Source organism: Ranitomeya imitator, chromosome 3, assembly GCF_032444005.1.
Source record: "Ranitomeya imitator isolate aRanImi1 chromosome 3, aRanImi1.pri, whole genome shotgun sequence".
In the NCBI taxonomy this organism is placed as follows: domain Eukaryota; kingdom Metazoa; phylum Chordata; class Amphibia; order Anura; family Dendrobatidae; genus Ranitomeya; species Ranitomeya imitator.
Window position 1 is genome coordinate 2795498 of NC_091284.1, and position 72089 is coordinate 2867586.

Below are 72089 nucleotides of genomic sequence, written 5' to 3' on the forward strand. Positions count from 1 at the left end.
ACAAATCATCATAACCGGAAAGGAAAACTGGAGTATCTAAGAGTCCGCAGTCCCAGAGCACAGTGCACCCTGAGGAATCAGGGAGACATTGATAATAATGGGTGCTCTGTGACTGGGGGCTCCTTACATACTGATATTATCACCTGGCCGCTTTATTTTCCCTATTAGCACTTTATTATGGAATATACAGTACAGACCAAAAGTTTGGACACACCTTCTCATTGAAAGATTTTTCTGTATTTTCATGACTATGAAAATTGTACATTCACACTGAAGGCATCAAAACTATGAATTAACAAATGTGGAATTATATACTTAACAAAAAAGTGTGAAACAACTGAAAATATGTCTTATATTGTAGGTTCTTCAAAGTAGCCACCTTTGCTTTGATGACTGCTTTGCACACTCTTGGCATTCTCTTGATGAGCTTCAAGAGGTAGTCACCGGGAATGTTCTTCCAACAATCCTGAAGGAGTTCCCAGAGATGCTTACCACTTGTTCGCCCTTTTGCCTTCACTCTGGGGTCCAGCTCACCCCCAAACCATCTCGATTGGGTTCAGGTCTGGTGACTGTGGAGGGCAGGTCATCTGGCGTAGCCCCCCATCACTCTCCTTCTTGGTCAAATAGCCCTTACACAGCCTGGTGGTGTGTTTGGGGTCATGGTCCTGTTGAAAAATAAATGATGGTCCAACTAAACACAAACCGGATGGAATAGCATGCCGCTGCAAGATGCTGTGGTAGCCATGCTGGTTCAGTATGCCTTCAATTTTGAATAAATCCCAAACAGTGTCACCAGCAAAGCCCCCCCACACCATCACACCTCCTCCTCCATGCTTCACGGTGGGAACCAGGCATGTAGAGTCCATCCGTTCACCCCTTCTGCGTCGCACAAAGACACGGTGGTTGGAACCAAAGATCTCAAAATTGGACTCATCAGACCAAAGCACAGATTTCCACTGGTCTAATGTCCATTCCTTGTGTTCTTTAGCCCAAACAAGTCTCTTCTGCTTGTTGCCTGTCCTTAGCAGTGGTTTCCTAGCAGCTATTTTACCATGAAGGCTGCTGCACAAAGTCTCCTCTTAACAGTTGTTGTAGAGATGTGTCTGCTGCTAGAACTCTGTGTGGCATTGACCTGGTCTCTAATCTGAGCTGCTGTTAATCTGCGATTTCTGAGGCTGGTGACTCGGATAAACTTATCCTCAGAAGTAGAGGTGACTCTTGGTCTTCCTTTCCTGCGTCGGTCCTCATGTGAGCCAGTTTCTTTGTAGCGCTTGATGGTTTTTGCCACTGCACTTGGTGACACTTTCAAAGTTTTCTCAATTTTTCGGACTGATTGACCTTCATTTCTTAAAGTAATGATGGCCACTCGTTTTTCTTTACTTTGCTGCTTTTTTCTTGCCATAAAACAAATTCTAAGAGTCTATTCAGTAGGACTATCAGCTGTGTATCCACCAGACTTCTGCTCAACACAACTGATGGTCCCAACCCTATTTATAAGGAAAGAAATCCCACTTATTAAACCTGACAGGGCACACCTGTGAAGTGAAAACCATTCCCAGTGACTACCTCTTGAAGCTCATCAAGAGAATGCCAAGAGTGTGCAAAGCAGTCATCAAAGCAAAAGGTGGTCACTTTGAAGAACCGAGAATATAAGACATAATTTCAGTTGTTTCACACTTTTTTGTTAAGTTTATAATTCCACATGTGTTAATTCATAGTTTTGATGTCTTCAGTGTGAATGTACAATTTTCATAGTCATAAAAATACAGAAAAATCTTTAAATGAGAAGGTGTGTCCAAACTTTTGGTCTGTACTGTACGTGCGGTAGTGTTAGGAGGGTACACCGCTCTCTGGTTCCGCCCTGCAATCCTTGCTGAACATGGACCATTTTTTCTTCTAATACTATTTAAAACACATCTTGGACTTGTTCTCCAGTTTTCCTTTCCGGTTATGACTGTTATGCTGTAATGTCTATTGTCCCCTCTATAATTTGTAAAGCGGTGCGGAATATGTTGGCGCTATAGAAATAAAATTATTATTACTGCATAAACCAGTGCAATGCTAGCAAAACAAAGCTGGCCTAAGAGGTAAACAGAAACACTTTGTACGGGCATCCGTCTTCCCCAGGTCCAGAGCCGCCCCTCCAGGCCCACCCCACACTGCATGCTGGGATTTCTCCTCCGTACCCCCCCATTCTACATAAACATGGCTGATTAACCACTGTCAGGACTTGCTGGAGCATTTGCCAGGTCGCCATCATTGACGCTTCGTGAAGCCTAGCTCCCTCCAACACTTCGCCTCTGACGGTCACAAGCCCAAGCTTGGTTAAACATTTCTAGACTCCAGGACATTTTCCGGCCATTAGTAAATGATCTATTATGGAACACGGTTTTATAATATTGATACACAACGTTTTATTCCAGGATCTGATAGGTGGACGACTACCAAATGTTGTGAATTACTGGGGAAAAGTGTTGAAAATCTACAAAAGAACCATCAAGATTGAAACTAAAGCAAAAAATCAGTACAAATTTACCACCACAACCATAGTGTCTGACCACACTATTCCCAGGGGCATTGTGGGGGGAGGGGAGAAGACGGGGTCAATGTACGGAGATCAGCCAATGCTAAGTGTGCGGCAGTTTATTGGACCACGCTGGCCATATTGGATATCTACAGACAATTCTCTGAAGGTCACAGATTACATACAAGATACAGACATTTTGTTTCCAGACTTAGTTCTGATAGGTCAGGGCAAAAACAGAAGGGCTGGGGCAGTTGTAGGGGTTAATTTAAAGGCACATTATAATCAAACCAGACAGTGAAAAAGAATGTCACATTTTTCCAAGAATCAGGGGGTAATATACAGGCAGCGGCATGGAAGAGCATCTTATGGCAGGAGTTAGCGCGGAGGCTGCGAGACTGCAGGTACTGAAGACGGTTGTTCTACAGATGGGGAGGGAGCAAACATGGAGAGATTGTCCACATGGGACGCCCCGATGAGGCACCACAAGACAGATGTGACCTAAGGGGGTTACAGTGTAAGGTGCCCCTGGAACTTTGATGGAGTGCTGGAGAAGACTTACAGAGTCCCATGTGTGGCGTTGTGCAGTGTGAGGAAGACAAGAACTGGACATGATGGAAGCAAACATGGCAGCTGTAGAGTTAGACCCGGCAGGGAGCGGCTCCACCATCTGCTACACGACAGATACAAACCAACATGGAGCCTCGTACAGATGAAGCGTTGAGGTCACCAGTATCTGTGCGGCCTCATCTATAGGGGTTCAGCAATAGGGAAGTCTACGGTCAGTAATCATCATCTAGACAATTATTTTATTACCTATGTGCAGTTAAAACCACAAATTAACATGGTCTAACAGATGAAAACGCACAAATAAGACCCTGATCATCCATGAACCAGTCCCCCCCAACACAGCGGTGCAAGGGGAGGAAAGAAAATCACGAGAGCAGGTAATGGAGGGACAGGATTGGCAGAGTGGACTCTGGCTTGTTGCTGGTGAGTGTTTGGCACACATAAAAGATGGCCCCATAAAGCTAGAGAAGACCACGGAGAGCCTGGAGGTCACCACTTCCTGTAGGCAGAGCTCCTCTGGTTCCAGGGACTGCTCTCTCTGTGCTGGGGCCCAGGGTCTCTATGTGGGGTAGGACTGGAGTCTCTACATTGGTCCCGAGGTTTCTTAGTAACCATGCTTTATAACACAGTGCCCCGAATGATCAACTCAGGGTTCTCAATGTCCTTCCTGCTCTGCACCATCCTGAGTTCCAGCTGAGGATATGACGGCTTCACCCCAGGTCCAGCCAGAGCTGCAACGAGACAACAATCAGAATTGTTCCATGCACACCTCACATTAACGCGATGTGGTGGCCCCTTCCCCATATTTCTAGCCGAGGGTCCATATACTGCACGTCTCAACCCTTCCCCGGGACTCACTGTGTGCACTGGTGATGGTTCTCTGCAGTACAAGCTGCATCGCGGACACAGTCTTCTCACACGCCAGCTGCAAATGACAGCAACAAGTCAGGATTCAGCGTCTCACAGTAAGGCTCAGGCACAGGAAAATATCAGCAGCTTCATTCAGAAAATTGGGAGGATAGTTTTCTTATTTGTCATCTGCTTTTTTTACAGCAGCAGTTATTAATAATTTACACGAGCACTTTCAGTTCCTGTTGCACAGCGGCAATGTATCTGCAAAAAGCAAACGCTATATGGAGGCTCCATCCTGGAAACATGGGAAGATTCCCAACATCTCCTCCTCTGCCTATGTCACCAAGAGCTCCAGAAGATGTTTGTAATTGTATATATCGTTATACAATATATATATATTGTTACAATTTTGTATAATCTTTTATATACTTTTATAAACACTGCCAACGTTTTGGATTAACTATATAAAATGTAATAGTTCCTCTTGCTGTATAAATCGCACGTCTGTAGCCATATGCTACCTGTTACGTGTGTGTGTGTGTGTGTGTGTGTGTGTGTGTATATATACTGTATATATACTGTATATATATATATATATATATATATATATATATATATATATATATATACATACACATAAATACACACAGTTTGGCTCAAAAGTTCATGTACCTCATCAGAATTTTTGCTTTCTTGGCCTTTTTTCAGAGAATATGAATGATAACACCAAAACTCTTCCTTCACTCATGGTCAGTGGTTGGGTGAAGCCATTTATTGTCAAACTACTGTACTTTCTCTTTTCATATCATAACGACAACCCAAAACATCCAATATTGTAAACACTGAGCACAACTGATTATATATACACATATTCCATGTGTTGGCATTGGATGTGTATATATTATGAGCTCACATTGTAGTTATAGTCAAATTAGTGACAAAATGTACAATTTGTGGAGAAAGTTTGTACTTGATGGACCTAAGTCTTTTTTCAAACTATGTAAAAACAGTGTAGTGAAAACCGCGGCGGCCTCGTCCATCACACGTCAGGCCATTGATCTCCTGATGATTGGAGGCAGCGGAGTGCTGCTCCCTGTTCTCCTTGACATATGTACATTTCTTTACTGTAAACGATATCTATAACCCATTCTCATGTACAGCACCATGGAATTAATGGTGCTATATAAATGAATAATAATGTACAATGCGGTCACCAGTCACCGACACCACCATTGCAGAGATTACCTTAAAGTTGTTGGGGTGAAGGTGCGTCCAAGCCAACAGCATAGCTGCAAAGAGATCTCCAGTGCCCACAAACACTGCGTCAACGCGGGGTAGTTCAAAGCTAATCCTCAATGTCTGGATCTGTCCGTCCTCCCGCACTTCAAAAAAGGCAGAATAAGCAGGGGATGTTCATGAGATGCAACACAGTTTCAGGATTTTTATGCCCTGTCATTATGTTTCAAATTAAAGTGTCCCCCATTTTATTAGAATGTAGGTTTGGCCAGTGCGTCAAGTCCCCGGGGCCGGCGCGTGACAGGACTCAGAGACAGCAGCCAGAGAGTGACGAGCCTCAAACACAGCGGCCAGGGAGTGATGAACCTCCTTGGTGAATGGTCAGAGAATGACGAGCCCCCAAACGTAAGGCCAGAGCGTGATGAGCCTCAGGGACAGCGGCCAGGGAGTGATGAACCTCCTTGGTGAGTGGTCAGAGAATGACGAGCCCCCAAACGTAAGGCCAGAGCGTGATGAGCCTCAGGGACAGCGGCCAGGGAGTGATGAACCTCCTTGGTGAATGGTCAGAGAATGACGAGCCCCCAAACGTAAGGCCAGAGCGTGATGAGCCTCAGGGACAGCAGCCAGGGAGTGATGAACCTCCTTGGTGAATGGTCAGAGAATGACGAGCCCCCAAACGTAAGGCCAGAGCGTGATGAGCCTCAGGGACAGCGGCCAGGGAGTGATGAACCTCCTTGGTGAATGGTCAGAGAATGACGAGCCCCCAAACGTAAGGCCAGAGCGTGATGAGCCTCAGGGACAGCGGCCAGGGAGTGATGAACCTCCTTGGTGAGTGGTCAGAGAATGACGAGTTCCCAAGCAAAAGCCCAGAGCGTGTTGAGCCTCAGGGACAGCGGCCAGGGAGTGATGAACCTCCTTGGTGAATGGTCAGAGAATGACGAGCCCCCAAACGTAAGGCCAGAGCGTGATGAGCCTCAGGGACAGCGGCCAGGGAGTGATGAACCTCCTTGGTGAATGGTCAGAGAATGACGAGCCCCCAAACGTAAGGCCAGAGCGTGATGAGCCTCAGGGCCAGCGGCCAGGGAGTGATGAACCTCCTTGGTGAATGGTCAGAGAATGACGAGCCCCCAAACGTAAGGCCAGAGCGTGATGAGCCTCAGGGACAGCGGCCAGGGAGTGATGAACCTCCTTGGTGAATGGTCAGAGAATGACGAGCCCCCAAACGTAAGGCCAGAGCGTGATGAGCCTCAGGGACAGCGGCCAGGGAGTGATGAACCTCCTTGGTGAGTGGTCAGAGAATGACGAGTTCCCAAGCAAAAGCCCAGAGCGTGTTGAGCCTCAGGGACAGCAACCAGAGAGTGATGATTCCCCCTCATTGAGCGGCAGAAAGTGACAAGACTCAGAGACAGCGGCCAGAGTGACTAGCCCCCCCCAGCAAATGTCGAGCCCTTGAGGCCAGCACGAGTCTGGCCTCAGGCACAGCGGTCAGAGAGTGATGAACCCCCTCGCTGAGCGGCCAGAGAGTGACGAGACCCACCCTCCAGCGAGCAGTCATCGTGTGTTGAACCCCCTGGGACAGCACGAGTTTAGCCTCAGGGACAGCGGCCAGAGAATGATGACCCACCCAATGAGCAGCCAGAGTATGATGACGAGCCTCAGGGACAGCGGCCAGAGAGTGATGAACCCCCACAGCAAGCGGCCAGTGTGTGTTGAGCCCCCGATCTAGCCTCATAGACAGCAGCTAGAGAGTGATGAGCCTCAGGCACATTGGCCAGAGAGCAGCCAGCGAGTAAGGTCCTTGGAGCCAGCACGAGTATAGCCTCAGGGACAGCGGCCAGAGAGTGACGAGCCTCAGGGACAGCGGCCAGAGAGTGACGAGGCCCACCCCCAACGAGCAGCCAGCGTGTAGTGCCCTCGGGGCCAGCACGAGTATGGCCTCAGGGACAGCGGCCAGAGAGTGATGAACCCCCTCGGTAGCAGTCAGAGAATGACTAGCCTCAGGGACAGCAGCCAGAGAGTGATGAGGCCCCCACAGCAATCAGCCAGCGTGTGCCTCCGGGGCCAGCACGAGTCTAGCCTCAGGGGCAGTGGCCAGAGAGTGACGAGACTCCTCCCAACGTCTGTCGAGCCGCCGAGTCTAGCACCAGCACAAGTCTGGTTTTAGGGACTGTGGCCAGAGAGTGATCAGCCCTCCCCCGGCGAGTGGCCATAGAATGTGTTAAGCCTCCCCCCCCCCCCGGTCAGAGAGTGATGAACGCCCCCGGCAAATGGCCAGCGCGTGGCAAGCTCTTAGGATGGACATCCAAAGTGAATTAGCAAATGATATTAATGCATGGTTGTGTTCTGGAGCGGCGTTTGGAGGGTGGGTACACCAGATGGAGCTGGAGTGAGAGACTGTGGACATCATTGGGTGTTGTGTACTAGAAACGATAGATAGTTTGGAAGTCTGTGGGAACAGACTGGTTGGTCGTGAAACGCTCGAGCCTTGGTGTTATTATTGGAGACCTAGGGGGGAGAGACCTAAACAAGGAGTTACCGGCCATCTGACCCCATTCAGGTAACAGAAGGATGGAGGAAAGATTTACATGTAACTCAGCGTGAAAATCAATGTTCAAGTTGTTTTGACCAAAAGCAGAACAGCAGTCAGTGGCCGATGAACAGAAAGTTAGTGGTCATAAGCGTCACCGAGTCCTCACCTCGTCTCTGGCTCCCCAGTGTAATGAGATAATCAGAACCTCGTGATGCAGGGAGATCTGAGCTGGTGATGACCACGGTGCTCGGTCCCAGAGAATGTAACATGTCCATGACCTGGGAGACGTAAGCGGCGTAAATCACAGTGCAGGACAACAGTGAAGACACAGTGGGGATCTGCTCACCTGCACGGCCTCCTGCTGAGTGCGGATCTTACGTCCAGTCAACAACCTGAGAAGGAGGACAGTGTTAGAGGACAGACGACCACCATTCCTCTACATACAGCTGCCTGCCATAGACATCACCATCCTCAGCTTACAGGATCAGACACACACGAGACGCCCTACACCTGGGCCCATCACCTCCATTCCTGATTACATTCATTACCAGATATCACTTTATGAAGGGACTGGAGCAAAAACCTAACAGTAAATGTCACTTGCGGGGCAGCCGTTACCATACGTCGAGGTACAAGGATTTACTTTACAGTCGGGCAGACACCGGAAGCTCAAAACAGAAAATATTGCAAATATTGGGGCAAATATTGCAACCACACTACACAAAAAAGCTAAAGCCCTTCTCACATTCCCCTGTGCCTTATGTATCAGCTCCCTCCATTAAGGAACCAACCCCCAAGGGCACAGCACCAAAGACCCCATAACCTCCAAAAGGCATCTGCACGGTGGTAATTCCATGTCACCAATTACAGGAGGCGCTGCTTTGGAGCACTATTTGCGGCTGGACAGCAGTTTCCTTGAGAGGTGGACTGGCGTGGAGATCAGCTGGAGACCCCAGGTGGACACTAACATGGTGATACAACTGACCAGGGAGCAAATATACAGCTCCTCCATGCAGGATGTAAGTCCACTTACTCTGCTTCAAATTGGTTTGGAGTGATGATATCAGCGACCGGGACAACCAGATCTTTATAGACTGGGAGAAGCTCCTCCGGGACATACTGACGAAAGACAGAGAAATGTACCAGCAAGAGGAGTCACAGCAAGAGGGAAGGGGGTCAGAGCATGAGGTGAGGGAGTCAGAGCGTGAGGGCACAGGATCAGATCGTGAGAAGAGGGGGTCAGAGCTTGAGGAGAGGGGGTCAGAGCGTGAGGAGAGGGGGTCAGTGTGAGGAGAGGGGGTCAGAGCGTGAGAAGAGGGGGTCAGAGCGTGAGAAGAGGGGGTCAGTGTGAGGAGAGTGGGTCAGAGCGTGAGGAGAGGGAGTCAGAGCGTGAGGGCACAGGATCAGATCGTGAGAAGAGGGGGTCAGAGCGTAAGAGGGGGTCAGAGCGTGAGGAGAGGGGGTCAGTGTGAGGAGAGGGGGTCACAGCGTGAGAAGAGGGGGTCAGAGCGTGAGAAGAGGGGGTCAGTGTGAGGAGAGTGGGTCAGAGCGTGAGGAGAGGGAGTCAGAGCGTGAGGGCAAAGGATCAGATCATGAGAAGAGAGGGTCAGAGCGTTAGGAGAGGGGGTCAGAGCGTGAGGAGAGTGGGTCAGAGCGTGAGAAAAGGGGGTCAGAGCATGAGAAGAGGGGGTCAGAGCGTGAGAAGAGGGGGTCAGCGTGAGGAGAGGGGGTCAGAGCGTGAGAAGAGGGGGTCAGAGCGTGAGGAGAGTGGGTCAGTGTGAGGAGAGTGGGTCAGAGCGTGAGAAGAGGGGGTCAGAGCGTGAGAAGAGGGGGTCAGAGCATGAGGAGAGGGAGTCAGAGCGTGAGGGCACAGGATCAGATAGTTAGAATAGGGGGTCAGAGCGTGAGAAGAGGGGGTCAGAGTGAGAAGAGGGGGTCAGAGCGTGAGAAGAGAGGGTCAGAGCACTAAGAGGGGGTCAGAGTGTGAGAAGAGGGGGTCAGAGCGTGAGGAGAGGGGGTCAGAGCGTGAGAAGAGGGGGTCAGAGCGTGTGGAGAGGGGGTCAGAGCGTGAGGAGAGGGGGTCAGTGTGAGGAGAGTGGGTCAGAGCGTGAGAAGAGGGGGTCAGAGCATGAGAAGAGGGGGTCAGAGCATGAGAGGGAGTCAGAGCATGAGAGGGAGTCAGAGCATGAGAGGGAGTCAGAGCGTGAGGGCACAGGATCAGATCGTGAGAAGAGGGGATCAGAGCGTGAGGAGAGGGGGTCAGAGCGTGAGGAGAGGGGGTCAGAGCGTGAGAAGAGGGGGTCAGAGCGTGAGAAGAGGGGGTCAGAGCGTGAGAAGAGGGGGTCAGAGCATGAGGAGAGGGGGTCAGAGCGTGAGGGCACAGGATCAGATCGTTAGAATAGGGGGTCAGAGCGTGAGAAGAGGGGGTCAGAGTGAGAAGAGGGGGTCAGAGCATGAGGAGAGGGAGTCAGAGCGTAAGGGCACAGGATCAGATCGTGAGAAGAGGGGATCAGAGCGTGAGGAGAGGGGGTCAGAGCGTGAGGAGAGGGGGTCAGAGCGTGAGAAGAGGGGGTCAGAGCGTGAGGCCACAGGATCAGATCATTAGAATAGGGGGTCAGAGTGTGAGAAGAGGGGGTCAGAGTGAGAAGAGGGGGTCAGAGCGTGAGAAGGGAGTTTCAGAGCGTGAGAAGAGGGGGTCAGAGCGTGAGAAGAGGGGGTCAGAGCGTGAGGAGAGGGGGTCAGAGCATGAGAAGAGGGGGTCAGAGCGTGAGAAAAGGGGCTCAGAGGGGGTCAGATGGCATGAACAGGTTCCTACAGACTTGTTGAATGTGCAAGTAGCCCAAGTGTTTCTGGTTCTATAATTGTTCTCTTGGACTGGGGAGTCCATCACTCCTCTGTGGGTCATTTGCATTAAAGCTGTTCCATCCAGCATGTCCACATAGATATTCCTTCTCTGAACCCTGCTTATATAGGTACTATACAGATGATCAGGTTTTAAATACATCAGATAGGGATTATATACATTAGATAGGACTGCTCTATAAGGGTATACCTTGACGATTGGTGGAGCAGCTTAGTATACATTTTTTTGCAAAAAAAGTATCAACTAAATACCCTGTTTTTTTTCATCTTCTGACTAGCACTTGCTTATTACTATGATTTTTTTTTTTTACAACAGAGTATTTTTACCCTCACTGTGCTCTTTGGTGTCTTCAATTGAGTGTTAGTAGTCTGTCAAAGGATAGTTGCGAGCGGTACAGGTGGAGAAATCAATGAGGGGACAGACGGGCTGTACAGGCTGAGGACTGGGGTGGGGAGTGAAGGTACAGGCGAAGGGGTCAGTGTGAGGGGACAGGTGGTAAAGGGTCAGTGTGAGGGAATAGGCAGTACAGGGGGAGGGGTCAGTGAGGGGACAGGCGGTACAGGGGAAGGGTCAGTGTGAGGGGACAGGCAGTACAGGGGAAGGGTCAGTGTGAGGGGACAGGCAGTACAGGGGAAGGGTCAGTGTGAGGGGACAGGCGGTACAGGGGGAGGGGTCAGTGTGAGGGGACATGTGGTACAGGGGGAGGGGTCAGAGGTAGGGGACAGGCGGTACAGGAGAAGGGTCAGTGTGAGGGGATAGGCAGTACAGGGGGAGGGGTCAGTGAGGGGACAGGCGGTATAGGGGAAGGGTCAGTGTGAGGGGACAGGCAGTACAGGGGAAGGGTCAGTGTGAGGGGACAGGCAGTACAGGGGAAGGGTCAGTGTGAGGGGACAGGCGGTACAGGGGGAGGGGTCAGTGTGAGGGGACATGTGGTACAGGGGGAGGGGTCAGAGGTAGGGGACAGGCGGTACAGGAGAAGGGTCAGTGTGAGGGGATAGGCAGTACAGGGGGAGGGGCCAGAGTGAGGGGATAGGCAGTACAGGGAGAGGGGTCAGAGTGAGGGGACAGGCATTGTGTTCACAGAACTTATCACCAGTGATGGGGGACGCACCATTGAACCTTCCCCGTTCCACTTATCTCCCAGCACAGGATCACAGACTGCGGGAAACAGAGAGAGATTAACCTGTGAATGTCACTATACTTAAGTTATTGATCTCACGTCACGGTTTGAAGGCGTTGTGGAGACACAGCATTGCATCTTAATTAGCCTGATGACTATCTTTAGCAAACCAAGACAAATAGACTTATCTGTATGCTGACTTTTGAATTTATGTGTTGGTCAAGAAAACAGACTTTTGTTTGTGTAAACGTGTAATATTGCCATTTCATATAACATATTGTGCTCTTATCCTTGATGACTAGTGAGGTTTACTGATATGTTAATTATGCATTGTGTGGGCCAGAGTTTGGTGACTTCGAAAACAGAGGAGGAAACACTATGCAAATAGATCAAATAATTAAGTAATGCTACTGTGAGGACACAGCAGTTCTTAATTACACTAGACATAAATTGTGTAGGTCCAGAATCATAACCTGTTGTCTGAAGTATTGACTCTTCTTGTAGGGTATTTATCTCTAATATTATCTTCTACAGTTTATATTCTGTCATCTTTGCAAATCAGTAATGCCTGGCCACTGAACAATTATGTTTGCTGATATGTTGATTACATACAATGTCCATGCTAGACAGTTTGTGGTCATTCCCAGAGTAAAGGTACCTTCACACATAACGATATCGTTGCTTTTTGTGACGTAGCAACGATATCGTTAAGGAAATCGTTCTGTGTGACAGCGACCAACGATCAGGCCCCTGCTGGGAGATCGTTGGTCGCTGAGGAAAGTCCAGAACTTTATTTCGTCGCTGGACTCCCTGCAGACATCGCTGGATCGGCGTGTGTGACACCGATCCAGCGATGTCTTCACTGGTAACCAGGGTAAATATCGGGTTACTAAGCGCAGGGCCAAGTAAAAAAAACAAACTTACCTACCGCTGTCTGTCCCCGGCGCTCAGCTTCTCTGCACTCCTCTGCACTGGCTGTGAGCGTCGGTCAGCCGGAAAGCAGAGCAGTGACGTCACCGCTCTGCTTTCCGGCCGCTGTGCTCACAGTCAATACAGAGGAGTGCAGAGAAGCTGAGCGCCGGGGACAGACAGCGGTAGGTAAGTATGTAGTGTTTGTTTTTTTTACTTTTACGCTGGTAACCAGGGTAAACATCGGGTTACTAAGCGCGGCCCTGTGCTTAGTAACCCGATGTTTACCCTGGTTACCCGGGGACCTCGGGATCGTTGGTCGCTGGAGAGCTGTCTGTGTGACAGCTCTCCAGCGACCAAACAGCGACGCTGCAGCGATCGGCATCATTGTCTAGATCGCTGCAGCGTCGCTGAGTGTGAAGGTACCTTAAGAAAAACTATGCAACTAGATAACATAATCAAACAGTGCAGGTTGGCCTCATTCATTTCTCTCTCTGACCTCTGGATGCTGGTTGTAGGCCAGTTCTGAACTATATAAAGAGACTTTTTCTTCTGGTCCGTGTGACTCTACAGGAGATGAGCTTAGGAGACTATGGCCAAGCTGGAAGAACACAGGATTGCTTCATTAACCATCACAGAAACCCCAGAGATGTCTTAAGGCCCCTTCACATTAAGCGACGCTGCAGCGATACCGACAACGATCCGGATCGCTGCAGCGTCACTGTTTGGTCACTGGAGAGCTGTCACACAGACCGCTCTCCAGCGACCAACGATCCCGAAGTCCCCGGGTAACCAGGGTAAACATCGGGTAACTAAGCGCAGGGCCGCGCTTAGTAACCCGATGTTTACCCTGGTTACCATCCTAAAAGTAAAAAAAAACAAACACTACATACTTACCTACCGCTGTCTGTCCCCGGCGCTCTGCTTCTCTGCACTCCTCCTGTACTGGCTGTGAGCACAGCGGCCGGAAAGCAGAGCGGTGACGTCACCGCTCTGCTTTCCGGCTGACCGACGCTCACAGCCAGTGCAGAGGAGTGCAGAGAAGCTGAGCGCCGGGGACAGACAGCGGTATGTACCAGTATGTAGTGTTTGTTTTTTTTTTACTTTTACGCTGGTAACCAGGGTAAACATCGGGTTACTAAGCGCGGCCCTGCGCTTAGTTACCCGATATTTACCCTGGTTACCAGTGAAGACATCGCTGAATCGGCGTCACACACGCCGATCCAGCGATGTCCGCGGGAGATCCAGCGACGAAATAAAGTTCTGGACTTTGTTCAGCGACCAACGATCTCCCAGCAGGGGCCTGATCGTTGGTCGCTGTCACACAGAACGATTTCCTTAACGATATCGTTGCTACGTCACAAAAAGCAACGATATCGTTACGTGTGAAGGTACCTTTAAAGAATCCAGGTTGGGACAATTGGGTCACTTGGCCACATACCTCACTAATCTTGGTTAGCATCTTAAGCTTGTCATTACCTCCTCGCTGTGGGGGCCTGCCAAAAGTGGGGAGCCACTGGTGGGGGTATTTGGCCCTGGAAGCAGCTCTAATACGGTGAGTCAGCGGACGACTAAGACTCTGTAATTTGAACCATCTTGGGTATTTGCCGGGGCTGTTCTGTTTGCTATTGTGTGTTGTGGTTTCGCCTCTTTCTTTAAACAGAAGATCAATACGATCAAAGAAAGCTTTGGCCCACAGCGCCCACTGCCCCTCTTAGCTGCTCAACCCTGCTCCTCCAAAACCCAGCTTCTCCACCATGACAGAAGATCAGCTCTCCACCCTCCTGTCAAGATCACACCTCACCACCTGCACGCTTGACCCGCTCCCATCCCACCTCATCCCTATCCTTTCCGCGGTCTTCATCCCAACCCTAACGCACCTCTTCAACCTCTCACTCACAACAGGTGTCTTTCCCTCATCCTTCAAGCATGCCAAGATCACACCCATCCTCAAAAAGCCCTCCCTCGACCCATCCTCTGTGTCTAGCTATCGCCCAATATCTCTTCTCCCTTATGCCCCCAAATTGCTGGAGCAACACGTCCATCTTGAACTGTCCTCCCACTTGTCCTCCTGCTCCCTCTTTGATCGGTTACAATCAGGCTTCCGTTCCCATCACTCAACTGAAACTGCCCTAACTAAAGTCACCAATGACCTACTAACTGCCAGGAGCAAGCAACACTACTCTGTCCTCCTTCTCCTGGACTTGTCTTCTGCCTTTGACACTGTTGACCACTCCCTTTTGCTACAAATCCTCTCATCCCTTGGCATCACAGACTTGGCCCTTTCCTGGATCTCGTCATATCTGACAGACCGAACATTCAGTGTCTCCCTCCCCCACACCACCTCCTCACTTCGCCCCTTGTCAGTCGGTGTTCCTCAAGGCTCTGTTCTAGGACCCCTACTCTTCTCCATCTACACTTTCGGCCTGGGACAGCTCATAGAATCCCACGGTATGCAGTACCATCTCTACGCCGACGACACGCAGATCTACCTCTCCGGACCTGACCTCTCCTCCTTGCTTACCAAAATCCCGCACTGTCTGTCTTCCATTTCAGCCTTCTTTTCTGCTCGCTTTCTACAACTGAACATGGACAAAACAGAATTCATCATCTTTCCCCCATCTCACTCTACCCCTCCACCACATCTATCCATCAATGTCAATGGCTGCTCACTATCCCCAGTCCCACACGCCCGGTGCCTCGGGGTGATCCTCGACTCTGCCCTCTCTTTCAAGCCACATATCCAAGCCCTTGCCTCCTCCTGTCGTCTCAAACTCAAAAATATTTCCCGGATCCGTGCTTTCCTTGACCGCAACACTGCAAAAACGCTAGTGCATGCCCTTATCATCTCCCGCCTCGACTACTGCAACCTCCTACTCTCTGGACTCCCCTCTAGCACTCTGGCACCACTCCAATCCATCCTACACTCTGCTGCCCGACTAATCCACCTGTCCCCCCGCTATTCCCCAGCCTCTCCCCTGTGTCAAGCCCTTCACTGGCTTCCTATCGCCCAGAGACTCCAGTTCAAAACCCTCACACTGACATACCAAGCCATCCACAACCTGTCTCCTCCATACATCTGTGACATGGTCTCCCGGTACCTACCTACACGCAACCTCCGATCCTCCCAAGACCTCCTTCTCTACTCCCCTCTCATCTCTTCTTCCCATAACCGCATCCAAGACTTCTCCCGTGCTTCCCCCATACTCTGGAACTCTCTACCCCAACACATCAGACTCGCGCCTACCATAGAAACCTTCAAAAATAACCTGAAGACTCATCTCTTCCGACAAGCCTACAGCCTGCAGTGATCCTCAACCTACTGAACAGCCGCACAGCCAGCTCTTCCCTCTCCTAGTGTATCCTCACCTACCCCCTGCAGACTGTGAGCCCTCGCGGGCAGGGTCCTCCCTCCTTATGTACTCGTGTGCCTTGTTATCTGCTCATGTTTAATGTAATTGTCTATATTTGCCCCGTATTCACATGTAAAGCGCCATGGAATAAATGGCGCTATAAAAATGTATAATAATAATAAAATAATAATAGTTGTGGTTCAATAAATTATTGCCACACTGTTTTACCCTCACCCTGTGTTGTCTTGAGTAGTGTTCTGCCCACAGGGAGAGAGTGAGGGCGTTCAGTGGTATGAGCCCTGGTCCATGCAGTCTTTCTAAAATCAGCAGGGCCAGCAGACGAGAGCATCCACTGACCCCATGTCTCCACAGCTACTTGTTCTCATCTCCATTCTTACCCTTTATGTAAATACTGTAAGAAGGACACTTGTTAAGTGTAAAAGGAGGGTACATGCCTCTGTATAGAGGGACAGAGAAAGACAGCCAGAGATTCTGCTAAGACATCCAAACATCCAGGGGACCCAACAGGACTGCTGCCAATACATCTTGGCTCCATCACAAGGGACATGGATCCATCATTCTATAGGAAAGAACCTAGGGGACCAGGGCCTTGGTTGGAAGAATACAGATTTGCTCCATTGACCATCGCTGAACCATGGATATATTTGGAGAAAACCAGGATTGGGACCCACCGGTCGCCTGGCTCCATGGAGATGTTCCCAGAAGCCAGGTTGTGACCCTCGGGTCAACTGGCATTGTATCTCAATTGACTGCCATCTTCCTATGCTTGTCGTTACCTCCTCCCTGTGTGTGTATCACAGGTGAGGTAGCCGACCCTGGGAGCTGTGAAGTAACAGCTGCCATTATCCCGGCAAGTCAGCGGAAGATTGAGACTAACTTGTACCATCTTGGGTATTTTGCTGGGACTGTTCTACGTGTTATCTGCCTGCTTTGTGGTTCAATAAAGCATTGCCACACTGTTTTACCCTAACTCAGTGTTGTCAGAGTAGAATTATTCCCACGTAAAAGGAGAGTGGGCGTTCGGTGGGACGTTCCCTGGTCCATGCGATTTCAGCTAGCTGATCTGGGTGCCCACCGACCACCCGTGTCTCCACAGGCACCATAATAGAAGTGAACGCTTGTGACATGGAAACCATGAGAAATCCAGGCCTGCACAATTCTCGTTTAAGGGGTTGTCCAAGAATGATATTTTTTTTAGCCAGAGGTCTTCACCTGATGAGAATAACAAAGTCTCCTCAATAACCCCCCACCACCCCCAGACCCAGCGCTGCCTCCTCACTGCTGCAGCCAGTACTGTTAAGCATTGGTGAGCTTTTTTGTTACTTTCATCATCTGCCCGGACGACCTATTTAACCTCTTAATTAGACAATTTTTTCTTCATTTTTGCATCTCTACTTTTCAGCAGGTGAAACTGTAATATAATGAATTTTATATGAAGATTTAATTTTTTGTAGGGGTCTTTTCTATTGCGCCCCCTCCAGAGGTTTATATACATTCTGTTATGTACTGCTGAAATATGTATCCATGTATCTAACTAATGTATCTAATACATACACACAGCAGAATACTACACCCCCTTTGGCATTTTTCGTGTTTTGCTCCCTCACCACCTGGAATTTCACGGTTTTTATTGAGTGTTTGCATCAGTTCATGTAGCGAACATGCCGACAACTGTGAACATTTGTTTTTCTTTTTATTGTGAAGCCAATGATAAATAGGACACAATAACTGAAAACTTCAGTGTGCATAACTATTAACCTCCTTAAAGTCAGTTCTTTGTAGAGCCTCATTTTGCAGCAATTACAGGTGAAGGCACTTTGGATAAGTCTCTATGAGATTACCACATCTGGCCACTGGGATTTTTGCCTGTTCCTCAAGGCAGAACTGCTCCAGCGCCTTCAGGTTAGATGTTTCTTCATGTCTGACCACAGATTCTCCAATGAATTAAGCTCTGGGCTGTGACTCAGCCGCTCCAGAACATTTACACGTTTCCTCTTACCCCACTCGAGTGTTGCTTTAGCAGTATGCTTTGGGTCATTGTCTTGTTAGAAGGTGAACCTCTGTCAGTCTCAAATCAACAATATCCCTGTATTTTGCATCATCCATCTTTCCCTCGACTCGGACCATTTTCCTTGTCCCCGCTGTAGAAAAACATCCCCAAAGCATGATACTGCCACCACATTTCACTGTGGGGATGGTGTTCTTCATGAGATGAACTGTGTTGGTTTGTTTGCCGCCAGACATAGGATTTTTCCTTGATGGCCATGAAGTTATTTTTGGTTGTAACAGCGTGTCCCTCAACCGGCCTGTGTCCCTGGACTGCAATGTAAACAGGCCTGAGTAAACAACCAGTGGGGTAGCCTGTCTTTGTTCTCCTCAGCATAGGACTTATCCATTACAAGTGTGTAGTTTCTGGAAACTTCTTAAGTTAGCCACATAGTAAAAAGTGGGAGTCCTCCCCCATGGAGGGGTGGATCCCAGGACATAGAACAATAGACACATGGTTTGGCCCAAGCAGTTGGGTGTTGAAGGGCCAGGGGCTAGGATCTTATGCTGAGGCGAGATCCTGGTGCCCCTGTGTGGAGGGTTAAAAGCTGCCACGTGGAATGGTGTTATGTCCCTCATCTATTGGATCCATTGAAATCATCCCAGGATTATCGGTCTTTTCCCTTTCGTCAGATTACCGGGTGGCGTCCCCGGAACTGTTCCCCTCTTGGGGTGGACTCACTGTGGACTCTAAGAGATGCTATTGATATTTTATGGTCTATGTCAATAAGTCCCATTGGATTGATCATCAGCCTGGTGTCTATTCATGTTCTGTCGCACACCCCGTAAAATTGGTCTAATCTAATCACAGCACCTTCCTCCATACATACATATGTGGGAGGAGTCTCCCACATATCTTTTGGCAAACTCAAAACGAGCCATACAGTTTGTGTGTAAGCAAAGGCTTTTTTCTGCCCCTCTTCCATAAAGGCTACCTCTACAAAGTGTACGGCTTATTATGGTTGTATTGACAGATACTCCAGTCTCTGCTGGGAACTCTGCAGCTGTTTCAGGGTTACCTTTGGTCTCTGTGCTGCCTCTCTGATTAATGCCCTCCTTGCCCGGGCTGAGAGTTTTGGTGGATCGTCCTCTCTTAGCAGGTTTGTTGTGGTACCATTTTCTTCCAATTTGATGATAACGGGGATTTGATGGTGCCCTGGGAATCATCAGAGATTGGGATATTTTGCTCATAACCAAACTTTGTCCCTGAATGTTTGGAGATCTCCTTGGTCTTCGTGGTGTTGTTTGGAAATCTCCTTGGTCTTTGTGGTGTTGTTTGGATATCTCCTTGGTCTTTGTGGTGTTGTTTGGGTATCTCCTTGGTCTTTGTGGTGTTGTTTGGGTATCTCCTTGGTCTTTGTGGTGTTGTTTGGGTATCTCCTTGGTCTTTATGGTGTTAGATCTCATTGGTCTTCTGGTGTTGCAGCCTCTGTGGCCTTTCAGATAAGGTAAAGTGTATATACAGACCGACATGTAACACTTAAATTACACACAGGGGGACGTCCCATCACTAAGTATGGGACTTATGAAGGGAACCTGCTTGCACTAGAAATTTATAGTGGCTTCATCGCAAAAGGGGTGAATACATATTCACTTTTTAGTTTTTAGTTATTTGATCCCATAATTTTACTTTATGCCCATATTTTTCTCACTTCACCAACTTATATTACACAGGGAGATAAGTGAGTGAGACATCAGTCTTCATTAGTCTTTGTCCTGATGCATCTAGATGTGTGCCCTTCCCCCACAGCACACGGTCAGCCATGAGATGAAATGATATGAACGAAATGTAAGTGTTTTTTCAACTTTAATCCCATTGTACTGTACATACGATACTTGTCTACTTTTATAATACCTTTTTATACTTCTGTAAACACTGACTACCTTTTTGGAATAAAATATAAAATTACTAGCTTTGTCTCTCCTTGCTCTATAACGAACTGTCACGTCCTCTGAAGTGAATTACGCTACTATTCTGGGTCGGCTCCGGACCCGATATTAAGAAATCGGAGCTGGTGGCAGCGGATTTTTCCTGTGCGTTTCGGAGGCTTTGTAGCGACGGCGGCGTTGATAATTATTGCTCCCACCTGAGAGGGAGTAGTTATATCGCCCTCACTGCAGTGTGCCCATTAGCCAGTACAAAGTAAGGCAGCATTTCTGGCGACTAATTATCCTAGGTGCAGTACCTGTTCTGACCTGAGGGTAAGGGGGCGCCAGAGAGCTGCAAGTTCCACGCTGGAACTGGGAAGTGGGATTAAGATAAATCCCCTTCAGAAAGGAACCAGGGGCAACCAAACAACCCCGGTTCATGACAAATTGGTGAGAGTGGCGGGGAAGATAAGGGTATCCTCCCTTCTACTAACCTCACTCTACCCAACATCGAAATTACCCTGGAGGGTTTAACCATAACTTCCAAGCAGCATGCCCTGTTGTGAATTCTGCTTTTGGGCTCCCTCCGGTGGTTGTAAATGGTAATGCAGTTGTCCCTGGGCTGCAGTCTTGCACAGGTGTATCTGCTGATTGCAATTCAGACTGAGGTATTTAGGTTTGCTGGACTCCTTACTCCTGGCCAGTTGCCAATGTTTCTTTGGAAGTGTTGGATCTCTCCTGGCCTCTCCTGCCTAGCTGCCAGTTCAGCAAAGATAAGTGTCTGTTTCTTTTCCTGTGGCACACATGCAGTGTGCTTATTTTCAGTGCTGTTCCTTTGTTTTTCTATTGTCCAGCTTAGACTGTGTCAGTGTTTTCTCAGTCTGGTTGGATTCTCTGGAGTTGCAGATATACGCTCCACACCTTTAGTTAGGTGGTGGAGTTTATTTTTGTATTTTCTGCTGTGGATATTTTGGAAGGATTTTAATGCTGACCGCTTAGTGTCCTGTCCTATCCTTTCCTATTTAGCTAGAAGTGGCCTCTTTTGCTAAATCCTGTTTTCTGCCTGAGTTTGTCTTTTCCTCTACTACTCACAGTCATTATTTGTGGGGGGCTGCCTATCCTTTGGGGTTCTGCTCTGAGGCAAGATAGTATTCCTATTTCCATCTTTAGGGATATTTAGTTCTCCGGCTGTGTCGAGGTGTCTAGGTTTTGTTAGGCACACCCCACGGCTACTTCTAGTTGCGGTGATAAGATCAGGGTTTGCGGTCCGTATAGTTACCACCTACTCCAGTGAAAGTTTTCATGCTGCTCCAAGGTCACCTGATCATAACAATGCCCGCTGTCTTGGGGTCATACTCGACACCGAACTTTCCTTTACTCAATATATCCGATCACTCACTCGCTCTTGTCTTAAAGGGAACCTGTCACCCCCAAAATGGAAGTTGAGCTAAGCCCACCGGCATCAGGGGCTTATCTACAACATTCAGTAATGCATTCTGTAATGCTGTAGATAAGCCCCCGATGTATCCTGAAAGATGAGAAAAAGAGGTTAGATTATACCCACCCAGGGGCGGTCCCGGTGCGGTCCAGTCCGATGGGCGTCTCCGGTCCGGGCCCTCCAATCTTCATAGGATGACGTCCGCTTCTTGTCTTCACGCTGCGGCTCTGGCACAGGCGTACTTTGTCTGTCCTGTTGAGGGCAGAGCAAAGTACTGCAGTGCGCAGGTAACAGGAAAGGTCAGAGGCCCAGCACCTGTGCACTGCAGTACTGTGCTCTGCCCTCAACAGGACAAAGTATCTCCAGAATCCGACCCTTTCTCACCTTTGAAACAGCTAAGACTCTTATTGTCGCTCTTATTCATTCCCGTCTGGACTACTGCAACTCTCTTCTAATCGGTTTCCCTCTTACCAAACTTTCTCCTCTCCAATTCATCTTGAATGCGGAAGCCAGGGTCATTTTTCTGTCCAGCCGCTTCACCGATGCCTCCATCTTGTGCCAGTCATTACACTGGTTACCCATTCGCTAAAGGGTCCAGTATAAACTCATCTCTCTCACCCACAAAGCTCTCCACAGTACTGCACCGCCTTATATCTTCTCTCTCATCTCTGTCTATCGCCCTACACGTGCTCCCCGTTCTACAAATGACCTAAGACTAACATCCCCTGTAATCCGAACCTCGCAACTCCGTCTCCAAGACTTCTCTCGTGCTGCGCCAGCTCTCTGGAATGCACTTCCCCAGACGATCAGACTGATACCTAGCCCGACCTATTCAAGCGTGCTTTGAAAACCCATCTCTTCAAACAAGCCTACCACATCAACTACTCAGTAAACTAACTTTGTCCTGTTCCCTCCTTCCAAATATTATTCTGAATCTGCACCCTACTATTCATCTGTCTTCACACCCTCCATGCACACGATAACTGCACTTGATACTTGACTGTTGCACTTGAACACACGGGCTGATGACCGGATCATGCAGCTTTATATGAAAATCACGATTTATTATAATTGCCAGACCTGAAATAACCAGCACTTTTCACCTATTGTGTCCCCCACATTTCCTTGTAGATTGTAAGCTCGCGAGCAGGGACCTCACCCCTAATGTCACTGTTTAAATTGTTTTAACTTAGCCAGAAAGGCTGCCTTACTTTGTACTGGCTATTGGGCACACTACAGCGAGGGAGATATAACTACTCCCACTCAGGTGGGAACAATAATTATCAACGCCGCCGATCGCTGCAACGACTCCCAATTGCATAGGACATATCCACTGCCACCAGCCCCTATTTTCCAAGTTTTAACGGGTCCGGAGCCAACCCAGAATAGTAGTGTAATTCACCTCAGAGAGACAAGCTAGTAATTTTATATTTTACTCCAAAAAAGTAGGCAGTGTTTACAAAGTATAAAAGATATTATAAAAAAGACAAATCATGTGTACAATACAGTTACAAATAAAAGAAGGATTCAAATTGAAAAGAACACTTACATGACGTTATGTCATTGTATCATCATGGCTGGCCGTGTGCTGAGGAGGATGCACACATCTAGATGCATCGCAGGCATCTGTACAGCAGCTAGACCCCGGACAAAAGACACTGAAGACTCCTGCTTCACACAGTTATTCCTAGCCTAAAACCAAAGCCCTCCCCCTGTAGTGACCTCACTTAGAGGCTGAAATCCCTTTACTTTTAATTATGAAAACTATTTGTATGCCTAGCTCGCTGTAGGAGTCTCATATACAAAAGACACGATGATCAGAATGTGCCCCACATCACGGGGATTCTTTTAAGTGTAAACACAGAGTAATTACATGACCCGCAGAAGGAGAAATCCACTATTTGCACTCGTTGCGTTTAGCTGCTAGAGGTTTCAGTGAGTGATGGATCTATCGAAGGACATCCGGAATATATAATTCTTATGTCTCTAGCCCGGATCGGTGCCCTTACATATCACTTTAATAGAACAATAGAAGCTCATGGTTTCTATATACCAGTTTCAACCAGTACCAGTTGGGAGGGGGAATGAGTAGGGTAGGAAGACTTTTCCGCTGCAGCTAAAAGCCATAAACATCTTCAGTGATTCTAGGGAGGGTTGCTAGCACCCTGGAATCACATTACACTATATAGCACCGGGGGGGGGGGGGGGGGAGGTGGCTTAGAATTCCAGCCTTGTTAACAGGCAGAGAAAAGAAGGGGGGTTGAATCTGCAGCGGGTGTCTGTGCCATGGTACCTTCTAGAACTAAACTCACATTATGGCATTTTTACATTATCGTGACAGCGCCATCCACAGAAAGTTTACACTAACTGCGCATAGGCGGGGAATAACTGAGCAGTGTGTCCTCTCACTACCCCGACGTGCAGCCGCCATCTACCGCACTGAACGTCATCTGCCTGAGACAACTGCCAGGTCCGGCTGTATGGGGACAGGAGTCACATCACTGCCGGGCAGGGGGGGAACCTCCAGGCAGAAGCTCTGCCCACCCTGACAGTGGAGGCCGTACACATCCCCCGCTGTATGGGGACAGAGGTCACATCACTGCCGGGCAGGGGGGGAACCTCCTAACAGTGGAGGCCTTACACATCCCCCGCTGTATGGGGACAAGAGTCACATCACTGCCGGGCAGGGGGGGAACCTCCTAACAGTAGAGGCCGTACACATCCCCTGCTGTATGGGGACAGAGGTCACATCACTGCCGGGCAGGGGGGGGAAGCTCCTAACAGTGGAGGCCTTACACATCCCCCGCTGTATGGGGACAAGAGTCACATCACTGCCGGGCAGGGGGGGAACCTCCTAACAGTAGAGGCCGTACACATCCCCCGCTGTATGGGGACAGAGGTCACATCACTGCCGGCAGGGGGGGGAACCTTCTAACAGTAGAGGCCATACACATCCCCCGCTGTATGGGGACAGAGGTCACATCACTGCCGGGCAGGGGGGGGAACCTCCTAACAGTAGAGGCCGTACACATCCCCCGCTGTATGGGGACAGAGGTCACATCACTGCCGGGCAGGGGGGGAACCTCCTAACAGTAGAGGCCGTACACATCCCCCGCTGTATGGGGACAGAGGTCACATCACTGCCGAGCAGGGGGGGAACCTCCTAACAGTAGAGGCCGTACACATCCCCCGCTGTATGGGGACAGAGGTCACATCACTGCCGGGCGGGGGGGGAACCTCCTAACAGTAGAAGCCGTACACATCCCCCGCTGTATGGGGACAGAGGTCACATCACTGCCGGGCAGAGGGGGAACCTCCTAACAGTGGAGGCCTTACACATCCCCCGCTGTATGGGGACAGAGGTCACATCACTGCCGGGCAGAGGGGGAACCTCCTAACAGTAGAGGCCGTACACATCCCCCGCTGTATGGGGACAGAGGTGACATCACTGCCGGGCAGGGGGGGAACCTCCAGGCAGAAGCTCTGCCCACCCTGACAGTGGAGGCCGTACACATCCCCCGCTGTATGGGGATAGGAGTCACATCACTGCCGAGCAGGGGGGGAACCTCCTAACAGTAGAGGCCGTACACATCCCCCGCTGTATGGGGATAGGAGTCACATCACCGCCGGGCAGGCCGAGAACCTCCTAACAGTGGAGGCCGTACACATCCCCCGCTGTATGGGGACAGAGGTCACATCACTGCCGGGCAGGGGGGGAACCTCCTAACAGTGGAGGCCTTACACATCCCCCGCTGTATGGGGACAGAGGTGACATCACTGCCGGGCAGAGGGGGAACCTCCTAACAGTAGAGGCCGTACACATCCCCCGCTGTATGGGGACAGAGGTCACATCACTGCCGGGCAGGGGGGGAACCTCCTAACAGTAGAGGCCGTACACATCCCCCGCTGTATGGGGACAGAGGTGACATCACTGCCGGGCAGGGGGGGAACCTCCTAACAGTGGAGGCCTTACACATCCCCCGCTGTATGGGGACAGAGGTCACATCACTGCCGGGCAGAGGGGGAACCTCCTAACAGTAGAGGCCGTACACATCCCCCGCTGTATGGGGACAGAGGTCACATCACTGCCGGGCAGGGGGGGAACCTCCTAACAGTAGAGGCCGTACACATCCCCCGCTGTATGGGGACAGAGGTGACATCACTGCCGGGCAGGGGGGGAACCTCCAGGCAGAAGCTCTGCCCACCCTGACAGTGGAGGCCGTACACATCCCCCGCTGTATGGAGACAGGGGTCACATCACCGCCGGGCAGGCCGAGAACCTCCTAACAGTGGAGGCCGTACACATCTCTGAAGTTTTACAAGTAACTGCATTTACAAACGTCATTACATTCTCATTTAATAAGAAGAAAACAGTTGTGTAATTTTGTGATTGGAAACAGATAATAATCACATCAGAATGTAGTGCTGACAACCAGTGTGAGTTGTCAGCCCCACCCATGGGGCTATGAGGATCCTCTCTGCCTGCTCCCCCCGCTGTGAGTTATACAGACCGGAGGCTGGGATGGCTGTGAGTAGGTAATGAAGCAGTTATCTGTTGGACAGCAGACATGGAGGGTGCACAAAGGTAACTGTCACGATAATGTAAAAATGTCATGTGGGTTTAAGTTTCAGAAGGTTACATGGCTTTCCAGACACGCTGTGGGCCATTGCGACCCCCTCTTCTCTCTCTGCCTGCTGCTTGTGTGTGTGTGAATCCTAAACCCCTCCCTGAAGAATTTTTATGGTTCTACACTGCAGGCAGCCCAGTCTCCCTAAAACTACTCATTCCCCCTCCCACATGGTACTAGTTGAAACTGGTGTAGCCACCATGAGATTCTTTGTTCTATTAAACTGACATATTCTGGGACCGATCCGGGCCAGAAATATAGGAATTGTATATTCCAGATGTCCATTGATAGCTCTATCACTCACTGAAAGCGCTGGCAGCTAAACGCAACGAGGGCAAACTGCGGATTTCTCAGTAAATGGTTCAGGTAATTGCTCCATGTTTACACTTAAAATAATCGCCCCAACGTCTTTTATCTGGGGTCTAGCTGCTCTATAGATGTGACATGCATCTTGATGTATCTCCTGAGCACTTAGGCAAACAGGAGATAAATTGATCTGAACGCTATGTAAATGTTTTTTTCAATTTTAATCCTTGTAATTGTAATGTACGCATGATTTTGTCTTCTTTATAATATCTTTTTTATACCTTGTAAACACTGCCTACCTTTTTTTGGAGCAAAATATAAAAATTACTTGTCTCTACATGCTCTAAACAAACTGTCACATCCTCTGAAGTGAATTATGCTACTGATTGGATTGGCTCCGGACCTGTCAATACTTTGAAAATCGGAGCTGGTGACAGCATACTTTGTTCTGTGCGTTTGGGAGGCTTTGTAGCGACGGCGGCATTGATAATTATTGTTCCCGCCTGAGTGGGAGTAGTTATATCACCCTCGCTGCAGCGAGCCCAATAGCCAGTACATAGCAGGCAGCCTTTTTGGCGACTAATTACCCTAGGTGCAGTAACATAACATAGTAACATAGTTATTAAGGTTGAAGGAAGACTAAGTCCATCTAGTCCAACCCATAGCCTAACCTAACATGCCCTAACATGTTGATCCAGAGGAAGGCAAAAAAAACCCCCATGTGGCAAAGAGTAAGCTCCACATTGGGGAAAAACATTCCTTCCCGACTCCACATACGGCAATCAGACTAGTTCCCTTGATCAACGCCCTATCTAGGAATCTAGTATATATAACCTGTAACATTATACTTTTCAAGAAAGGTATCCAATCCCCTCTTAAATTTAAGTAACGAATCACTCATTACAACATCATACGGCAGAGAGTTCCATAGTCTCACTGCTCTTACAGTAAAGAATCCGCGTCTGTTGTTATGCTTAAAGGGAAGGTACCGCGTTTGTAGGTCATTAATAAATCACTGTAATGTAGCATAACATGCTGCTATAAACAAGTTTGAAATTCATGTGAAACAGATTTCATGTGTTATATGAGTTTAAAGAATGCACTGGGGGCTGACATCTTGGTTTTGCAGCAGTAGCAGGGCCCTATCAGTGTCAGATTACGGCACCCCATGGACATAGGAGATAATAGACCGGCGCGGACCCTATCTGTAACATTGCAGCAGCATTAGCAGTGAGCTGGGCACGCCTATGTGGGCTGCACAACTCACTGCTGTAGGTGTGACTAGCTGCCATTTTATTATAGCCCTGTGCTCTCTATCTAGGACAGAAGAAGCCCTCACTGCTCCTCTGTACTTCAAGCAGGCAAGTCCTCTTCTCCCCACAAGCTGCCCTGTGTGCTTCTCCTGCTGTGTCTCCCCCTCCCCCTCACACACAGTCCCTGTGATCTCCTGTAAGCTGCACTCACAGCCTGCAGAGAGGGAGGTGACACCTGGAGAGAGAGCAGGGCAGCTGACAGGACAGGGATTAAGGTGGGGGATGGCAAGAATGTTATTCACAAAAAATGCTGCTGAGCCCACTGTGTTCTGCTCCTCTGATGCAGTAACTGCTGGTGATAGCAGGTCACAGGGCAGTCACACACAAAATGGCGCTGCCCTGTGATGCTGCCCTTCATTCTTACTGTTGGGGCAGTAACTGCTGACATCACCATTTCCCTCCCCTTTTGGGTGGTCTAATATCCCTGGGGCAGAGCTGCTAAATCTCACTATAGCTGCTTGAGGTCTAAAACGGAAAATGCTCCCCCTAGTGGTAAATATGTATATTTGTAGAAAAATATATAATATTTTTCATATAGAAATGTTTGCAAACAGTGCAAACATTGCATTAATACATTTTAATTACTATTTTAAGCTTAATTTCACAAAAAAACTAAATACAAGAAAACTGGTGGCACCTTCCCTTTAAACCTTCTTTCCTCCAGACGTAGAGGATGCCCCCTTTTCCCTGTCTCAGGTCTATGATTAAAAAGATCATCAGAAAGGTGTTTGTATTGTCCCCTCATATATTTATACGGTGGTGAAATATGTGTACATATATACATAGCTATCTATATGTGTGTAGGGACATATGTCTAGGGTTATATGTGTGACCAATGATAAAGTAACATCTGTCCTGAAGGCAAGTCGCACCTAGGTGTTAATAGGTACTTCCTTGGGACTAGTAGAAATTCTGTCTCCAGATCTCACCAGGTCTAGCTAGAGCAGGGGTGTCAAACTGCATTCCTCGAGGGCCGCAAACCATGCGTGTTTTCAAGATTTCCTTAGCATTGCACAAGGTGCTGCAATCATTATGTGTGTAGGTGATTAAATTATCACCTGTGCAGTACAAGGAAATCCTGAAAACATGACCTATTTGCAGCCCTCGAGGAATGCAGTTTGACACCCCTGATCTAAAGCCAAGAAGGTAACATTTGGCACCTCTGAGGTCTTGGACGGGAGATGCTAAATTACGGCCTGAGGTGATCTATTCCTGAGAACCTTTTCACAAGAGAAAATAATATATTCATTAGTAGAGCAGCCGTGCCCAATCAAACAGACCGCAATTATGATATTAACCATAGAGGCCAGTTTAGAAACCTGACCTCAGACCAAAGTTATAAATTTAGGCTGCAGACAGAGAATTGTGTTCACATGATGGGGGCAGCCTGAGAAGGTGATGTGATCCAATCTACATTCTTCCTTCCCTCAGGGAGCAGAAAGCAACTACCAGTTAGATAATTTCTGTAAGTTTTCTCCTGTTTATTTTGACACTGTTTTGCATAAGTTGTATGTCTTTTTATTATCATATTTTTAGACCTTTTTCTTATTGTAAGCATTGAACCTTATATTATTAAAGTATAAAACTTTAACAAGTTGAACCCTGAATGTTCTAAAAGAATCCATAGCCTAAAGGTGTGTGAGCCTTATGAGTGATACATATTTTTATTAGTATTCGGTGAGTGGTGGCAGCGCGTATGAGCGGATGTGTGGCCTGGGTCGGTGTGTGATTTATGCTCCCATTACAGCATAGGACAGAGGTTGAATGCTGGACTGAGAGTGGGGAGACAGATTAACCCTTCCAGGCACAACCCCAAGTCACGTGTGAGAGCAGGCACGTGACGAATTAGTGACACCACGGAGAAGGGATCCGTGACATATACATTAACATAAGATCACCCCTTAGTCTTCGTTTTTCCAAACTAAATAGCCCCAAGTGTAATAACCTATCTTGGTATTGCAGACCCCCCAGTCCTCTAATAACCTTGGTCGCTCTTCTCTGCACCCGCTCTAGTTCAGCTATGTCTTTCTTATACACCGGAGACCAGAACTGTGCACAGTATTCTAAGTGTGGTCGCACTAGTGACTTGTATAGAGGTAAAATTATGTTCTCCTCATGAGCATCTATGCCTCTTTTACTGCATCCCATTATTTTATTTGCCTTTGTAGCAGCTGCCTGACACTGGCCACTGAATATGAGTTTGTCATCCACCCATACTCCCAGGTGTTTTTTCATTGACGGTTTTGCGCAGAGTTTTAGAATTAAGCGCATAGTTATACATCTTATTACTTCTACCCAAGTGCATGACCTTACATTTATCCCCATTAAAGCTCATTTGCCATTTATCAGCCCAAGCTTCTAGTTTACATAAATCATCCTGTAATATAAAATTGTCCTCCTCTGTATTGATTACCCTGCAGAGTTTAGTGTCATCTGCAAATATTGAAATTGTACTCTGAATGCCCCCTACAAGGTCATTAATAAATATGTTAAAAAGAAGAGGGCCCAATACTGACCCCTGTGGTACCCCACTGCTAACCGCTACCCAGTCCGAGTGTGCTCCATTAATAACCACCCTGACTGACCTGAAGGTAAGGGTGGCGCCAGAGAGCTGCAAGTTCCAAACCGGAACTGGGAAGTGGAATATAGATAAATCCCCTTCAGAAGGAACCAGGGGCAACCAAACAACCCTGGTTCGTGACAAATTGGTGTGAGTGGTGGGGATGATAAAGGTATATTCCCCGTGAACCGTGACATAGTGATGGGATCCCTGACTTATCCAGTGGGTTCCGTGACATATTGGTGGCAGCACAGTGGGATCAGAGAAGCTACGAGTGCAGCAGATCTGTCCACATGTCCGCAGCATTGGCTCCACCAGAAGCGCTCGGGGTCCGGGCCGCCAGCAGTATCTGCTTTTCCCGTGTTGGCATTCTTCCTTCTTTCCTAATTCGTTTTGTACATTCTCACCCTTGGGAAAGCTGGGTGTCGTGTGCCGACCGATGCACAGGCGTTTCGCTGGAGTGGTAGAACTGGAGTGGTGGCAGCGGCAGCGCAGAGTGTGGCGTGGATGTGGGGACCGGCTGTGGGGGGTGCTACGCTCACTGTGGGGGGCGCTACGCTCACTGTGGGGGGGCGCTACGCTCACGGTGGGGGGCGCTACGCTCACCGTGGGGGGGTGCTACGCTCACGGTGGGGGGGTGCTACGCTCACGGTGGGGGGTGCTACGCTCACGGTGGGGGTGTGCTACGCTCACTGTGGGGGGGTGCTACGCTCACTGTGGGGGGGTGCTACGCTCACTGTGGGGGGGGTGCTACGCTCACGGTGGGGGGCGCTACGCTCACGGTGGGAGGTGCTACGCTCACTGTGGGAGGTGCTACGCTCACTGTGGGGGGTGCTACGCTCACTGTGGGGGGTGCTACGCTCACTGTGGGGGGTGCTACGCTCACTGTGAGGGGGTGCTACGCTCACTGTGAGGGGGTGCTACGCTCACTGTGGGGGGGTGCTACGCTCACTGTGGGGGGGTGCTACGCTCACTGTGGGGGGGGGGGTGCTACGCTCACGGTGGGGGGCGCTACGCTCACGGTGGGGGGTGCTACACTCACGGTGGGAGGTGCTACGCTCACTGTGGGATTGTGATAAGTCAGTGAACGAGCGATTGTGAAGCGGAGCCCACTGTTATGGGGGCATCAGAGGCACGTGTAATCAGACCTGAGACCCCACCTTATATCCCAGCCCCTCCTATTACTGCTGACAACCAGCCTGCATATAGGGCAGTTGTCAGCCCCGCCCCCGGCGATGACATCACTGATATAGTAACATTGTACCATAAACCAGTCGTGGATTCTGACGCTTCAGTTCCTGGACAATGTCCACAACTCGGGCCAGGAATGAGGAGTCACGAGTGTAACCTGCATCACAGAGAAACGCGTCAGTGTCCACCATGACACAAGAGGGAAAAAGCGAGCACACAGCGGGACGGTCACATGACACGCACCGAGACAGACGGGCACACAGGGACGCGCACACGGGGTGCACAGACCACACACACGGGGACGGTCACATGACATACACAGAGACAGACAAGCACGCACACAGAGACACACAGAGACAGACGAGCACGCAAACAGACAGACGAGCATGCACACAGAGACACACACAGAGACAGACGAGCTTGCACACAGGGACGCGCACACAGACAAACAAACGCACACAGAGAGACGGGTACACAGGGACACACACAGAGATAGACGAGCACGGTCACAGATACACACACATAGAGAGACGAGCATGCACACAGAGACACACAGAGACAGACGAGCATGCACACAGAGACACACACACAGATACACACACAGAGAGAGACGAGCACGCACACAGAGACACACAGAGAGACAAGCACATACAGAGACACACCGAGACAGACGAGCTTGCACACAGGGACACGCACACAGATACACACACAGAGAGAGACGAGCACGCACACAGAGACACACACAGAGAGGAGCACGCACACAGACACACACACAGAGAGAGACGAGCATGCACACAGGGACACACAGAGAGACAAGCACGTACAGAGACACACCGAGACAGACGAGCTTGCACACAGGGACACGCACACAGATACACACACAGAGAGAGACGAGCACGCACACAGAGACACACACAGAGAGAGATGAGCACACAGAGACACACACAGAGACACACACAGAGACAGACGAGCACGCGCACACCGAGACAGACGAGCATGCACACAGGGACACGCAGAGAGAGAGACAAGCACGTACAGAGACACACAGAGACAGACGAGCTTGCACACAGGGACACGCACACAGATACACACACAGAGAGAGACGAGCACGCACACAGAGACACACACAGAGAGAGAGGAGCATGCACACAGGGACACACAGAGAGAGAGACAAGCACGTACAGAGACACACAGAGACAGACGAGCTTGCACACAGGGACACGCACACAGATACACACACAGAGAGAGACGAGCACGCACACAGAGACACACACAGAGAGGAGCACGCACACAGACACACACACAGAGAGAGACGAGCATGCACACAGGGACACACAGAGGGACAAGCACGTAGAGAGACACACCGAGACAGACGAGCTTGCACACAGGGACACGCACACAGATACACACACAGAGAGAGACGAGCACGCACACAGAGACACACACAGAGAGAGACGAGCACACAGAGACACACACAGAGACAGACGAGCACGCGCACACCGAGACAGACGAGCATGCACACAGGGACACGCACACAGAGACACACACAGAGAGAGAGGAGCATGCACACAGGGACACACAGAGAGAGAGACAAGCACGTACAGAGACAAACAGAGACAGACAAGCACGCACACACCGAGACAGACGAGCATGCACACAGGGAGACACACACAGAGACACACACAGAGAGAGAGGAGCATGCACACAGGGACACACACAGAGAGGAGCACGCACACAGAGACACACACAGAGAGAGACAGAGAGACAAGCACGTACAGAGACACACCGAGACAGACAAGCATGCACACAGGGACACGCACACAGATACACACACAGAGAGAGACGAGCACGCACACAGAGACACACACCGAGACAGACGAGCATGCACACAGGGACACGCACACAGAGAGAGACGAGCACGCACACAGGGAAACACAGAGAGAGAGACAAGCACGTACAGAGACACACAGAGACAGACAAGCACGCACACACCGAGACAGACAAGCATGCACACAGGGACACGCACACAGATACACACACAGAGACACACACCGAGACAGACGAGCACGCGCACACCGAGACAGACGAGCATGCACACAGGGACACGCACACAGAAACGAGCACGCACACAGATACACACACAGAGAGAGACGAGCATGCACACAGATACACACACACAGAGAGACGAGCACGCACACAGAGACACACACCGAGACAGATGAGCACATACACAGAGACAGACGAGCACGCACACAGGGACACGCACACAGAAACGAGCACGCACACAGATACACACACAGAGAGACGAGCATGCACACAGATACACACACACAGAGAGACGAGCACGCACACAGAGACACACACCGAGACAGATGAGCACGTACACAGAGATAGACGAGCACGCACACACCGAGACAGACGAGCACGTACACAGGAACACACACAGAGACAGATGAGCACGCACACAGAGAAAGACGAGCACGCACACAGGGACACAGACAGGGACAGAGAGACGGGTACAGAGGGATGTGCACAGAGACAGACGGGCACGTACACAGGGACACGCACAGAGACAGATGAGCACGCACACAGAGAAAGACGAGCAGGCACACAGGGAGAGACGAGCAGGCACACACAGAGACAGACGGGTACACAGGGACACACACAGAGACAGACGAGCATGCACACAGGGACACACACCGAGACAGATGAGCATGCACACAGGGACACAGAGAGACGAGCACGCACACAGGGACACAGACAGGGACAGACGAGCATGCACACAGAGAGACGGGTACACAGGGACACACACAGAGACAGACGAGCATGCACACAGAGAGACGGGTACACAGGGACAGACACAGAGACAGACGAGCATGCACACATGAACACACACAGAGAGACAGGCACGCACACAGGGACACACACTGAGACAGACGAGCATGCACACAGGGACATGCACAGAGACAGACGAGCACACACGCAGAGACAGACGAGCACTCACACAGAGACAGACGAGCAGGCACACAGGGACAAGCATATAAGGTTGCACAGACCACACACACACACGACGCGCATAGAGACGCACAGACCACACACGGGACTGTCACATGACACGCGCAGAGACAGACGAGCACTCACACAGAGACACACACACAGAGACAGACGAGCAGGCACACAGGGACAAGCATATAAGGTTGCACAGACCACACACACACACACGACGCGCATAGAGACGCACAGACCACACACGGGACTGTCACATGACACGCGCAGAGACAGACGAGCACGCACCCAGGGATGCACAGACCACACAAACAGGGGACATAGTCCCACATTTATCACATGATGGTACATGATGTGTCTGGCGGAGTACACACAGATCACATGACATGGTCACCTGTCAGGACATAGTCATACTGAGTGACCCCATTCAGCCTCAGCCCCTCGTACACCTCCTGCAGCTCCTCCGCATTTAGTACCTGCCCCTTCCAGTGTGTGTATCCTGAAACGGGGAACAGACACATCCATAAGTGAGAGGACAAACCCCCAATGAGACCGCTCATCACGTTGCACTCACCCGTGTGATTGGAGAACTGCACAGAATTTATAGTGTCCACCTCAAACCCCAACACCTGCAGGAACAAAAGAGGATCCATCAAACGGGCATCAGAGAAAAGGGAAAAGCTGAAGGATGGGAAGGAGGTGAAGAACCAGCAATAGCCAAGGGATAAAATAGGGAGAAAGTCGGAAACATGCAGACTAAACAGGGGCAGCCGACCACAGCCCACGGAAAACAGGAGAAAACAGGGCAGGCGACCACAGCCCATGGAAAACAGGAGAAAACAGGGCAGGCGACCACAGCCCATGGAAAACAGGAGAAAACAGGGCAGGCGACCACAACCATCGGTAAACAGGAGAGAACGGGGCAGCCGACCACAGCACACGGAGAACAGGAGAAAACAGGGCAGGCGACCACAACCATCGGTGTTACGGAACCCCACCGCACCAAGAATATGTTGTGCAGTTATATGTATGTATAATAGGTTCCAGGTGAGATGCATGTCCCTAATGCATCAGCCCACAGGCTGCGCCCCTGGGCAGAGAGGACAAGATATTCCCCTTTTGTCCTTCCCCACCTTTGTAATTCCCACAGTAAATATCGACAGGCTCCGGCCACCTGAGGCTATGGTAATAGACAACTCATTGGGACTTTTACCAGGACCTACAGAGACTGGGAGAAATTCTTGCCACACCTCCTGTTTGCCTATCGGGGAGGTGCCCCAAGAATCCACGGGGTTCTCCCCGTTCCAACTGGTATACGGGAGGCGGGTAAGGGGACTCCTAGACTTAGTGCTAGAACATTGGGAAGGGGAGGGCATCATAGAAGGGGTACCTATTGTACCCTATGTGCTGGAATTCCGGGACCGCCTACAGGAGCTGACCCAAGCTATACGTGGGAAAATGCAGGTGGCCCAGCGGCGCCAGCGCGTATGGTACGATCGGAGGGCCAGAGAGCGCACCTTGGAAATAGGGCAGAAGGTCCTGGTGTTAGAGCCCGCTAGGCAGAACAAGTTCCAAGCTGCATGGCAGGGGCACTAACAGGTAGTGGGGAAAATAGCCGACACCACCTATAATGTCGCAGATTGTGACGACCCCAGGGTTATCCGCATGTTCCACGTGAATATGCTGAAGCCCTATCGGGAGCGCCCTGAAGAGGTAGTGGCCATCTGTGCACCTGAAGCAGAGGATTTAGCCGGACTTCCCTTGCCTGATGTCTTAGGGGAAAGGACTCAGTCTAAAACATGGGACCAGGTACACTGGGGTGAAGACTTAGGTCCCCGGGAGAGACAGCAGGCGGAGGAGTTGTTGAGGCAGCGACAGAGGATGTTTTCGGGGAAACCCGGGTACACTCACCTGGCACAACACAAGGTTGAGACCCAGGATCAGATCCCCCTGCGACAACCCCCCTTCCGCGTCCCTGAGTCTGTACGAGAAGGGATGCGACAAGAGATACAAGAGATGTTGCGTTTAGGGGTCATTGAAGAGTCAGATAGTCCCTGGGCATCCCCCGTAGTGTTAGTGCCCAAGAAGGATGGGACTACACGGTTTTGTGTAGACTATCGTAAGCTCAATGAGAAAACACTGACGGATGCGTATCCCATGCCGCGTGTGGATGACTTGTTAGACCGGCTGGCGGGGGCAAAGTATTTGACCACCATCGATCTATGCAAAGGCTACTGGCAGATTCCCCTTAGTCCTGATGCTATTCCCAAGTCGGCATTTGTCACCCCGTTTGGCTTATTCCAGTTTCGAGTTATGCCATTCGGGATGAAGACTGCCCCGGCGACCTTCCAGAGGTTGGCTGACCGGCTTCTGGATGGTCTCCAGGACTATGCGTGTGCCTACCTGGATGACATCGCCATCTACAGCGCGACATGGGAAGAGCATCTAAATCACCTAGAGACAGTATTAGACAGGATCCACAAGGCCGGAATCACCCTGAACCCAAACAAGTGTCACGTGGGCAAAGCAGAGGTTCAGTATTTAGGGCATTGGGTGGGAAGTGGGAAACAGAGACCAGAACCAGCCAAGATTGAGGCCATAGCCAAATGGCCCACCCCACGCACTAAAACCCAGGTCATGGCGTTTCTAGGGACAGCGGGGTATTACAGGAAATTCGTCCCCAATTACAGCAGCGTAGCCAAGCCCCTCACTGATCTGACCTGTAAGAACCAACCCCGCCAGATAACCTGGACCCCAGAGTGTGAGGAAGCCTTCCGCCAGCTAAAGGACGCCCTCACCAATACCCCTGTATTGGCCGCACTCGATCCAACTAAACGTTTCCTTGTTCACACAGACGCTTCTATGTTTGGATTGGGGGCAGTACTGAGCCAAGTCGGGCCGGACGGCCAAGAACACCCGGTAGCTTACCCGAGTCGGGAACTACTGCCCCGTGAAGTGAGCTATGCGGCCATCGAGAAGGAGTGCCTGGCAATAGTATGGGCACTCAAAAAGTTACAACCATATTTGTATGGACGACAGTTTTCCCTCCTATCGGACCATAATCCCCTAGTCAGGCTTAATCGGGTCTCCGGAGACAACGCCAGATTACTGCGGTGGAGTTTAGCCCTACAACCTCTGGACTTCACCATCCACTACAGACCCGGCAAACAAAACGGTAACACCGATGGACTAAGTCGACAAACGGAACTTGTACCCACCCCATAAACTTCGGTTATCCCCAAACCGATCCGTTAAGGATCAGACTGTGTATGCCGATCACGTCGCTGAAAAGGGGAGCCGTGTTACTGAGCCCCACCGCACCAAGCATATGTTGTGCAGTTATATGTATGTATAATAGGTTCCAGGTGAGATGCATGTCCCTAATGCATCAGCCCACAGGCTGCGCCCCTGGGCAGAGAGGACAAGATATTCCCCTTTTGTCCTTCCCCACCTTTGTAATTCCCACAGTAAATATCGGCAGGCTCCGGCCACCTGCGGCTATGGTAATATATGTCTGGCCTGCCGCTTTTCAATTGGCCCGCCCTCTGTATCTGTGTGATATATATTCTATGTCCTGTGAGTAAAGTGTTGTCATACTGGAAATACGTGGAGAAGCAGTGATCTTTTATATGCGCCCATGTAATCAAGGAATTCCAGCCAGCGTCCTTCATTCCGACTCCAGCCAAAGCAGAGTGGACCTCCTGAAACACGGGGTGGTACTGAAAGAGGTACTCCAGCACGGCAGACCCGGTTACAATCGGTAAACAGGAGAGAACGGGGCGACTGACCACAACCATCAGAAAACAGGAAAGAATGGGGCGTCTGACCACTACCATCGGAAAACAGGAGAGAACGGGGCGTCTGACCACTACTATCGGAAAACAGGAAAGAACGGGATGGCCGACCACAGCCATCGGAAAATAGGAGAGAAAGTGATGGCGGACGAAAATCATTGGGAAAGAGGAGAGAACAGAGCGGCAGGCCACAGCTATTGGGAAAAAGGAGAGAACGGGGCAGCCGATCACAGCCATCAGGAAAGAGGAGAGAATGGGGAGGCCGACCACAGTTATTGGGAAAGAGAAAAGAACGGTGCGGCAGGCCACAGCCATCGGGAAAGGAGAGAACGCAGCGGCCGCCCAGAGCCATCGGGAAAGAGGAGAGAACAGGACGGCCGACAGCCATTGGAAAAGAGGAAAAACAGGGCGGCCGACCACGACCATCGAGAAAGAGAACGGGGAAGCTGACCACAGTCAATGGGAAAGAGAGAACAGAGCGGCAAGCCACAGTCATCGGGAAAAAAGAGAGAACGGGGCAGCCGACCACAGCCAACGGGAAGGAGAAAAGAACGGGGCGTTAGGCCACCTCCAACAAGAGGCGGCCATACACAGCCTTCAGGAAAAGGGAGAGAACGAGGTGGCCGAACACAGCCATCAGGAAAAAGAAGGGTATGGGTCGGTCAAACATAGCCATAGGGAAAAAGCAGGGTATGGGTCAGTCAAACACAGCCATAGGTGTTGTGAATTCTGTGGCCAAGCTCCCTCCTGTGGTCGTGAGTGGTACTGCGGCTGGTTCTGTCTATAAGCTTCCTTTGGTGGATGAGAGTGGTACTGCGGCTTCTGAGTTTCCTTCCTCAGGTGATGAGGTTAAGTCGTTAGGTGCTGCTCTATTTAACTCCACCTGGTGCTTTGATCCTGGCCTCCAGTCAATGTTCTAGTATTGGTCTTGCTTCCTCCTGGATCGTTCCTGTGGCCTCTCTATCCTGCATAAGCTAAGTTCTGCTTGTGTTATTTTTGTTTGCTATATTTTCTGTCCAGCTTGCTATATTGGTTTTTCTTGCTTGCTGGAAGCTCTGAGACGCAGAGGGAGCACCTCCGTACCGTTAGTCGGTGCGGAGGGTCTTTTTGCCCCTCTGCGTGGTTGTTTGTAGGTTTTTGTGTTGACCGCAAAGCTATCTTTCCTATCCTCGGTCTATTCAGTAAGTCGGGCCTCACTTTGCTAAATCTATTTCATCTCTGTGTTTGTATTTCATCTTTACTCACAGTCATTATATGTGGGGGGCTGCCTTTTCCTTTGGGGAATTTCTCTGAGGCAAGGTAGGCTTATTTTTCTATCTTCAGGGCTAGTTAGTTTCTCAGGCTGTGCCGAGTTGCATAGGGAGCGTTAAGCGCAATCCACGGCTACCTCTAGTGTGGTGTGTTAGGATTAGGGATTGCGGTCAGCAGAGTTTCCACGTCTCAGAGCTCGTCCTATGTTTTTGGTAAATGTCAGGTCACCTTGTGTGCTCTGAACTTCAAGGTCCATTGTGGTTCTGAATTACCTGTTCATAACACATAGGGAAAAAGGAGAGACCGGGGAGGCCAGCCACAGCCATGGGGAAATAGGAGGGAATGGGGAGGCCACCCACAGCCATCGGAAAAAGGGAGAGAATGGGGCAGCAAGCCACAGTCATTGGGAAAGAGAGAATGGGACGGCGGACCACAGCCATCAAGAAGAGGGAAGGGGGCAGCCGCCACAGCCATTGGGAAAAAAGAGAGAATGAGATGCCAGCTACAGTCTTCGGGAAAAAAGAGAGAACGGGGCGGCCAGCCACAGCCATCGGGAAAAAGGAGAGAACAGAGCAGCTGACCACAGCCATCGAGAAAAAAAAGAGAATGGGGCGGCCGACTACAGCCATCAGGAAAAAAGAGAGAATGGGATGGCTGACCACAGCCATCGGGAAAAAGAAGAGAACGGGATGCCAGCTACAGCCTTCGGAAAAAAGGAGAAAATGGGACGGACAGCCACAGCCATCGGGAAAAAAGGGACAACGGGGTAGCCACCCACAGCGATTGGGAAAGAGGAGAGAATAGGATGGCTGACGACAGCCATCAAGAAAGAAGAGGGCAGACGGCCACAGCATTTGGGAAAAAGTAGAGAACAGGGCGGTCGGCCACAGACATCAGGAAAAAAATAAAGAATGGGACAACTGACCAGAGCCATCAGGAAAAAGAAGAGAACAGGATGCCAGCTACAGTCTTCAGAAAAAAGGAGTGAACGAGACGGACAGCCACAGCCATCGGGAAAAAGGAGAGAATGGGACGGCTGACCACAGCCATCGGGAAAAAAGAGTGAAGGGGCGGCTGGCCACACCCATCGGGAAAAAGGAGAAGGGGGTGGCCAGCCACAGCAACCGGGAAAAAGGAGAGAATGGAGCAACTGACCACAGTCATTGGGAAAAAAAAAAAGAATGGGGCGGCAGACCACAGCCATGGGGAAAAGCGAAAGAATGAGGCGGCCAGACACAGCCACTGGGAAAAAGGAGAAAACGAAGGGGCCGACCACAGCCATCGGGAAAAGGGAGAAAACGAAGGGGCCGACCACAGCCATTGGGAAAAAGGAGAAAAAAGGACACTGGCCACAGCCATTGAGAAAAAGCAGAGAACAGGGCAGCCAACCACAGCCATTGTAAAAGAAAAGAGAAGGGGAGGGCCGACCACAGCCATCGGGAAAAAGGAGAAAATTGGGAGGCCAGCCACAGCCATCAGGAAATAGGGGACAACAGGGCAGCCAGCAACAGCTATTGAGAAAAGAGGAGAGAATGGGATGGCGGACCACAGCCATCAAGAAATAAGAGAAGAGGGCAGCCGGCCACAACCTTTGGGAAAAAGGAAAGAACGGGGTGGCTGGCCACAGCTGTCGAGGGAAAAAATAGAATTATTCTTACCGTTAATTCGGTTTCTAGGAACCTTCCACGACAGCGGTACTGGAGGATGTCTCCCCGCCCTAATGGGGGACAGGAAACACAAAGAGGTTAAATACCCTCCCCTTCCTGCCACCTCCAGTGTTTTTTCTGGACACAGTAGTATGTATAGTTACCACTTAAGTGCAGGAATCATCCAATAAAATCATCAGATAGGGAGGGAAATTAGTGCTGTCGTGGAAGGTTCCTAGAAACCGAATTAACGGTAAGAATAATTCTATTTTCTCCAGTCACCTTCCACGACAGCGGTACTGGAGTAGTACCAACAAATAATTTCTAGGGGGGGGACAACCGCCTGCAGAACTGTTCTGCCGAAAGTTAAATCCCGGTTGAAATCAAGCCTGTAGTGCCTGGTGAACGTATGTACTGATGACCAGGTGGCAGCTCTGCAAATCTGCTCCGTAGAAGCGTCACCCCTCTCTGCCCATGATGTTGACACCGACCGTGTAGAATGGGCCTTCAGTGATGGAGGAGGTGGTAGATTCTGGGATGAGTATGCCAGAGATATGGCTTGTTTAATCCAGTTGGCGATAGTATTTTTCGTAGCCTTTCTGCCTTTGTTCTTCCCGGAGAGTTGAATGAAGAGATTTTGGTCAATCCTCCAACTCTCTGTTTGTGAAAGATTATTTCCCTAGATGTTCCCTGGGTAAGGTGGTCTTCCAGCGTGCGGAGCCAACGAAATAGGGATCTAGCCACGCAGGTGGACGCAATGTTTGTTTTAAGGAGATTGGTAGAAGTCTCCCACGATCTTCTTAGTAAACTCTCCATTTTGCGGTCCATAGGGTCTCTGAGTTGGGAAGAATCCTCGAAAGGGAGGGTTGTCTTTTTTGACACTCTAGAGACCTGCACGTCTACCTTAGGGGTATCCCACAGAGAGACATCTCCATCGAGAGAAAAACGATTTTTAAGTTCAGAGGGAACAGAAAGACCTTTTTCAGGTGATTCCCATTCATGAAGGATGAGACTCTGTACATTCTCATGTATAGGGAACCCTTTTAATTTTTTAGGTTTCAACCCACCGAACATCTCATCCTGCACCGATGGCTTCTCCTCCTCCTCCTCAACACCCATTGTCCCCCTGACCATACTGATTAACTCCTGTATGTCCTCTGAGGAAAAATAATATTTTTTACTCTCCTCTCTGGGGGTGGAAGTGGAGCCCTCATTCTCCCACAAATCCTCCGAGCCGGAGGAATGAACTTCACCAGAATCTGAATCAGAAGTAACCGCCGCCGTCTTCCTTTTTTTTAGGAGGAGGTGGCGGAGGTAACAGAGACTGGGAAAGGGCCGATACCGAGGATTGCACTTCCTGTTTAATGAGGGATTTAATGCTCTCAAACAAGGATGGCTGTTCTGAGCGAATTATTTCATCGGTGCAGGGCTGGCATAGTCTCTTCTTGTAAGAAGAAGGTAGTTTTGATGCACAAACACCACATTTACGATCTTCCGATTTTGTCTTGGAAGATCTGTCCTTCCTAGGGGCAGAGGCCTTGTCTCCCTAAAAAAGAGAGAGAAGGGGACTAAGTATATGGCACCCTAAGGAATACAGGGATAAAGGGACCTTAACCCACTACTCACAGTAGGAGGGAGGACGCAGGGCTCGGCAGAAGCAGAGATAGATCTGTCACCCTCCATGGTCAGTCAGCACTGTAGTCCAGTCAGTCAGACAGGGGGCCTTACCTGGAGGTGACTACCAGGGTTAAATACCGTGGAAGTTGCGTCCCATGTTGTGCTCCTCCTCCCGGTCCCAGGCGTAGGGGAAAGACCGCTATGCCGCCAACAGAAACTGCAGTCCGACGCGCGTGCGTTCCACCACTGGAACGCACATGCCGAGAACCGGAAGTTCGGGTACTTCCGGTTCGCGCGTCCACTGTTTCCGGCCATGAGGAGAGGAGGAAATGCCGGGGAGCCGCGCGGGGACCCCGGCCGCACCACACCGCTCCGCTTTACTCCCGAAGGAGCGCGGGAGGAGCGGAGAAAGGGTCCCGAGTCCGCACCATGTGGGGAGACGGGAGCAGCGCCGCAGGGAGGAGACACATCCCGGCCCAGGCTGCCCGGCTAGGTAAGACCTGAGTGCTCCGATCGCCGGCCACGGCAGCACTACCGCAGGACCTCTTCATGCCCCAAAAGGGGACAGGAAAAACACTGGAGGTGGCAGGAAGGGGAGGGTATTTAACCTCTTTGTGTTTCCTGTCCCCCATTAGGGCGGGGAGACATCCTCCAGTACCGCTGTCGTGGAAGGTGACTGGAGAAAAGAGAGAATGGGATCGCTGACCACAGCCATCAGAAAAAAGCAGAGAATGGGATGCCAGCTTTAGCCTTCAGGAAAAAGGAGAGAACGGGGTGGACAGCCACAGCCATCAGGAAAAGAAGAGAATGGGAAGGCTGATCACAGCCATTGGGAAAGAAGAGGGAAGGGGGCGGTCGACCACAGCCATAGGGAAAGACGAGAGAACGTCGGGACGGCTGAACACAGCCATCGGGAAAGAGGAGAGAATGAGACAGCTGACTACAGCCACCAGGAAAGAGGAGAGAACGGGACGGCTGACTACAGCCATCGGGAAAGAAGAGAGAACGGGACGGCTGACCACAGCCATTGGGAAAGAGTGGAGAAAAGGGCAGCTAACCACAGCCATCAGGAAAGAGAAGAAAACGGGACAGTTGACCACAGCCATTCCGAAAGTGCAGAGAAAAAGGCGGCAGACCACAGCCATCGGGAAAGCGGAGGGAAGGGGGCAGCTGGTCACAGCCAGAGAGAAGGAGGTGACTCCAGGGAAAAGTGGAGGGGAGCAACTACAGGAAAAAGCACACAACAGCAAGGAGAATACAGGGGAAAGGGGGATGCTAATCACAGAAATGGGGGAAGATGGGGAAGCCCACGTACAGCCGTACTCCCTTTACAGCCTTACATTCCTACAGTTATCCACACTATTACTCCCTCCTACATTCCTCACATCTGCAGTGCTTACACGCATGATCTGCTAATAGTAGCCGCCTGCACCCCATGTCACTTCCGTCACCCCTGACACATACACCCTACGTCACCCCTGACACATTCACCCCTATGTCATTCCCATCACTTACATACCAACATCACTCCTGTCAATTACACCTCCATGTCACTGTCACATACACCATCACATCGCTCCTGTTACCCTCACGCTGCTACAGTACATGCACCCTCATGCTACTTCTGTCACACCCACACCGACCCTGCCATCTCACTGTCGCTCCCGTCACATACACTCACAAGTCGTTCCTGTCACCACAATGTCACTCCTATTATCCTCATGCCACTCCGGTCACACCCACACCACTTCTGCTATACCCTCGTTCCTCCCTTCAACCCGTCATTCGTGACATACACCCCCATGTTGCTCCTGTCACTTACATCTTAAAGTCTCTCCTGTCACCTCCATGTCATTTGTCACATACACCCCCACGTCGCTCCTGTTACATACACCCCCACGTCGCTCATGTCACCACGTCACTCTTGTTATCCTCACGCTGCTAGTCACATACATCCTCATGCCACTCATGTCACACCCACACGGTTCCTGCCATCCCCCTGTCACTGTCATGTCATTCGTCACATACACCCCCAAGTCACTACCCCACTGCTCCTGTCACATACACCCCCATGTCACTCCTGTCAACTCCACATTGCTCCTGTCATTCCCCTTTCGATCTAGTCACCTATACGTCACTCCTGTCACGCCCACGTCGCTCATGTCATCTAGCGGTCGCTCGTCACTCCCACGTCACTCCTGTCCCATACACCCCCGAGTCATTCGTCACATTCACCCCTACATCACTCCTTTCACATACACCTCCATGTCACGCCTGTCATCCCCCCGTCGCTCCTGTTACCACCAAGTTGATCCTATTACATACACCCCCACATCACCCCTGTTATCCCCCAGTCGCTCCTGCTATCTCCCGTCATTCCTGTCACCCCCACGTCGCTCCTGTCACAAACACTCCCTAGTCATTCGTCACTTACACCCCCACATCGCTCCTATCATATACACCTCCACGTTGCTCCTGTCACGCCCCACGTCACTGTTCTCAACACCACGTTGCTCCTGTCACATACACTTCCACGTCACTCCTGTCACCACCATGTCGCTCCTGTCACCACCATGTCGCTCCTGTCACATACACTTCCACGTCACTCCTGTCACCACCATGTCGCTCCTGTCACATAACAGCGACATGGGGGTGTATCACATACACCCCCACTTCACTCCTGTCACCCCTATGTCACATCTGTCACATACACCTCCACGTCACTCCTGTCACATACATCCTCCTAACGCTCCTGTCACATACACCCCCATGTCACTGCTGTCACCCCCACGTTGCTCCTGTTACTCCACATCAATCCTATCACATACACCCCCACCCCACGTCGCTCCTGTCACATACACCTCCACGTTACTCCTGTCATACCCCCGTCGTTCCTGTTATCTCCCATCGCTCCTGTCACATACACCCCATGTCACTCCTGTCACATACACCCCCACGTTACTCATGTCACATACACCCCCAAGTCATTCGTTATATACACTCTCTCCTGTCAAACCCACATTACTCCTGTCACACACCTCCACATCGCTCCTGTCACCCCTATGTCGCTCCTGTCACACACACAATACCACCCCCGTCACATACATTCCAATGTCGCTCGTGTCATCCCTCACGTTGCTCCTGTCACATATACCACCCCTGTAGCTCCAGTTACATACACTCCCACATCGCTCCTGTCACATACACCCCTACGTCGCTCCTGTCACATACACCCCCACGTTACTCATGTCACATACACTCCCAAGTCATTCGTTATATACACTCTCTCCCGTCAAACCCACATTACTCCTGTCACACACCTCCACATCGCTCCTGTCACCCCTATGTCGCTCCTGTCACACACACAATACGACCCCCGTCACATACATTCCAATGTCGCTCGTGTCATCCCTCACGTTGCTCCTGTCACATATACCACCCCTGTAGCTCCAGTTACATACACTCCCACATCGCTCCTGTCACATACACCCCTACGTCGCTCCTGTCACCGCCACATCGCTCCTGTCACATACACCTCCACGTCGCTCCTGTCACCACCACATCGCTCCTGTCACATACACCTCCATGTCGCTCCTGTCACCCCCACGTCGCTCCTGTCACATACACCTCTACGTCGCTCCTGTCACAAACCACGTCGCTCCTGTCACAAACCACGTCGCTCCTGTCACATACACCTCCATGTCGCTCCTGTCACCCCCACGTCGCTCCTGTCACATACACCTCCACGTCGCTCCTGTCACCCCCACGTCGCTCCTGTCACATACACCTCCACGTCGCTCCTGTCACATACACCTCCACGTCGCTCCTTTCACCACCACGTCGCTCCTGTCACATACACCTCCACGTTGCTTGTCACAACCACGTCGCTCCTGTCACATACACCTCCACGTCGCTCCTGTCACATACACCTCCACGTCACTCCTGTCACATACACCTCCACGTCGCTCCTGTCACCCCCACGTCGCTCGTCACATACAACCCCAGTCACTCATGTTACCTACACCTCCACGTCGCTCCTGTCATCCCAACATCGCTGCTGTCACCACATCGCTCCTGTCACATACATCCCCACGTCGTTCCTGTCACATGCACCTCTATGTCGCTCCTGTCACCAACCTGTTGCTCCTGTCACATACAGGCCTCACATCACTCATGTCACCCCATGTTGCTCCTGTCACATACACCACCCCGTAAATCCTGTCACACACACCTCCATGTCACTCCTGTCACATACACCTCCATGTCACTCCTGTCACACACACCATGTCGCTCCTGTCACACACACCACCCCGTAAATCCTGTCACATACACCTCCATGTCACTCCTGTCACATACACCTCCATGTCACTCCTGTCACACACACCATGTCGCTCCTGTCACACACACCACCCCGTAAATCCTGTCACACACACCTCCATGTCGCTCCTGTCACACACACCTCCATGTCGCTCCTGTCACACACACCTCCATGTCGCTCCTGTCACACACACCACCATGTCACTCCTGTCACACACACCACCATGTCACTCCTGTCACACACACCACCCCGTAAATCCTGTCACACACACCTCCATGTCACTCCTGTCACACACACCTCCATGTCGCTCCTGTCACACACACCTCCATGTCGCTCCTGTCACACACACCTCCATGTCGCTCCTGTCACACACACCTCCATGTCGCTCCTGTCACACACACCTCCATGTCGCTCCTGTCACACACACCTCCATGTCGCTCCTGTCACACACACCTCCATGTCGCTCCTGTCACACACACCTCCATGTCGCTCCTGTCACACACACCTCCATGTCGCTCGTGTTACATACACCACCCCGTAAATCCTGTCACACACACCTCCATGTCGCTCCTGTCACACACACCTCCATGTCGCTCCTGTCACACACACCTCCATGTCGCTCCTGTCACACACACCTCCATGTCGCTCCTGTCACACACACCTCCATGTCGCTCCTGTCACACACACCTCCATGTCGCTCCTGTCACACACACCTCCATGTCGCTCCTGTCACACACACCTCCATGTCGCTCCTGTCACACACACCTCCATGTCGCTCCTGTCACATACACCACCCCGTAAATCCTGTCACACACACCTCCATGTCGCTCCTGTCACATACACCTCTACGTCGCTCCTGTCACAAACCACGTCGCTCCTGTCACAAACCACGTCGCTCCTGTCACATACACCTCCATGTCGCTCCTGTCACACACACCCCCCATCGCCCGTCACATACACCTTCATGTCGCTCCTGTCACACACACCTCCATGTCGCTCCTGTCACACACACCTCCATGTCGCTCCTGTCACACACACCTCCATGTCGCTCCTGTCACACACACCTCCATGTCGCTCCTGTCACATACACCACCCCGTAAATCCTGTCACATACACCTCCATGTCGCTCCTGTCACACACACCTCCATGTCGCTCCTGTCACATACACCACCCCGTAAATCCTGTCACACACACCTCCATGTCGCTCCTGTCACATACACCACCCCGTAAATCCTGTCACACACACCTCCATGTCGCTCTGGTCACACACACCTCCATGTCAATCTTGTCACCCCCAGAACCACGTTACCCGTCACAAACACCCCACGTCAATCCTATCAACATACACCCCCTTGTAACTCCACTCACCCCCATTTCACCCCGTCACATACACCCACAAGTCGCCCCCTTCGGTCTCCGGTACCTGCAGCGGGAAGGACGCCGCCTTGTTGCCCACATATCCCCGGACCACGTGACTCTGAATGGAGAGGACCCGACACTCGGCGGCCGCGGGCTCCTCCATGACCGGACACTGCAGAGGCTGCGAGCACAGGAAGAACCGGGGCAGCCGAGGAGGAGGAGGAGGAGGAGGGACCGGGGAAAAGGAGGAGGAGGAGGGACCGGGGAAAAGGAGGAGGAGAACCGGGGCCTCACAGACTGTGCACGGACAGACCGAGAGATACAGAGACCGAGAGATACAGAGAGACCGAGAGATACAGAGACCGAGAGATACAGAGAGACCGAGAGATACAGAGACCGAGAGATACAGAGACCGAGAGATACAGAGAGACCGAGAGATACAGAGACCGAGAGAAACAGAGAGACCGAGAGAAACAGAGAGACCGAGAGATACAGAGAGACCGAGAGATACAGAGAGACCGAGAAATACAGAGAGACCGAGAGATACAGAGAGAGACCGAGAAATACAGAGAGACCGAGAGATACAGAGAGACCGAGAGAAACAGAGAGACCGAGAAATACAGAGAGACCGAGAGATACAGAGAGAGACCGAGAAATACAGAGAGACCGAGAGATACAGAGAGACCGAGAGATACAGAGACCGAGAGATACAGAGAGACCGAGAAATACAGAGAGACCGAGAAATACAGAGACCGAGAGATACAGAGAGACCGAGAGATACAGAGACCGAGAGATACAGAGAGACCGAGAGATACAGAGACCGAGAGATACAGAGAGACCGAGAGATACAGAGACCGAGAGATACAGAGAGAGACCGAGAGATACAGAGACCGAGAAATACAGAGAGACCGAGAGATACAGAGACCGAGAAATACAGAGAGACCGAGAGATACAGAGACCGAGAGATACAGAGAGAGACCGAGAGATACAGAGACCGAGAAATACAGAGAGACCGAGAGATACAGAGAGACCGAGAAATACAGAGAGACCGAGAGATACAGAGAGACCGAGAAATACAGAGACCGAGAAATACAGAGAGACCGAGAAATAGAGAGAGACCGAGAGATACAGAGAGACCGAGAAATACAGAGAGACCGAGAGATACAGAGAGAGACCGAGAGATACAGAGAGACCGAGAGATACAGAGACCGAGAAATACAGAGAGACCGAGAAATAGAGAGAGACCGAGAGAAACAGAGAGACCGAGAGATACAGAGACCGAGAAATACAGAGAGACCGAGAAATAGAGAGAGACCGAGAGATACAGAGAGACCGAGAGATACAGAGAGACCGAGAGATACAGAGAGACCGAGAGATACAGAGACCGAGAGATACAGAGACCGAGAAATACAGAGAGACCGAGAAATACAGAGAGACCGAGAAATACAGAGAGAGACCGAGAGATACAGAGACCGAGAGATACAGAGAGACCGAGAGATACAGAGACCGAGAGATACAGAGAGACCGAGAGATACAGAGAGACCGAGAGATACAGAGAGACCGAGAGATACAGAGAGACCGAGAGATACAGAGAGACCGAGAGATACAGAGAGATCGAGAGATACAGAGAGACCGAGAGATACAGAGAGACCGAGAAATAGAGAGACCGAGAAATACAGAGAGACCGAGAGATACAGAGAGAGACCGAGAGATAGAGAGAGACCGAGAGATACAGAGAGACCGAGAAATACAGAGAGAGACCGAGAGATACAGAGACCGAGAGATACAGAGAGACCGAGAGATACAGAGAGACCGAGAAATACAGAGAGACCGAGAAATACAGAGAGACCGAGAGATACAGAGAGACCGAGATACAGAGAGAGACCGAGAAATACAGAGAGACCGAGAAATAGAGAGACCGAGAGATACAGAGAGACCGAGAGATACAGAGAAAGACCGAGAGATACAGAGAGACCGAGAGATACAGAGAGACCGAGAAATACAGAGAGACCGAGAAATACAGAGAGAGACCGAGAGATACAGAGACCGAGAGATACAGAGAGACCGAGAGATACAGAGAGACCGAGAAATACAGAGAGACCGAGAAATACAGAGAGAGACCGAGAGATACAGAGACCGAGAGATACAGAGAGACCGAGAGATACAGAGAGACCGAGAAATACAGAGAGACCGAGAAATACAGAGAGACCGAGAGATACAGAGAGACCGAGATACAGAGAGAGACCGAGAAATACAGAGAGACCGAGAAATAGAGAGACCGAGAGATACAGAGAGACCGAGAGATACAGAGAGACCGAGAGATACAGAGAGACCGAGAAATACAGAGAGACCGAGAGATACAGAGAGAGACCGAGAGATAGAGAGACCGAGAAATAGAGAGACCGAGAGATACAGAGAGACCGAGAAATACAGAGAGAGACCGAGAAATACAGAGAGACCGAGAGATACAGAGACCGAGAGATACAGAGACCGAGAGATACAGAGAGACCGAGAAATACAGAGAGACCGAGAAATACAGAGAGACCGAGAGATACAGAGAGACCGAGAAATACAGAGAGACCGAGAAATACAGAGAGAGACCGAGAAATACAGAGAGACCGAGAGATACAGAGAGACCGAGAAATACAGAGAGAGACCGAGAGATACAGAGACCGAGAGATACAGAGAGACCGAGAGATACAGAGACCGAGAGATACAGAGAGACCGAGAGATACAGAGAGACCGAGAAATACAGAGAGACCGAGAAATACAGAGAGACCGAGAGATACAGAGAGACCGAGAAATACAGAGAGACCGAGAGATACAGAGAGACCGAGATACAGAGAGAGACCGAGAAATACAGAGAGACCGAGAGATACAGAGAGACCGAGAGATACAGAGAGACCGAGAGATACAGAGAGACCGAGAGATACAGAGAGACCGAGAGATACAGAGAGACCGAGAGATACAGAGACCGAGAGATACAGAGAGACCGAGAGATACAGAGAGACCGAGAAATACAGAGAGACCGAGAAATACAGAGAGACCGAGAGATACAGAGAGACCGAGATACAGAGAGAGACCGAGAAATACAGAGAGACCGAGAAATAGAGAGACCGAGAGATACAGAGAGACCGAGAGATACAGAGAGAGACCGAGAGATACAGAGAGACCGAGAGATACAGAGAGACCGAGAAATACAGAGAGACCGAGAAATACAGAGAGAGACCGAGAGATACAGAGACCGAGAGATACAGAGAGACCGAGAGATACAGAGAGACCGAGAAATACAGAGAGACCGAGAAATACAGAGAGAGACCGAGAGATACAGAGACCGAGAGATACAGAGAGACCGAGAGATACAGAGAGACCGAGAAATACAGAGAGACCGAGAAATACAGAGAGACCGAGAGATACAGAGAGACCGAGATACAGAGAGAGACCGAGAAATACAGAGAGACCGAGAAATAGAGAGACCGAGAGATACAGAGAGACCGAGAGATACAGAGAGACCGAGAGATACAGAGAGACCGAGAAATACAGAGAGACCGAGAGATACAGAGAGAGACCGAGAGATAGAGAGACCGAGAAATAGAGAGACCGAGAGATACAGAGAGACCGAGAAATACAGAGAGAGACCGAGAAATACAGAGAGACCGAGAGATACAGAGACCGAGAGATACAGAGACCGAGAGATACAGAGAGACCGAGAAATACAGAGAGACCGAGAAATACAGAGAGACCGAGAGATACAGAGAGACCGAGAAATACAGAGAGACCGAGAAATACAGAGAGAGACCGAGAAATACAGAGAGACCGAGAGATACAGAGAGACCGAGAAATACAGAGAGAGACCGAGAGATACAGAGACCGAGAGATACAGAGAGACCGAGAGATACAGAGACCGAGAGATACAGAGAGACCGAGAGATACAGAGAGACCGAGAAATACAGAGAGACCGAGAAATACAGAGAGACCGAGAGATACAGAGAGACCGAGATACAGAGAGAGACCGAGAAATACAGAGAGACCGAGAAATAGAGAGACCGAGAGATACAGAGAGACCGAGAGATACAGAGAGAGACCGAGAGATACAGAGAGACCGAGAGATACAGAGAGACCGAGAAATACAGAGAGACCGAGAAATACAGAGAGAGACCGAGAGATACAGAGACCGAGAGATACAGAGAGACCGAGAGATACAGAGACCGAGAGATACAGAGAGACCGAGAGATACAGAGAGACCGAGAAATACAGAGAGACCGAGAAATACAGAGAGACCGAGAGATACAGAGAGACCGAGATACAGAGAGAGACCGAGAAATACAGAGAGACCGAGAAATAGAGAGACCGAGAGATACAGAGAGACCGAGAGATACAGAGAGACCGAGAGATACAGAGAGACCGAGAAATACAGAGAGACCGAGAGATACAGAGAGAGACCGAGAGATAGAGAGACCGAGAAATAGAGAGACCGAGAGATACAGAGAGACCGAGAAATACAGAGAGAGACCGAGAAATACAGAGAGACCGAGAGATACAGAGAGACCGAGAAATACAGAGAGAGACCGAGAAATACAGAGAGACCGAGAGATACAGAGAGACCGAGAAATACAGAGAGACCGAGAGATACAGAGAGACCGAGAGATACAGAGACCGAGAGATACAGAGAGAGACCGAGAAATACAGAGAGAGACCGAGAGATACAGAGAGACCGAGAGATACAGAGAGACCGAGAGATACAGAGACCGAGAGATACAGAGAGAGACCGAGAAATACAGAGAGAGACCGAGAGATACAGAGAGACCGAGAGATACAGAGACCGAGAGATACAGAGAGACCGAGAGATACAGAGAGAGACCGAGAAATACAGAGAGACCGAGAAATACAGAGAGAGACCGAGAGATACAGAGAGACCGAGAGATACAGAGAGACCGAGAGATACAGAGAGACCGAGAAATACAGAGAGACCGAGAAATACAGAGAGACCGAGAGATACAGAGAGACCGAGAGATACAGAGAGACCGAGAAATACAGAGAGAGACCGAGAGATACAGAGAGACCGAGAGATACAGAGAGACCGAGAGATACAGAGACCGAGAGATACAGAGAGACCGAGAGATACAGAGAGACCGAGAGATACAGAGACCGAGAGATACAGAGAGACCGAGAAATACAGAGAGACCGAGAAATACAGAGAGACCGAGAGATACAGAGAGACCGAGAAATACAGAGAGACCGAGAGATACAGAGAGACCGAGAAATACAGAGAGACCGAGAAATACAGAGACCGAGAGATACAGAGAGACCGAGAAATACAGAGAGACCGAGAGATACAGAGAGACCGAGAAATACAGAGAGACCGAGAGATACAGAGAGACCGAGAGATACAGAGAGACCGAGAGATACAGAGAGACCGAGAAATACAGAGAGACCGAGAAATACAGAGACCGAGAGATACAGAGAGACCGAGAGATACAGAGAGACCGAGAAATACAGAGAGACCGAGAGATACAGAGAGAGACCGAGAGATACAGAGACCGAGAGATACAGAGACCGAGAGATACAGAGAGACCGAGAAATACAGAGAGACCGAGAGATACAGAGAGAGACCGAGAGATACAGAGAGACCGAGAAATACAGAGAGACCGAGAGATACAGAGACCGAGAGATACAGAGACCGAGAGATACAGAGAGACCGAGAGATACAGAGAGAGACCGAGAAATACAGAGACCGAGAGATACAGAGAGACCGAGAGATACAGAGAGAGACCGAGAAATACAGAGAGACCGAGAAATACAGAGAGACCGAGAGATAGAGACCGAGAAATACAGAGAGAGACCGAGAAATACAGAGAGACCGAGAGATACAGAGAGACCGAGAAATACAGAGAGACCAAGAAATACAGAGAGACCGAGAGATACAGAGAGACCGAGAAATACAGAGACCGAGAGATACAGAGAGACCGAGAGATACAGAGAGAGACCGAGAGATACAGAGAGACCGAGAAATACAGAGAGACCGAGAGATACAGAGAGACCGAGAGATACAGAGAGACCGAGAGATACAGAGAGACCGAGAGATACAGAGAGACCGAGAGATACAGAGAGACCGAGAGAAAGACCGAGAGATACAGAGAGACCGAGAGATACAGAGAGACCGAGAGATACAGAGACCGAGAGATACAGAGAGAGACCGAGAAATACAGAGAGACCGAGAGATACAGAGACCGAGAGATACAGAGAGAGACCGAGAGATACAGAGAGACCGAGAAATACAGAGAGACCGAGAGATACAGAGAGACCGAGACATACAGAGAGACCGAGAAATACAGAGAGACCGAGAAATAGAGAGAGACCGAGAAATACAGAGAGACCGAGAGATACAGAGAGACCGAGAGATACAGAGAGACCGAGAGATACAGAGAGACCGAGAAATACAGAGAGACCGAGAGATACAGATAGACCGAGAGATACAGAGAGACCGAGAAATACAGAGAGACCGAGAGATACAGAGAGACCGAGAGATACAGAGAGAGACCGAGAGATACAGAGAGACCGAGAAATACAGAGAGACCGAGAGATACAGAGACCGAGAGATACAGAGACCGAGAGATACAGAGAGACCGAGAGATACAGAGACCGAGAGATACAGAGAGACCGAGAGATACAGAGAGACCGAGAGATACAGAGAGACCGAGAGATACAGAGACCGAGAGATACAGAGACCGAGAGATACAGAGACCGAGAGATACAGAGAGACCGAGAGATACAGAGACCGAGAGATACAGAGAGACCGAGAGATACAGAGACCGAGAGATACAGAGACCGAGAGATACAGAGAGACCGAGAGATACAGAGAGACCGAGAGATACAGAGAGACCGAGAGATACAGAGAGAGACCGAGAGATACAGAGAGACCGAGAAATACAGAGAGACCGAGAAATACAGAGAGACCGAGAAATAGAGAGACCGAGAAATAGAGAGACCGAGAGATACAGAGAGACCGAGAGATACAGAGAGACCGAGAAATACAGAGAGACCGAGAGATACAGAGAGACCGAGAAATACAGAGAGACCGAGAGATACAGAGAGACCGAGAGATACAGAGAGACCGAGAGATACAGAGAGACCGAGAAATACAGAGAGACCGAGAGATACAGAGAGACCGAGATACAGAGAGACCGAGAGATACAGAGAGAGACCGAGAGATACAGAGAGACCGAGAAATACAGAGAGACCGAGAGATACAGAGAGACCGAGAGATACAGAGAGACCGAGAGATACAGAGAGACCGAGATACAGAGAGACCGAGAGATACAGAGAGAGACCGAGAGATACAGAGAGACCGAGAAATACAGAGAGACCGAGAAATACAGAGAGAGACCGAGAGATACAGAGAGACCGAGAGATACAGAGAGAGACCGAGAGATACAGAGAGACCGAGAGATACAGAGAGACCGAGAGATACAGAGAGACCGAGAGATACAGAGAGACCGAGAGATACAGAGAGACCGAGATACAGAGAGACCGAGAGATACAGAGAGAGACCGAGAGATACAGAGAGACCGAGAAATACAGAGAGACCGAGAAATACAGAGAGAGACCGAGAGATACAGAGAGACCGAGAGATACAGAGAGAGACCGAGAGATACAGAGAGACCGAGAGATACAGAGAGACCGAGAGATACAGAGAGACCGAGAGATACAGAGAGACCGAGAAATACAGAGAGACCGAGAGATACAGAGAGACCGAGATACAGAGAGACCGAGAGATACAGAGAGAGACCGAGAGATACAGAGAGACCGAGAAATACAGAGAGACCGAGAGATACAGAGAGACCTAGAGATACAGAGAGAGACCGAGAGATACAGAGAGAGACCGAGAAATACAGAGAGACCGAGAGATACAGAGAGACCGAGAAATACAGAGAGAGACCGAGAGATACAGAGAGAGACCGAGAAATACAGAGACCGAGAGATACAGAGACCGAGAGATACAGAGACCGAGAAATACAGAGAGACCGAGAAATAGAGAGAGACCGAGAAATAGAGAGAGACCGAGAAATACAGAGAGACCGAGAGATACAGAGAGACCGAGAGATACAGAGAGACCGAGAGATACAGAGACCGAGAGATACAGAGACCGAGAGATACAGAGAGACCGAGAGATACAGAGAGACCGAGAAATACAGAGAGACCGAGAAATACAGAGAGACCGAGAGATACAGAGAGACCGAGAGATACAGAGAGACCGAGAGATACAGAGAGACCGAGAAATAGAGAGAGACCGAGAAATAGAGAGAGACCGAGAAATACAGAGAGACCGAGAGATACAGAGAGACCGAGAGATACAGAGAGACCGAGAGATACAGAGACCGAGAAATACAGAGAGACCGAGAGATACAGAGACCGAGAGATACAGAGAGACCGAGAAATACAGAGAGACCGAGAAATACAGAGAGACCGAGAAATACAGAGAGACCGAGAGATACAGAAAGACCGAGAGATACAGAGAGACCGAGAGATACAGAGAGACCGAGAAATAGAGAGAGACCGAGAAATAGAGAGAGACCGAGAAATACAGAGAGACCGAGAGATACAGAGACCGAGAGATACAGAGACCGAGAAATACAGAGAGACCGAGAAATACAGAGAGACCGAGAAATAGAGAGAGACCGAGAAATACAGAGAGACCGAGAGATACAGAGAGACCGAGAGATACAGAGACCGAGAAATACAGAGAGACCGAGAGATACAGAGAGACCGAGAAATACAGAGAGACCGAGAAATAGAGAGAGACCGAGAAATACAGAGAGACCGAGAGATACAGAGAGACCGAGAAATACAGAGAGACCGAGAGATACAGAGAGACCGAGAAATACAGAGAGACCGAGAAATAGAGAGAGACCGAGAAATAGAGAGAGACCGAGAAATACAGAGAGACCGAGAGATACAGAAAGACCGAGAGATACAGAGAGACCGAGAGATACAGAGAGACCGAGAGATACAGAGAGACCGAGAGATACAGAGAGACCGAGAAATACAGAGAGACCGAGAAATAGAGAGAGACCGAGAAATACAGAGAGATACAGAGAAATACAGAGAGACCGAGAGATACAGAGAGACCGAGAAATACAGAGAGACCGAGAAATAGAGAGAGACCGAGAAATACAGAGAGACCGAGAGATACAGAGAGACCGAGAAATACAGAGAGACCGAGAGATACAGAGAGACCGAGAAATACAGAGAGACCGAGAAATAGAGAGAGACCGAGAAATACAGAGAGACCGAGAAATACAGAGAGACCGAGAAATACAGAGAGACCGAGAGATACAGAGAGACCGAGAGATACAGAGAGACCGAGAGATACAGAGAGACCGAGAAATACAGAGAGACCGAGAAATAGAGAGAGACCGAGAAATACAGAGATACAGAGAAATACAGAGAGACCGAGAGATACAGAGAGACCGAGAAATACAGAGAGACCGAGAAATAGAGAGAGACCGAGAAATACAGAGAGACCGAGAGATACAGAGAGACCGAGAGATACAGAGAGACCGAGAGATACAGAGACCGAGAGATACAGAGACCGAGAGATACAGAGAGACCGAGAGATACAGAGAGACCGAGAGATACAGAGAGACCGAGAGATACAGAGAGAGACCGAGAGATACAGAGAGACCGAGAAATACAGAGAGACCGAGAGATACAGAGACCGAGAGATACAGAAAGACCGAGAGATACAGAAAGACCGAGAGATACAGAGACCGAGAGATACAGAGACCGAGAGATACAGAGAGACCGAGAGATACAGAGAGACCGAGAGATACAGAGAGACCAAGAGATACAGAGAGAGAACGAGAGATACAGAGAGACCGAGAAATACAGAGAGACCGAGAAATACAGAGAGACCGAGATACAGAGAGACCGAGAGATACAGAGACCGAGAGATACAGAGAGACCGAGAAATACAGAGAGACCGAGAAATACAGAGAAACCGAGAGATACAGAGAGACCGAGAGATACAGAGAGACCGAGAGATACAGAGACCGAGAGATACAGAGAGACCGAGAAATACAGAGAGACCGAGAAATACAGAGAGACCGAGAGATACAGAGAGAGACCGAGAGATACAGAGAGACCGAGAGATACAGAGAGACCGAGAAATACAGAGACCGAGAAATACAGAGAGACCGAGAGATACAGAGAGAGACCGAGAGATACAGAGAGACCGAGAGATACAGAGAGACCGAGAAATACAGAGAGACCGAGAAATACAGAGAGACCGAGAAATACAGAGAGAGACCGAGAGATACAGAGAGACCGAGAGATACAGAGAGACCGAGAGATACAGAGAGACCGAGAAATACAGAGAGACCGAGAGATACAGAGAGAGACCGAGAGATACAGAGAGACCGAGAGATACAGAGAGAGACCGAGAGATACAGAGAGACCGAGAGATACAGAGAGACCGAGAGATACAGAGACCGAGAGATACAGAGAGACCGAGAAATACAGAGAGACCGAGAAATACAGAGAGACCGAGAAATACAGAGAGACCGAGAAATACAGAGAGACCGAGAGATACAGAGAGACCGAGAGATACAGAGAGACCGAGAGATACAGAGAGAGACCGAGAGATACAGAGAGACCGAGAGATACAGAGAGACCGAGAAATAGAGACCGAGAAATACAGAGAGACCGAGAGATACAGAGAGAGACCGAGAGATACAGAGAGACCGAGAGATACAGAGAGACCGAGAGATACAGAGAGACCGAGAGATACAGAGAGACCGAGAGATACAGAGAGACCGAGAAATAGAGAGAGACCGAGAAATACAGAGACCGAGAAATACAGAGAGACCGAGAGATACAGAGAGACCGAGAGATACAGAGAGACCGAGAGATACAGAGACCGAGAAATACAGAGAGACCGAGAGATACAGAGAGACCGAGAGATACAGAGACCGAGAAATACAGAGAGACCGAGAGATACAGAGAGAGACCGAGAAATACAGAGAGACCGAGAGATACAGAGAGAGACCGAGAGATACAGAGAGACCGAGAGATACAGAGAGACCGAGAAATACAGAGACCGAGAAATACAGAGAGACCGAGAGATACAGAGAGAGACCGAGAGATACAGAGAGACCGAGAGATACAGAGACCGAGAAATACAGAGAGACCGAGAAATACAGAGAGACCGAGAGATACAGAGAGACCGAGAGATACAGAGAGACCGAGAGATACAGAGACCGAGAGATACAGAGACCGAGAGATACAGAGACCGAGAAATACAGAGAGACCGAGAAATAGAGAGAGACCGAGAAATAGAGAGAGACCGAGAAATACAGAGAGACCGAGAGATACAGAGAGACCGAGAGATACAGAGAGACCGAGAGATACAGAGAGACCGAGAGATACAGAGAGAGACCGAGAAATAGAGAGAGACCGAGAGATACAGAGAGACCGAGAGATACAGAGAGACCGAGAGATACAGAGACCGAGAGATACAGAGAGACCGAGAGATACAGAGAGAGACCGAGAGATACAGAGAGACCGAGAGATACAGAGAGACCGAGAGATAGAGAGAGACCGAGAAATAGAGAGAGACCGAGAAATACAGAGAGACCGAGAGATACAGAGAGACCGAGAGATACAGAGAGACCGAGAGATACAGAGAGACCGAGAAATACAGAGAGACCGAGAAATACAGAGAGACCGAGAGATACAGAGAGACCGAGAGATACAGAGAGACCGAGAAATAGAGAGAGACCGAGAAATAGAGAGAGACCGAGAAATACAGAGAGACTGTCACGATTCCCCTGACCGCTGTCACCACTGGGTCAGGATTCACACCGTGACCGTCACCCCTACGTCACGGATCAGGGTGACTTTAGGCCAACAGACGGCTATCACATGTGCAGGGGGGCTTATCTTAGTTATCCCTCCACTGCTAACAATGTGATGAAAAACCACACACAAGGCTATTGACCTCTTAGTTTACAGCAGGGGCTTATTCTAGGTATCCCACTGCTTTTCTATATACCACGAACTGCAGGGATTTATGTATATCCCGCTTACAGTTCCACTTAACACTTGCAGCTCTCTGGCGCCCCCTTACTCTCAGGTCAGATTAGGTACTGCACCCTGGGTAATTAGTCGCCAGAAAGGCTGCCTGCTATGTACTGGCTATTGGGCACGCTGCAGCGACGCGATAACTACTCCCACACAGGCAGGAACAATAATTATCAAACCCGCAGTTGCTTCAGCATAATCCAACCGTCAGCACACTTTCGCTGCCACCAGCTTCGATTAAACGGGTCCGAAGCTAACCCAACTCAACAGTAACAGTAGCGTATTTTCCCTTCAAGAGACTTAGGGTACGGTTTAGAGCAGGAGAACGAACTAATATATAATAGTATATCCCATTCAAAATAACTAGGCAGTGCGTTATTAAAAATAGTTTATAAAGAGGTTATAAATGAGACAATTGCAAATATGTACATGGGTAATTATAACATAAAGGGAATAAATGAGAAAAGCAACACTTACATGTTTAAAGCATGACAAGCAACCAGGCTAGTGGAGTTTTTCCATACGTCCCAGCTCATTGGGACGTGAGCAGGGCTCTTCCAGGACAGGACAAGAAATCCAGCAGCAAGTGACTCCTCAGAGCCTGCCAGACACTTAAAACATTAAGGCTGTGACATCACAGAAAGGCTGGCTTATCCAGACCCTCCTCTCTCTACATTCTGCCTAAACTTTAAACTATTCTCTCTGATTTCTATAACTTCACTACAAAACATGTCAGCGTCCTAAAAAGCTCATCATTCATCTCAGATTAACGTGAGCATTCTAATGAGATCAAATATGTCCTATCTGGGATACATATTTACAGAGAAAACCCTACTTCTTTACCAGATGGAGTTAGAAACCCGAGTGTCATGAGATGTGTAGCTACACCGAGTGGGACTACGAATATATATTTTCGTATTTCTAGCTTAAATCGTTTGCCTAATATCTAACAAAAACTAAACAAAGAATCTTTCATGGATTTTTGGAGCCATTTTTCCTGTTCTAGCTGGACAAGAGCTTACACAGGAAATGCCAGTCGTAAATTCCGTTCGGCCATAAACTTCTAACCCCCACACTCTCTGAGAAGGAAAGCCAGGAATTTGCAGCTACAACTGTTACTCCAAGAAGGGGGGCTTAGCCCACACAGGCTAGAGAACTACTTATGATATTTCATACCATATCGTGACACCTCCCCCTTTTGGTGTGCGCTAGGGAGGCAGGACCTGATGGTTCTCCTCCATGCGCACCTCAGCAGGTTCACCCTGGTGGGCCGACCCATCACCATTGCCATGCTCTGGCTCCATGGTGCCTTCGCCTACCCGGTGCCCCAGGTAGAGAACCTCCCTCATGCCCATCTGACACTTTCCCGGCTTGATAGCCAGTCCTGCTTGGTGAATTCGCCTGAGCACCTCCTCGAGATGCTGCAGGTATTCATCCCAGGAGGAACTGAAGATGGCAATGTCATCCAAGTACGCCACGGCGTACGTCTCCAGTCCCTGAAGCAGGAGGTTGACCATCCGCTGGAAAGTGGCAGGGGCATTCTTCATGCCGAAGGGCATGACCGTGGACTCGTACAGTCCAAAGGGTGTGATAAAGGCGGACTTCTCCTGCGCCTCAGGGCTCAGGGGAATCTGCCAGTATCCTCGACTCAGATCCATTATTGTTAGGTAATCTGCGCCAGCTAACTTCTCAAGCAGCTCCTCGATGCGCGGCATTGGGTGCGCATCCGAGGCTGTGATGGCGTTGAGCCCCCTGTAGTCCACGCAGAACCGGGTGGTCCGGTCCTTCTTTGGCACGAGAACTACAGGTGATGCCCACGCGCTCTTTGACCGCCGAATCACCCCCAGCTGTAACATCTCATCGATCTCTTGGCGCATAGTCTGCTGCACCTGGTCAGAGATTCGATAGGGTGTTCGCCGTAGTGGGGCGTGATTCCCGGTGTCCACCTCGTGGACTGCTAACTCAGTCCTCCCAGGTCGGTTGGAGAACACGACCCGGAAAGGTTCCAGGGTGGTTTGCAACTGCACCCGCTGGGGTTCAGTTAACGAGGCGCTTACCTCCACATCCTCGATGGACCCATTGGCCTTGGCTTGGGCCAGCAAGTCCAGGAGGGTGTCTTCCTCACCGTCTTCGGGCAAGCTGCAGACCGGTAGGACGAAAGGTTCACGTTCGTGATGAGCCTTCATCATGTTGACGTGAAAGGCCTTTCGCCTACCCCGAGCGTGGTCAAGCGTGACCACGTACGTGACCGGGTTGAGCTGTTGGTGGACGACGTACGGGCCCTCCCAGGCTGCCTGAAGCTTATCCGTTGGTACGGGGACCAGCACCCACACCTTTTGACCCACGTGGTAGGTCCGCTCCCGGGCGTTCTGGTCGTACCAGTGCTTCTGATCAGCCTGAGCCTGCGTCATGTTGTCATGCACCAACTGCGTCAAGGTCTGCATCTTGTCACGGAAGCGCATGACATACTCCACTATGGACACTTCAGAAGGGTTCGGCTCCTCTTCCCAGGATTCTCTTACCAACCCAAGGGGTCCCCGGACTCGCCTGCCGTACAGGAGCTCGAAGGGGGAGAACCCCGTCGAGGCCTGTGGAACCTCTCGGTAAGCGAACAGCAGGTGTGGGAGGTACCGCTCCCAGTCGCGCCCTTGAGTCTCAACCAGCATGCGTAGCATCTGTTTGAGGGTACCATTGAAGCGTTCACACAAGCCATTGGTCTGTGGGTGGTACGCACTCGATACCAGGTGCTTCACCTGCATTTTCTTACAGAGAGCCTCCATTAGGCGAGACATAAATTGGGTCCCTTGATCAGTAAGCATTTCCCTGGGAAATCCTACACGTGAAAAGATGGCCAACAGGGCATCCGCCACCTTATCTGCCCTAGTTGACGACAGAGCTACTGCCTCTGGGTATCGGGTAGCATAGTCTACCACAGTAAGGATGTATTGCTTTCCAGAGCTGCTGGGGACGGCCAGCGGGCCCACAATGTCCACCGCGATCCTCTGGAAAGGCTCCTCTATCACTGGCAAAGGGATCAGGGGAGCCTTAAGAGCAGGCCCTGCCTTCCCCACTCTTTGACAGGTGACACAGGAGCGGCAGTAGTTTGACACATCTGTCCCCATCTTAGGCCAATAGAAGTGTTGAGACAGCCGGGCCTTAGTTTTGCTGATCCCCAAGTGTCCAGCTAGCGGGATCTCATGGGCAATCCGCAACAACTCACCCCGGAATTGCTGCGGGACGACCAGCTGTCTTTCCCTCAACCACTCCTTTTGTGATTCTCCGGGTACTGTCTCCCGGTATAACCTTCCTTGTTCCCAGAACACCCTCTCCTTATCAGTCACGGAGGTGGGCGTCTCGGCGAGTTGTCTCAAACTCTCTAGGCTCGCATCTATGTGCAGAGCGGCCTGAAACTCCTGGCTAGGGGAAGCCAGAAGCGACGTCAGGGTCCCTTCCCCACGGGAACCCTCTTGGACCTGCTCTGGGTCCACCTCTGGTTCAGTCACAGTGATGACTGAGGAGGGTCCGGAAGGCAGACAGTTATCTGCGTTCCGGGCACTCTGACTGCGGGTGACAGCAGCTACATAGGCTGTCTCCCCGGGGGTTTCTACAGGCCCATCAGCCGGCGCTGCTATGGGCTCTACCTCCCCATCCACCCCCAACACTCCAGGGGCAGTGCTACTTATGGGCCAGTTACCTTCCTCGGTGGCACTGGTCACTTTCATGGCGTCACCTTCCTCACGGTTCCCATGCATCTCCCCATTTCCTGTAGCACCCACACTTGCCCTTGTTAGGGGTTCCTCAGCCGTCTCACTCCGCAGAGCGACGTGGCTGGGCACGCCTGTACCTATGGACACATTAACCTTCACAGAAAAATCATTATCAGGTTCCGCTGGCACAGGTACAACATTTTCACCCTCAATCCTAGGGAAAAAATGGTTATTAGATGCATCATTACAAGATAAAGCATGGTCAGGTAACACATGCGATTTCCCATCATCATCATCATCATCAGGGTTAACGTCACCCTTATTAGTAGATTGGGGAGGGGTGTCAGGGACGTAGTATGCAAACATCCTCCCCAAATCAGTTCCCAACAAAACATCAGTGGGCAAATTATCCGACAGCCCCACTTCCTTCACCCCGCTCCCAGCACCCCAATCAATAAAAACCCGGGCCATTGGTAAGGGACAGCGGATGCCCCCAATCCCAGTGACAGTTAGGGTTTTCCCCGGAATGATTTCTTCAGGGGCCGCCAGTTCGGGTCGGATGAGGGTTCGTTCAGCCCCGGTGTCCTTGAGGCCTGTAGCAACATGGCCTCCCACAGTGACGGGCTGCACGTTGTCACACACCCTCCCAACCACACCACCCACCAAAAGAACTGCTGCATTAGGCCCTGGGGCCTTGGCTGGGGTGTTCTTCGGCCTGTCTGGACAGAAGGTACTGATATGCCCAGGCCGCTTGCAGGTGTAACACGCGCGAGGTTCGGTGGTAGGTCTGGTGCTGTTGGCCACAGGGACAGGACCTCTGGTGTGTTGGCTGGCAGGGGTACTGGCGTTGGTTGCAGGCTTACCCCCTCTCCAGCTGGTGGTGACTGGCTTCCGCGCTTCCGATCTACGGTTGGCCTCATAGGCATCGGCAATCTGCGCTGCTTTCGTCACGTCTTTGGGTTCTCTGTCCATCACGAACTGTCGCACCTCAGCTGGGCAAAGATGAAAAAACTGGTCTTTGATCATCAGGTCTCGCAGCTGTGCAAAGGTGGTCACTGACAGTCCTTGGGTCCACTGGTCAAAGTGGGTCCCCAGTCCATGCACCACATCACTGTAACTGTCGTGTGGGCCACGTTGGAGGGTCCGGAACTTTCTACGGTACACCTCGGGTGTAAGCTGGTACTTGGCTATCAGAGCCTGCTTGATGGCCTCATAGTCTCCATCTTGTTCTTGAGGGAGGGCAGCAAACGCATCCAGAGCTTTACCTTTCAGCCCTGGTGTCAGGTATCGGGCCCATTCATCTGTAGGCAGCCGGTACTGTCTGCAGGCTTTCTCAAAGGCCCGCAGAAAAGTGTCCAAATCTCCGTCCTTCTCCATAACAGGAAAGTGATCAGGCCGGGGCTTCGGTGTCTGAGCGCTGCTAGGCTCACGGTTGGTCTGGGACAACCCCTGCATTTGCAGTCGGGCTAACTGCAGCTGGTACTCCCGCTCAGCTTGCCGCTCGGCTCGCTGGGCCTGTGCCTCTCGCTCAGCTCGGGCCTCTCTCTCAGCTCGGGCCTCTCTCTCGGCTGCCTGGGCCTCCTGCCGGTATTGCTGAATCAGCTGCCGACGTCCCTCATGGTCGTCAATGGGGAATTCTTTCAAGGCCGCCTGCAGGTGGGGGTCCAATTCGCCCGGATCGCTAACAGGGCCAGCATTCAGTGGTTGGACCTCTGCTGCAGCACCATGTTCGCTGGTGCTGGCTTCTGCGGCCTCTGAGCTCTGAGATTGGTCTCGAGCGGCTTCCCATTGCACCAGATCTGCGACCAGTTGGGCTTTGTTTTTGCTTGCAAAGTCAATGTGCTGTGTCTTGCATAAGGCAACAAGGGTGTCTCTGGTCTGCTGCTCATAAAAGGTTTCTCCCAGCCCAACCATGGTTGCCAAATAAAAGATAGGATAGAAAAACGAAGAGAAAGGGAGGGGATAATTACCAGTACACAATTGTCTCACAACTAAAAAGCACTGAGTTCGTTCTCCAAACTTATTTGCGCAGAGTCCTCGCAAGAACTTTCTGCAAGTTTTTAGTGAGAGGAATGATTACTCAAACCAAATCACTAATGCTCTAAGATATCCCACCGCCTTGCCACCAATTGTCACGATTCCCCTGACCGCTGTCACCACTGGGTCAGGATTCACACCGTGACCGTCACCCCTACGTCACGGATCAGGGTGACTTTAGGCCAACAGACGGCTATCACATGTGCAGGGGGGCTTATCTTAGTTATCCCTCCACTGCTAACAATGTGATGAAAAACCACACACAAGGCTATTGACCTCTTAGTTTACAGCAGGGGCTTATTCTAGGTATCCCACTGCTTTTCTATATACCACGAACTGCAGGGATTTATGTATATCCCGCTTACAGTTCCACTTAACACTTGCAGCTCTCTGGCGCCCCCTTACTCTCAGGTCAGATTAGGTACTGCACCCTGGGTAATTAGTCGCCAGAAAGGCTGCCTGCTATGTACTGGCTATTGGGCACGCTGCAGCGACGCGATAACTACTCCCACACAGGCAGGAACAATAATTATCAAACCCGCAGTTGCTTCAGCATAATCCAACCGTCAGCACACTTTCGCTGCCACCAGCTTCGATTAAACGGGTCCGAAGCTAACCCAACTCAACAGTAACAGTAGCGTATTTTCCCTTCAAGAGACTTAGGGTACGGTTTAGAGCAGGAGAACGAACTAATATATAATAGTATATCCCATTAAAAATAATTAGGCAATGCTTTATCAAAAATAGTTTATAAAGAGGTTATAAATGAGACAATTGCAAATATGTACATGGGTAATTATAACATAAAGGGAATAAATGAGAAAAGCAACACTTACATGTTTAAAGCATGACAAGCAACCAGGCTAGTGGAGTTTTTTCCATACGTCCCAGCTCATTGGGACGTGAGCAGGGCTCTTCCAGGACAGGACAAGCAATCCAGCAGCAAGTGACTCCTCAGAGCCTGCCAGACACTTAAAACATTAAGGCTGTGACATCACAGAAAGGCTGGCTTATCCAGACCCTCCTCTCTCTACATTCTGCCTAAACTTTAAACTATTCTCTCTGATTTCTATAACTTCACTACAAAACATGTCAGAGTCCTAAACAGCTCATCATTCATCTCAGATTAACGTGAGCATTCTAATGAGATCAAATATGTCCTATCTGGGATACATATTTACAGAGAAAACCCTACTTCTTTACCAGATGGAGTTAGAAGCCCGAGTATCATGAGATGTGTAGCTACACCGAGTGAGACTACAAATATATATTTTCGTATTTCTAGCTTAAATCGTTTGCCTAATATCTAACAAAAACTAAACAAAGAATCTTTCATGGATTTTTGGAGCCATTTTTCCTGTTCTAGCTGGACAAGAGCTTACACAGGAAATGCCAGTCGTAAATTCCGTTCGGCCATAAAACTTCTAACCCCCACACTCTCTGAGAAGGAAAGCCAGGAATTTGCAGCTACAACTGTTACTCCAAGAAGGGGGGCTTAGCCCACTCAGGCTAGAGACCTACTTATGATATTTCATACCATATCGTGACAGAGACCGAGAAATACAGAGAGACCGAGAGATACAGAGATACCGAGAGAAAGACCGAGAGATACAGAGAGACCGAGAGATACAGAGAGACCGAGAAATACAGAGAGAGACCGAGAGATACAGAGAGACCGAGAAATACAGAGAGAGACCGAGAGATACAGAGAGACCGAGAGATACAGAGAGACCGAGAGATACAGAGAGACCGAGAGATACAGAGAGACCGAGAAATACAGAGAGACCGAGAGATACAGAGAGACTGAGAAATACAGAGAGACCGAGAGATACAGAGAGACCGAGAGATACAGAGAGACCGAGAAATAGAGAGAGACCGAGAGATACAGAGAGACCGAGAAATACAGAGAGACCGAGAGATACAGAGAGACCGAGAGATACAGAGAGACCGAGAAATAGAGAGAGACCGAGAAATAGAGAGAGACCGAGAAATAGAGAGAGACCGAGAAATAGAGAGAGACCGAGAAGTAGAGAGAGACCGAGAGATACAGAGAGACCGAGAAATAGAGAGAGACCGAGAGATACAGAGAGACCGAGAGATACAGAGAGACCGAGAAATAGAGAGAGACCGAGAAATAGAGAGAGACCGAGAAATAGAAAGAGACCGAGAGATACAGAGAGAGACCGAGAAATACGGAGACCGAGAAATAGAGAGAGACCGAGAAATAGAGAGAGACCGAGAGATACAGAGAGACCGAGAGATACAGAGAGACCGAGAGATACAGAGAGACCGAGAAGTAGAGAGAGACCGAGAAATAGAGAGAGACCGGGAAATAGAGAGAGACCGAGAGATACAGAGAGACGGAGAAATAGAGAGAGACCGAGAAATACAGAGAGACCGAGAGATACAGAGAGACCGAGAAATACAGAGAGACCGAGAAATTGAGAGAGACTGAGAAATACAGAGAGACCGAGAGATACAGAGAGATCGAGAGATACAGAGAGACCGAGAGATACAGAGAGACCGAGAGATACAGAGAGACCGAGAGATACAGAGAGACCGAGAGATACAGAGAGAGACCAAGAGATAGAGAGAGACCGAGAAATACAGAGAGACCGAGAGATACAGAGAGATACAGAGAGACCGAGAGATACAGAGAGACCGAGAAATACTTAGAGACCGAGAGATACAGAGAGACCGAGAGATACAGAGAGACCGAGAAATACTTAGAGACCGAGAGATACAGAGAGATCAAGAGATACAGAGAGACCGAGAGATACAGAGAGACCGAGAAATACAGAGAGACTGAGAAATACAGAGAGACCGAGAGATACAGAGATACCGAGAGAAAGACCGAGAGATACAGAGAGACCGAGAGATACAGAGAGACCGAGAAATACAGAGAGAGACCGAGAGATACAGAGAGACCGAGAGATACAGAGAGACCAAGAGATACAGAGAGACCGAGAGATACAGAGAGACCGAGAGAAAGACCGAGAGATACAGAGAGACCGAGAAATACAGAGAGACCGAGAGATACAGAGAGACCGAGAAATACAGAGAGACCGAGAAATACAGAGAGACCGAGAGATACAGAGAGACCGAGAGATACAGAGAGACCGAGAAATAGAGAGAGACCGAGAGATACAGAGAGACCGAGAAATACAGAGAGACCGAGAGATACAGAGAGACCGAGAGATACAGAGAGACCGAGAGATACAGAGAGACCGAGAAATAGAGAGAGACCGAGAAATAGAGAGAGACCGAGAAATAGAGAGAGACCGAGAAATAGAGAGAGACCGAGAAGTAGAGAGAGACCGAGAGATACAGAGAGACCGAGAAATAGAGAGAGACCGAGAGATACAGAGAGACCGAGAGATACAGAGAGACCGAGAAATAGAGAGAGACCGAGAAATAGAGAGAGACCGAGAAATAGAAAGAGACCGAGAGATACAGAGAGAGACCGAGAAATACAGAGAGACCGAGAAATAGAGAGAGACCGAGAAATAGAGAGAGATACAGAGAGACCGAGAGATACAGAGATGACCGAGAGATACAGAGAGACCGAGAAATAGAGAGAGACCGAGAAATAGAGAGAGACCGGGAAATAGAGAGAGACCGAGAGATACAGAGAGACCGAGAAATAGAGAGAGACCGAGAAATACAGAGAGACCGAGAGATACAGAGATACCGAGAAATACAGAGAGACCGAGAAATAGAGAGAGACTGAGAAATACAGAGAGACCGAGAGATACAGAGAGACCGAGAAATACAGAGAGACCGAGAGATACAGAGAGACCGAGAGATACAGAGAGAGACCAAGAGATAGAGAGAGACCGAGAAATACAGAGAGACCGAGAGATACAGAGAGACCGAGAAATACAGAGAGACCGAGAGATACAGAGAGACCGAGAGATACAGAGAGACCGAGAAATACTTAGAGACCGAGAGATACAGAGAGACCGAGAGATACAGAGAGACCGAGAAATACTTAGAGACCGAGAGATACAGAGAGATCAAGAGATACAGAGAGACCGAGAGATACAGAGAGACCGAGAGATACAGAGAGAGACCGAGAGATACAGAGAGAGACCGAGAAATACAGAGAGACCGAGAGATACAGAGAGACCGAGAAATACAGAGAGACCGAGAGATACAGAGAGACCGAGAGATACAGAGAGACCGAGAAATACTTAGAGACCGAGAGATACAGAGAGACCGAGAGATACAGAGAGACCGAGAAATACTTAGAGACCGAGAGATACAGAGAGAGAACGAGAGATACAGAGAGACCGAGAGATACAGAGAGACCGAGAAATACAGAGAGAGACCGAGAGATACAGAGAGACCGAGAGATACAGAGAGACCGAGAGATACAGAGAGAGACCGAGAGATACAGAGAGCCCGAGAGATACAGAGAGACCGAGAGATACAGAGAGACTCAGAGATACAGAGAGACCGAGAGATACAGAGAGAGACCGAGAGATACAGAGAGACCGAGAAATACAGAGAGACCGAGAAATACAGAGAGAGACCGAGAGATACAGAGAGACCGAGAGATACAGAGAGACCGAGAGATACAGAGAGAGACCGAGAGAGACCGAGAGATACAGAGAGACCGAGAGATACAGAGAGACCGAGAGATACAGAGAGACCGAGAAATACAGAGAGACCGAGAGATACAGAGACCGAGATACAGAGAGACCGAGAGATACAGAGAGAGACCGAGAGATACAGAGAGACCGAGAAATACAGAGAGACCGAGAGATACAGAGAGAGACCGAGAAATACAGAGAGAGACCGAGAGATACAGAGAGACCGAGAGATACAGAGAGACCGAGAGATACAGAGAGAGACCGAGAGATACAGAGAGACCGAGAGATACAGAGAGAGACCGAGAGATACAGAGAGAGACCGAGAGACACAGAGAGACCGAGAAATACAGAGAGACCGAGAGATACAGAGAGACCGAGAGATACAGAGAGACCGAGAAATACAGAGAGACCGAGAAATACAGAGAGACCGAGAGATACAGAGACCGAGAAATAGAGAGACCGAGAGATACAGAGAGACCGAGAGATACAGAGAGACCGAGAGATACAGAGAGACCGAGAGATACAGAGAGACCGAGAGATACAGAGAGACCGAGAAATAGAGAGACCGAGAAATAGAGAGACCGAGAGATACAGAGAGACCGAGAAATACAGAGAGACCGAGAGATACAGAGAGAGACCGAGAAATACAGAGAGACCGAGAGATACAGAGAGAGACCGAGAAATACAGAGAGACCGAGAAATACAGAGAGACCGAGAAATACAGAGAGACCGAGAAATACAGAGAGACCGAGACATACAGAGAGACCGAGAGATACAGAGAGAGACCGAGAAATACAGAGAGACCGAGAAATACAGAGAGACCGAGAAATACAGAGAGACCGAGAGATACAGAGAGACCGAGAGATACAGAGAGACCGAGAGATACAGAGAGACCGAGAGATACAGAGAGACCGAGAGATACAGAGAGAGACCGAGAGATACAGAGAGACCGAGAAATACAGAGAGACCGAGAAATACAGAGAGAGACCGAGAGATACAGAGAGACCGAGAGATACAGAGAGACCGAGAGATACAGAGAGAGACCGAGAGATACAGAGAGACCGAGAGATACAGAGAGAGACCGAGAGATACAGAGAGAGACCGAGAGATACAGAGAGACCGAGAAATACAGAGAGACCGAGAAATACAGAGAGAGACCGAGAGATACAGAGAGACCGAGAGATACAGAGAGAGACCGAGAGATACAGAGAGACCGAGAGATACAGAGAGAGACCGAGAGATACAGAGAGAGACCGAGAGATACAGAGAGACCGAGAAATACAGAGAGACCGAGAGATACAGAGAGACCGAGAAATAGAGAGACCGAGAAATACAGAGAGACCGAGAGA

General features: G+C 50.1%; 1 protein-coding gene across 1 annotated transcript; it reads right to left on the bottom strand.

The window, feature by feature from the left end:
- Positions 1–2628: 2628 nt before the first annotated feature.
- PDXK (pyridoxal kinase) lies at positions 2629–48543 on the bottom strand. Its single transcript, XM_069760387.1, has 11 exons — positions 48385–48543; positions 34910–34964; positions 34730–34834; positions 31403–31486; positions 11687–11733; positions 8746–8831; positions 8059–8104; positions 7879–7990; positions 5192–5328; positions 3953–4019; positions 2629–3825 (listed from the first exon to the last, which is right to left on the bottom strand). Exons 1-11 carry the CDS (start codon positions 48481–48483, stop codon positions 3713–3715), a joined length of 951 nt encoding a protein of 316 aa, XP_069616488.1. The 5' UTR covers positions 48484–48543; the 3' UTR covers positions 2629–3712.
- Between the last annotated feature and the right edge of the window lie 23546 nt (positions 48544–72089).

Coding starts and splice junctions, on each gene's coding strand:
- PDXK (XM_069760387.1), bottom strand. CDS start 48,483: ATGGAGGAGCCCGCGGCCGCCGAGTGTCGGGTCCTCTCCATTCAGAGT. Junction 31,487..34,729: donor GTATGACTATGTCCTGACAG/GTGACCATGTCA, acceptor TCTGTGATGCAG/GTTACACTCGTGACTCCTCA. Junction 5,329..7,878: donor ACTGGGGAGCCAGAGACGAG/GTGAGGACTCGG, acceptor CCTTTTTTGAAG/TGCGGGAGGACGGACAGATC.